We start from the raw sequence: 72,089 nt of genomic DNA on the forward strand, positions 1-72,089 counted from the left end.
ACTCTAGTGCCCAGTGTGCAGAAACTGGTGCCAGGGGCGACCGGCAGCCTCACACTCTAGTGCCCAGTGTGCAGAAACTGGTGCCAGGGGCGACCAGTGGCCTCATACTCTAGTGCCCATTGTGCAGAAACTAGAGTGTGAGGCCAGGGAGGCCTCACACTCTAGTTCCCAGTGTGCAGAAACTGGTGCAAGGGGCGACCGGCGGCCACACACTCTAATGCCCAGTGTGCCAAAACTGGTGCCAGTGGCAACCCGCGGCCTCACACTCTAGTGCCCAGTGTGCTGAAACTGGTGTAAGGGGCGACCGGCGGCCTCACACTCTAATGCCCAGTGTGCTGAATCTGGTGCAAGGGGAGCTTGGGTAAGTCCCATCTGTTATTGGCATTCTCTCCTTGTGACTGGCTTCCTTTTGTTTTTATATGAATGAGTTACACTGATTTGCTTTGTATTGTGACCCATGAAACCACTTTAATCCCTTTAACAGCCATTGATCTGCCACATGAGCTAGATATACACTAAAAGATACAGGATCAAAGTTGTTTTTAACAAAGTGACATCATTCATCAAATTGGAAGAAATAACACTGATGCGTTACTACCGTAGATTTGTGCCAATTTTTTCTAAAACAGCTAAGGCATTAACAGATTTGACCAAAGGATATCCTCCTCCCGGGCGAGCAAACCTTTCAACAAAGAAAGTTCAACTCTATAGCCCTTATTTTAAGTCCAATGAGGAGTTTGGAAAACGTTGGATTATTGAATGTGAACAAGCTTTTTTGAAGCTAAAAGAGAGTTTGACCAACAGTCCAGTTCTTGCGTATGCATATCCTGCATCACCAATTAAGGTTGTAACACCAGGAAAAGTGAATTATCAAAGGAGCTACATCAATGACAGCTGTAGTGAGTCAGTAGTAAACATTGGAGAGGAGTTAACTTTAGCTCTATTACTAGTCGTAGACTTGCAGCATTTCAGGCATAGATTATATATCATATAGCCTGCATAAAATATCAACAACTAAGGGCTAAGTAACTTCAAGTACCAGACTAGTATTTCATAGTTGCAGGAGCATGGCCATAGCTCACAGACTAAGAGAATACAAAGTCTATTTATCACCATTCGAATCTGATGATGCGGATGACAGGTGATAAACTAGACCAAACTCGCACTGCGATAATTGATTACATCGCAGGGACGCATCAGTTATCGCATGCAGGGACAGAGCTTGCGGACAAGCTCTGTCCCTACGATGCCTCTCCGCAGCATCTTCTGGGTATATTTTGTAAAAAATACCCCGATGTCCTGCTGCGCATGCGCCACCGCCCGTTGCTACTACTGCCGCCAGATTCCACCCTTCCTTGCAAAAAGCCCCCCTCCCACACGGATTTTATACTTACCAGTCCAGGAGCTGGAGTCCGCTGCTCAAGGAGGCTGCCAGGCGCCAGGTACTTCTTCTGCTCTGTGACCTCCCAGGTGCTATAAATTGTGCTGCCGCTTTGCACCGTGGTCACAGCACAGCATATGGAGGTTCTGGCGCCTGGCAGCGCTCACCAGAGCAGCGGACACTGGCTCCCTGGACTAGTAAGTATGGCTGTGTTTTTTTTTTTTGTTTTTTTTTTATACACTGTGATCAGCTTGTGTGTCCATCGGACACACACAGAGCTGATCACTGGAGCCCGGTCCCCGCACAGCTTTCTCTGCTGGGGGCAAGGAAAGCTGGGCAAAGGGTGTACATCGTAGAGATGTGCACCGGAAATTTTTCGGGTTTTGTGTTTTGGTTTTGGGTTCGGTTCCGTGGCCGTGTTTTGGGTTCGAACGCGTTTTGGCAAAACCTCACCGAATTTGTTTTGTCGGATTCGGGTGTGTTTTGGATTCGGGTGTTTTTTTTCAAAAAACTCTAAAAAACAGCTTAAATCATAGAATTTGGGGGTCATTTTGATCCCAAAGTATTATTAACCTCAATAACCATAATTTCCACTCATTGTCAGTCTATTCTGAACACCTCACACCTCACAATATTATTTTTAGTCCTAAAATTTGCACCGAGGTCGCTGGATGACTAAGCTCAGCGACCCAAGTGGCCGACACAAACACCTGGCCCATCTAGGAGTGGCACTGCAGTGTCACGCAGGATGGCCCTTCCAAAAAACACTCCCCAAACAGCACATGACGCAAAGAAAAATGAAAGAAAAAAGAGGTGCAAGATAGAATTGTCCTTGAGCCCTCCCACCCACCCTTACGTTGTATAAACAGGCATTCCACCTCCTATATCGTGGTCAGTTGTATAGGCTTGAATGGCCTTTTGCTGCTCCTCCAACCTCTGAAGCATATAGAGGGTTGAATTCCACCTCGTTACCACTTCTTGCTTCAGATGATGGCAGGGCAGGTTCAGGCGTTTTTGGTGTTGCTCCAGTCTTCTGTACGTGGTGCCTGTACGCCGAAAGTGTCCCGCAATTCTTCTGGCCACCGACAGCATCTCTTGCACGCCCCTGTCGTTTTTTTAAATAATTCTGCACCACCAAATTCAAGGTATGTGCAAAACATGGGACGTGCTGGAATTTGCCCAGATTTAATGCACACACAATATTGCTGGCGTTGTCCGATGCCACAAATCCACAGGAGAGTCCAATTGGGGTAAGCCATTCCGCGATGATCTTCCTCAGTTGCCGTAAGAGGTTTTCAGCTGTGTGCGTATTCTGGAAAGCGGTGATACAAAGCGTAGCCTGCCTAGGAAAGAGTTGGCGTTTGCGAGATGCTGCTACTGGTGCCGCCGCTGCTGTTCTTGCGGCGGGAGTCAATACATCTACCCAGTGGGCTGTCACAGTCATATAGTCCTGAGTCTGCCCTGCTCCACTTGTCCACATGTCCGTGGTTAAGTGGACATTGGGTACAACTGCATTTTTTAGGACACTGGTGAGTCTTTTTCTGAGGTCTGTGTACATTTTCGGTATCGCCTGCCTAGAGAAATGGAACCTAGATGGTATTTGGTACCGGGGACACAGTACCTCAAACAAGTCTATAGTTGGCTCTGCAGTAATGATGGATACCGGAACCACGTTTCTCACCGCCCAGGATGCCAAGGCCTCAGTTATCCGCTTTGCAGCAGGATGACTGCTGTGATATTTCATCTTCCTTGCAAAGGACTGTTGGACAGTCAATTGCTTGGTGGAAGTAGTAAAAGTCGTCTTACGACTTCCCCTCTGGGATGACCATCGACTCCCAGCAGCAACAACAGCAGCGCCAGCAGCAGTAGGCGTTACACGCAAGGATGCATCGGAGGAATCCCAGGCAGGAGAGGACTCGTCAGAATTGCCAGTGACATGGCCTGCAGGACTATTGGCATTCCTGGGGAAGGAGGAAATTGACACTGAGGGAGTTGGTGGGGTGGTTTGCGTGAGCTTGGTTACAAGAGGAAGGGATTTACTGGTCAGTGGACTGCTTCCGCTGTCGCCCAAAGTTTTTGAACTTGTCACTGACTTATGATGAATGCGCTGCAGGTGACGTATAAGGGAGGATGTTCCGAGGTGGTTAACGTCCTTACCCCTACTTATTACAGCTTGACAAAGGCAACACACGGCTTGACACCTGTTGTCCGCATTTCTGTTGAAATACTTCCACACCGAAGAGCTGATTTTTTTGGTATTTTCACCAGGCATGTCAATGGCTATATTCCTCCCACGGACAACAGGTGTCTCCCCGGGTGCCTGACTTAAACAAACCACCTCACCATCAGAATCCTCCTTGTCAATTTCCTCCAGCGCCAGCAACACCCATATCCTCCTCATCCTGGTGTACTTCAACACTGACATCTTCAATCTGACAATCAGGAACTGGACTGCGGGTGCTCCTTCCAGCACTTGCAGGGGGCGTGCAAATGGTGGAAGGCACATGCTCTTCACGTCCAGTGTTGGGAAGGTCAGGCATCGCAACCGACACAATTGGACTCTCCTTGTGGATTTGTGATTTCGAAGAACGCACAGTTCTTTGCTGTGCTTTTGCCAGCTTAAGTCTTTTCATTTTTCTAGCGAGAGGCTGAGTGCTTCCATCCTCATGTGAAGCTGAACCACTAGCCATGAACATAGGCCAGGGCCTCAGCCGTTCCTTGCCACTCCGTGTGGTAAATGGCATATTGGCAAGTTTACGCTTCTCCTCCGACGATTTTATTTTAGATTTTTGAGTCCTTTTTTTACTGATATTTTGTGTTTTGGATTTTACATGCTCTGTACTATGACATTGGGCATCGGCCTTGGCAGACGACATTGATGGAATTTCATCGTCTCGGCCATGACTAGTGGCAGCAGCTTCAGCACGAGGTGGAAGTGGATCTTGATCTTTCCCTATTTTTGGAACCTCAACATTTTTGTTCTCCATATTTTAATAGGCACAACTAAAAGGCACCTCAGGTAAACAATGGAGATGGATGGATACTAGTATACTTATGGATGACGAGTGACTGACGACACAGAGGTAGCTACAGCCGTAGACTACCGTACTGCGTCTGCTAGTATAGAGATGATAATGATATAAAAAATATATATATATCACTACTGCAGGTATATATAATATAATGACGGACCTGCTGGACACTGTCAGCAGACTCCTAAACTACTAGTATGAAGAAGATAGAAAAATAAACCCCACCACAGGTAGGTATACAATTATGGACGAGCACTGACGACACAGAGGTAGCTATAGCCGTGGACTACCGTACTGCGTCTGCTAGTATAGAGATGATAATGATTTAAAAAATATATATATATCACTACTGCAGGTATATTGTTATGCACACCAGTGCCTGCAGGAATGTACTGGTGTCAGAACTGTTATGCACTCCAGCGCCTGCAGGAATGTACTGGTGTTTGAACTGTTATGCACACCAGTGCCTGCAGGAATGTACTGGTGTCTGAACGGATAGGTATGCAAAACAAATGAACTCACAGACAGACTGGGGAATATGACATTACGTACACAGAAGGTGATAGGGTAACAAAATACACACAAAGTGAACAGAGAAGCCCAGAGGCTAAGGAACTGGGTGTCTCCCTAGTATTAGTAATGCTCAGATGGGAAAAGCAAGATGTTGTGTTTTAATACGTAGAGAACCCGAAATGCTGTTGCTAAGGGCAACAGCAAAACCCTAAAGGGTTACCAACGGGTGTGGCAGTAAACTCCTTGGTCAGAGATGGAATGATAGACACAAGGAGAGTCTCCACAATCCTAATTCTCACTTGCAGTGCACAGGTTCAGCTTACTGCCACTAAACTGACACCTGACACCTTGCACAGTGAGACAGGTTTTAGGCAGGCAAGTCTTAGAATACAGCCGCAAACTTGCTAAGTTCACAGAGTAGTAAAAGAACCCCAGCAAGTTAAACGACTGACTCCAGTCTTACTGCTAGGTCTGGATTGGCAGAGTGTAGTACCAAATCCCCAGGCCTATTTGCAGTAAGCAACAACAAATACAAAGCTACACAGTACTGGCTAACTTTCAGGAACTGACTAACCAACAAAGATTCAGCAGCATCTGCTTAACCTGAGAAGAGGCCTTATAAAGCAGGTGCTGTCCACGCCCCACTCAGACCTCACAGACTGTGAGCACAAAAACCAGCACCGGATCCCCTGCCGTGCACAGAGCCTGTAACCACTGCACAGCAAAAGACCCGAACCGGAGTATCAGCTGCGCTCAGGTTACTCCGCTAGCACTTGTCTCCCGGTTGCCATGACGACGTGGCAGCACAGGGCAGGAGACCCTAACAGTACCCCCCCTCTGACGAGGGGTCAAAGAACCCCTACCACCGGGTTTATCGGGGAACTGCGAGAAGAAAGAGCGTATCAGTCTGGGGGCATGAAGATCACAACTGCGCACCCACGACCGCTCCTCCGGGCCATACCCCTTCCAATGCACCAAAAATGACAGCCGACCCCGAACCATCTTCGAGTCAAGAATCCTTTCAACAACAAACTCCCTCTGGCCACGTATCAGAAGAGGGGAAGGTCTTTCACTGGAAGAAGGATTACTAATCGCCCGTTTTAAAAGGGAACAATGAAATGTTTTATTGATACCCAAAGAACGGGGCAGATCTAACTGAAATGCCACCGGATTGATAACCCTGGTGATCTTAAAAGGGCCGATGAACCGGGGGCCTAACTTATGAGATGGCTGTCTCAACTTCAAATTCTTGGTAGACAACCAGACGAAGTCTCCTAATTTGAAGCTGCAGGGTCTTTTCCGCTTATCAAAAACCCTTTTGGTCAGTAATGACACAGACACAAGGGCTTTCTTCACTTTCCGCCAAATACCTCTAAGGACCGAAACCACAGAGGAACCACCAGGCGTGGAGTCCAGGGGGTCAAAAGAATTGGCCTTAGGATGATGCCCATACACACAAAGGAAGGGAGAGATCCCTGTAGCAGAGTGAGCCGCGTTGTTATAGGCAAACTCCGCCATGGACAGATGAGCAACCCAGTCAGTCTGACACTTGGAGACATAACACCTGAGGAACTGCTCCAAGGACTGGTTCACCCTTTCAGTCTGCCCATTAGACTGCGGATGGTAGCCTGACGACAAGCTGACAGAAATCTGGAGATCGGAACAAAATGCCCTCCAGAATTTGGCCACAAACTGGGATCCGCAGTCAGAGACCACATCAAGTGGCAACCCGTGGAGACGCACAACATGCAGCATAAATAATTCAGACAGGCGTCTGGCCGATAGCAGCCTAACCAGTGGAACGAAGTGCGCCATCTTCGAAAACCTGTCAACGACAACCCAGATGGCTGTCATCCCCGAGGATTTGGGCAAGTCCACCACAAAATCCATTGAAATGTGGGTCCATGGCTTAGATGGGATAGAGAGTGGATGTAATGGGCCAACAGGAACCCCTCTAGGAGTCTTATTTCGGGCACAGATGTCACATGCCCGAACCCACTGATCCACATCCTTAGCCACCGAGGGCCACCACACCGCCCTAGATAGCAACTCCCGAGTTCTGGCAATACCCGGGTGACCTGCCGACTTCTTGGCATGGAATTCCAGGAACACTCGCTGTCTTAACCTAGGAGGCACAAACAAGAGACCTACCGGAAGGTCTGGAGGAGCCTGCTCCTGTGCTCTAAGGACTAATGATAAGAGGTCCTGGGTAATGCCCACTTTAATACATGATGGGGACACAATGGGCAACGGCTCCTCGGTGGTCTCCTGGATTGGAGCAAAACTCCGCGAGAGCGCATCAGCCTTGATGTTTTTTGACCCAGGGCGATATGTTATCAAAAAATTAAAGCGAGCAAAAAACAAAGCCCATCGTGCCTGCCTGGAATTGAGATGCTTCGCTGACTCTAAATATGCCAGATTCTTATGGTCGGTGAGAATTGAGACCACAAACTTAGCCCCCTCAAGCCAGTGTCTCCACTCCTCGAGTGCATCCTTAATAGCCAACAATTCCCGGTTACCCACGTCATAATTCATCTCGGCAGGCAAAAATTTACGGGAAAAGTAAGCACAGGGATGAAGGCGATTATCAGACACTCCCATCTGAGAAAGCACTGCCCCAATACCCATCTCAGAGGCATCCACCTCCACCTCAAAAGGACGCTCTGGATCTGGGTGTCGCAGCACCTTGGCCGATACAAATGCCCTTTTGAGACGGGCAAAAGCCGCTTTAGCCTCACAAGACCAGTGAGCAACATCCGCCCCTTTCTTAGTGAGTGCCACCAAGGGCGCCACTATAGACGAAAATCCAGCGATAAATCGTCTATAAAAATTCGCAAAGCCCAGGAAACGCTGAAGCGCCTTCAAACTAGTGGGCTGCACCCAATCCAGGACTGCCTGTACCTTGGAACCCTCCATTTGGAAACCTTCTGGGGAGATAATATATCCTAGAAATGCGATTTGCTGAACTTCAAATTCGCACTTCTCCAGCTTCGCCCCAAGCCGGTGGTCTCTGAGTTTCTGGAGGACTAAGCGTACATGCTTCCGATGTTCCTCCAGGGAATGGGAGAAGATTAGGATGTCATCTAAGTATACAACTAAGAATCTATCCAAATATTCCCTGAGCACATCATTCATGAAATCCTGGAAGACTGCCGGGGCATTACAGAGCCCAAAAGGCATCACCAAATATTCATAATGCCCTGAGTGGGTATTAAAGGCAGTCTTCCATTCATCCCCCTCTCTTATTCGGATTAGATTGTACGCACCGCGTAGGTCAATCTTAGAAAAAATGGTGGCAGTACGAAGCTGGTCAAACAAGACCGCAATGAGGGGCAGTGGGTATGAGTTTTTAATCGTGATACGGTTCAATTCCCTGAAGTCGATGCAGGGTCGCAACGAACCGTCCTTTTTGCCCACGAAGAAGAACCCCGACCCAACTGGAGACTGTGAAGGTCTGATAAATCTCTTAGCCAAGTTCTCCTGAATGTACTCTGCCATAGCCTGAGTCTCAGGACGTGACAGGGAGTACAACCTGCTCTTGGGAAGCTTAGCATTTGGCAACAAATCAATGGCACAGTCATAGGGGCGATGGGGAGGTAGTACCTCTGCAACTTTTTTGGAGAACACGTCCGCAAAATCTGCATAACACCCTGGCAATCCTGGCAAACTTAGCTGCGAGAGCCTGACTGGAAGGCTCAAGCAACTCCTGAAACAATCAGTACCCCAACTAAGAATCTCCCCAGAGACCCAGTCAAATTTAGGATTGTGGGCCCTTAACCAGGGTAACCCCAACACCAATGGGGCAAAAGTACAGACAGTCACATAAAAGGACAATTTTTCAGAGTGTGTGGCTCCAATAAACAAAGAAATCTGGCTAGTGCAAGAGGTAATTTTACCTTGGGATAATGGTTCCCCGTTTAACCCACAAATCTCAATTTCCGATGCCAAGGGTACTAAGGGAACAGAGTGTTTCAGGGCGAATTGGCGGTCCATAAAAACCCCGTCGGCCCCACTGTCCACAAAGGCCTCAGTCTTGACAGTTTGACCGAGGATCTTCAAGGTCACCGGAATGATAAAAGTCTTCTTGGGAAATTCTGACTTCTGGCCTGACAGGATATTTCCCATCACCCTCAGGCCCTGAAGTTTTCCGGCTTTTCTGGGCATGATACTACCACATGACCTTTATTCCCACAGTACAAACACAACCCCTGCTGTCTCCTCCGCGTCTTCTCACGCGAGGAGAGGCGGGTAGCCCCAATCTGCATAGGCTCCTCGGAAAATTCCTCAGAGTCTGAGGTTCCCTTGGGAAAGAAGGAAACCTCAGTCTCCCTTTCAAGCCTACGCTCTCTCAGCCGTCTATCCACCCGGATGGATAACTGCATGAGCTGATCCAAGCTATCAGGCAAGGGATATTGTATCAGTTGGTCCTTTATCTGGTTAGAAAGACCTCTTCGGTACTGGTGTCTCAGGGCTGGGTCATTCCACTGGGTATCATGGGCCAACCTCCGAAACTCCGTACAGTAAACCTCAACTGGCCTTCGCCCTTGCTTAAGGATTGAAATCTGAGCCTCGGCTGAGGCCGTCTTGTCAGGGTCATCATACAACATGCCCAGTGCCGTAAAAAAAGCATCAACACTTTTAAGCGACGGACAGTCAGGCTGCAACCCATATGCCCAGACCTGTGGGTCTCCTTGTAGCAAGGAAATCACTATGCCCACCCGCTGAATCTCCGACCCAGAAGACTGAGGCCTAAGCCGGAAGTATAGCTTGCAGCTCTCCTTGAAACAAAAGAACTGCGAGCGATCTCCAGAAAAACGATCCGGGAGATTTACTTTCGGCTCCTTAACCCCTGAAGGTGCTGCTGCTGCGGGAGCTCCGCCAGCGGCCTGGGAGGTGTGCATTTTAATGGACAAATCATTGAATTGTCGAGTCAGGACCTGCACCTGATCGACCACCTGTTGCAACGTATTTTGAGGGGTATGCTCCATATTCCCACAAAATTTCAACAGGAGTATTGGGCTGCTGAATATGTTATGCACACCAGTGCCTGCAGGAATGTACTGGTGTCAGAACTGTTATGCACTCCAGCGCCTGCAGGAATGTACTGGTGTTTGAACTGTTATGCACACCAGTGCCTGCAGGAATGTACTGGTGTCTGAACGGATAGGTATGCAAAACAAATGAACTCACAGACAGACTGGGGAATATGACATTACGTACACAGAAGGTGATAGGGTAACAAAATACACACAAAGTGAACAGAGAAGCCCAGAGGCTAAGGAACTGGGTGTCTCCCTAGTATTAGTAATGCTCAGATGGGAAAAGCAAGATGTTGTGTTTTAATACGTAGAGAACCCGAAATGCTGTTGCTAAGGGCAACAGCAAAACCCTAAAGGGTTACCAACGGGTGTGGCAGTAAACTCCTTGGTCAGAGATGGAATGATAGACACAAGGAGAGTCTCCACAATCCTAATTCTCACTTGCAGTGCACAGGTTCAGCTTACTGCCACTAAACTGACACCTGACACCTTGCACAGTGAGACAGGATTTAGGCAGGCAAGTCTTAGAATACAGCCGCAAACTTGCTAAGTTCAGAGTAGTAAAAGAACCCCAGCAAGTTAAACGACTGACTCCAGTCTTACTGCTAGGTCTGGATTGGCAGAGTGTAGTACCAAATCCCCAGGCCTATTTGCAGTAAGCAACAACAAATACAAAGCTACACAGTACTGGCTAACTTTCAGGAACTGACTAACCAACAAAGATTCAGCAGCATCTGCTTAACCTGAGAAGAGGCCTTATAAAGCAGGTGCTGTCCACGCCCCACTCAGACCTCACAGACTGTGAGCACAAAAACCAGCACCGGATCCCCTGCCGTGCACAGAGCCTGTAACCACTGCACAGCAAAAGACCCGAACCGGAGTATCAGCTGCGCTTAGGTTACTCCGCTAGCACTTGTCTCCCGGTTGCCATGACGATGTGGCAGCACAGGGCAGGAGACCCTAACATATATATAATATAATGACGGACCTGCTGGACACTGTCAGCAGACTCCTAAACTACTAGTATGAAGAAGATAGAAAAAAAAAACCCACCACAGGTAGGTATACAATTATGGACGAGCACTGACGACACAGAGGTAGCTACAGCCGTGGACTACAGTACTGCGTCTGCTAGTATAGAGATGATAATGATATAAAAAATATATATATATCACTACTGCAGGTATATATAATATAATGACGGACCTGCTGGACACTGTCAGCAGACTCCTAAACTACTAGTATGAAGAAGATAGAAAAAAAAACTCCCACCACAGGTAGGTATACAATTATGGACGAGCACTGACGACACAGAGGTAGCTACAGCCGTGGACTACCGTACTGCGTCTGCTAGTATAGAGATGATAATGATATAAAAAATATATATATATCACTACTGCAGGTATATATAATATAATGACGGACCTGCTGGACACTGTCAGCAGACTCCTAAACTACTAGTATGAAGAAGATAGAAAAAAAACCCCCACCACAGGTAGGTATACAATTATGGACGAGCACTGACGACACAGAGGTAGCTACAGCCGTGGACTACCGTACTGCGTCTGCTAGTATAGAGATGATAATGATATAAAAAATATATATATATCACTACTGCAGGTATATATAATATAATGACGGACCTGCTGGACACTGTCAGCAGACTCCTAAACTACTAGTATGAAGAAGATAGAAAAATAAACCCCACCACAGGTAGGTATACAATTATGGACGAGCACTGACGACACAGAGGTAGCCACAGCCGTGGACTACCGTACTGCGTCTGCTAATATAGAGATGATAAAGATGATAGAGATGAACAAAAAAAATATAACACTACTGCAGGTAAATATTTATATAATATAATGAATGACGGACCTGCTGGACACTGTCAGCAGAATGCGTTTATAGAATTAAAAAAAAAAACACCACAGGAGTGTTTAACTTTTTCAGGCAGACAATATACTGGTGGTCACTGGTCAGTCACACTGGCAGCAAAAGTGTGCACTGTACTCCTGCTATAACTGCACCCCAGTCTCCCCCACAATTCAGCTGTGTGAGCAGTGAGCACTCAGCACAGTCAGATATACATAGATGATATTATCATGCAGCACACTGAGGCTGAGCACAGATATGGTATGTGACTGTGTATCGTTTTTTTTCAGGCAGAGAACGGATTATATTAAATAATAAATAAAACTGGTGGTGGTCACTAGTAACTATCAGCAAAACTCTGCACTCTGAGTACTCCTAATGCTCCCCAAAATTACTAAGTTAGTAGTAAATCAACTCAAGTGTCTCTATCTATTCTAACGGAGAGGACGCCAGCCACGTCCTCTCCCTATCAATCTCAATGCACGTGTGAAAATGGCGGCGACGCGCGGCTCCTTATATAGAATCCGAGTCTCGCGATAGAATACGAGCCTCGCGAGAATCCGACAGCGGGATGATGACGTTCGGGCGCGCTCGGGTTAACCGAGCAAGGCGGGAAGATCCGAGTCTGCCTCGGACCCGTGTAAAAAGGCTGAAGTTCGGGGGGGTTCGGATTCCGAGGAACCGAACCCCATCGCAGTGCTGCCCTGTGAATTCGCCAACCTGAGCTCACTTTTTTCATTTATTTTGTAAATTCGGCCACATTGCATTCCCCATTATATAAGTATGGGAAATGAGATGTGGCTTACTTAAAAAATTACAATTAAAGGGTCTAGAGCAGGTTTTCATGAAAACTGTTCCAAATGCCTTTAAAACATTTGAGTGATACTTAATGTGAATATCTCACAGTTTCAGTAATCCCTCAGGATCTTCTAAGACATTCACTAACATCTGTATATGCTAGTTCTGCTTAGCTGCCACCTAGACTGTTCAAAACTCTGAGCACTTTTTACACAGCTGCATTCCAGATATACTGTATATAACAACAGTGGTTGCCCTGAAACTGAGATTTCGTTTAAAGGAGGAATTAATACCCTTAGATACTACTACAGGAAGATATAGGAGAACATCACTAACTACAAATTTTGGATATTAACTAATATGTGGAGATTATAGTAGATCGTCAGCTAACTGTAACTTTATTTCATTCAACTCAGCCAGGGAGAACCACAGTGTCATTGAAACCGGGTTCATCAAATAATAAAGAACCATTCATAATAAACAAATTTGTGCACCAACGAGAGTATGGCCAACAACAAAACTTGCAAACTATTTCATTCTATTTTAATTATTTCTGTATTTTAGAGTTTCATAGACTACAAGAGTAGTAACTTTGGTACAACGCGTGAGTGTGGGTTTGTGTGAGATAGTATATCTTATTGGGTCCAGGACCATTTTAACTATGGAAATAAGGGTACAAACTCAAGGGTGCTTGAGGAAGTTATAGCAAAGTCAGTTATTATTATTCATTCAAACTCATATCATACATATTTCTGTGTTCTATACATTTAATGGAATGTGACTGCATTGAAATTAAATATGCTGTATTAATAGTTTTTGTGGTCATTTTGATATGCAGACCATGGGAGTTCATTAGCTAATAATTGTTTACGAGTTAACGCTTTATTTTTATTCTGTGCCAGGCTATGGAAGATGTTGGTAGAAGATTAAGTTCCAGCTTAATAAATTCTTCATATTTATTTTTTCTTGTGTCAATTTAATTGATTGAGTGTACTTATTTGCTAATGGTATTAGGGTTTCCCAAGACTGCCCTATTATTTATTAGAAATAAAACAAAACTTGGGTGGAGGCTTTGCCACAATCAACATAAAAATAAAATTGTGTGAGTAGTTTTGTTTACCACGTCCCATCTTACAGGTGAGCAAGTGTTACAGTGCAGCATCAATGTACAGAGAGGTGCTAAAGCAGATGGGATAGAGAGAGGTGCTACAGCAGCTGGGATAGAGAGAGGTGCTGCAGCATCCGGGCCAAAAAGAGGTGCTGCAGCAGCCGGGCCAGAAAGAGGTGCTGCAGCAGCGGGGACAGAGAGTTGTGCAGCAGGATAGAAGTAACACTGCTGCACAGCTACATGCAGACAGTGAGACATTTAAAGAGAGTGGGCAGAGTTTCGGCATGTGCTGGTTGTCAGTGTCTCCTGCTGTCACCTTTGGCCTACCCTGTTTCCTACCTAGTCTCTGAGTCCGAGTCTATGTGCGCCCCCTCTGCTTCTCCTCCTCCTACACTACGGCTGCCTGTACAGGGCCCGCAGTATAGTGGGTGGAGGGAGGTGGTGTGGTCAAGCGGCAGCGCACCCTCTAACTTTTCCAGCGGCCGGAGCTCGCGCTCCACCAGAGACACCCTTGCTACACACCTTTTTGTACCCCATATAAGTGCGAGGAGCTGCATTTGGGTGTTGCTTACTGTACCAGTAGGGACCTATGCAGCAGCTGCCCTGCCAGTGAACCTCTCCCTGTAGTTTAGCATCCAGTCAGCCTGTACAGATTTATTATGCTAGCACCTCACACTACACTGATACTGTTATATAATGGCAGTATGGCACGTCTATTGGAAACCGTTCCTGAGTTATTTGACATTTGGCAGAGCAACGTATTACTGTAAAGTTTACAGTAATATTGTAGAATTCACTAGAAATCAGATGTGGATGGATGCTGGCATTATAGTTAAATCAAACATGAGCAATGACACATTCAGCAAAGGAAGGATTCCCATATTATATCAAATGGCATAGCTGACAACACAAAGCTCATCAAACATCATGACCTGGAAATAGTAAAAGTTTTGTTGAAGAAAAGCATAGTTAGGCACAAAGTTTTGGGGGATAATGATGACCCCATTATCTGGTGCAGAAATAGAGGCTGATACTCAGGGACATAGCCAAACTTTGTGGCAACATTCTGTAGGGGCCCCGTCCCAATGCTTTTAGAGAGACACTTCTCTGCAGCAGTTGTTCATTTTATGCCCTATAATAGTGCCCTAGTTGTTCATTTTCTGAACCATAGTAGAGCCTTATTTAATGTTATGCCCCATAGTAGTGCCCTAGTTTCTTTTATGAATCGTAGTAGTGCTATGTCACATTTCAGAGCTGCCAGTACACATTATGCTGCACAGTACCCCGAATTCACATTATGATATATGGTTCCCCCCGTTCATATTGTGCCTCATTACAGTGCCCCGGTTCATATTATGCAACATTAAAATGCCCTTCAGTTCATTTTATACCACACTACAATGAGCAGGTCCAGGGGCATACCTAGATATATTGCAGGCCCCAAGGAAAAAGTTTGAAAGGACCTCTACGTACCACCCAATGGCAAAAAATGTATATAACACATGTAACTTTGACAGGGAAGGTGGGTCCCTCTCAGCTCTGGGCCCCATAGCAGCTGCACTGCCTGCACCTATGGTAGCTACGCCCTTGGAAAGTGAGTCCTGGATATTTAAAATGCGAGGTGGTAATACGAAAATTACTATAGGCTGGGTTTTGCAAATCCACCGTAGAGAGGCCACCTAAAGGGAGTATCTCTGATTTATGCAGGTTAATTTTGTAACCAGCAAAACAGCCAAATACAGACAGCATAGTGATAATGGCAGGTATTGAGATGGTGGGATTAGATACAAAAAGCAGCATATCATCTGCGAATAGCGAAAGTTTCAGTTCCACTTGACCAATAAAGATGCCAGTATATTCCACTGAGGATAGCAAAGCCACAGCTAGCGACTCCAATGCCTCTGCAAAGAGTAGGGGGGACATAGGCATCCCTGTCGTGTGCCACAACAAACCTGAAATGCACAGGATAAATAGCCATTGCTGGAAACCTGGGTGGGTTGGGGAGGAATCCCAATTTAAGCAGAGTCTTGTACAGGTGATCCCAGGTGACCAAGTCCAAAGCCTTCTTGGCATCCACGGAAATTATAATCTGTGGGATAGGAGAAGAAGTTAAGGCAGGTTACTAGATGACCGAGATCACCTTCCTGATATTCATCATGGAATGTCTACACCAGATAATACCAGTTTGGTCCGATGCTGTAATAGAAGGGAGTACTAGTTTGCAACAGTCAGAGATAAGCTTTATAAACAGTTTATAATCTACATCTAGCAATGAAATAGGGTGGTAGGAGGTAGGTTGCTCAGGATCACGACCAGGCTTCGGAAGCACTTTGATGACAGCGGAATTAAAGTATTTGGGAATAGCATAATTGGTGAGATTAGAATTAAACAAAAGAGGTTAAAGGCGGGCATATCACATTATTGAAAATTTTTAACAATTCCCCAGAGAAGTCACCCGGACCAGGTGCTTTTAGGGCATACTTGCCTACTCTCCTGGAAGCTGTGTGAGGCTCCCGTTTTTTTGGGGTAGCCTCCCGCACCCCCGGAAGAGTAGGCAGGTCTCCCGCATCCTAGTGATGCTGGCAGGATGGAGAGATACTCTCCTGAGTTCGCGAGTCTCTGGAGTAGGGAAGGGGTTAAAATTACGCAAATTGCATCATTTATAGATGATGTCACAGCCCGCCCCCTGAAGTCTCCTGCAGCGTCTCCTCTCCAAGATTCTCTCGGATAGGAGACATTCAAAGTAGGTAAGTATGTTTTAGGGGCTTTTTAGGGATTTGCATGGGGGGGGGGGTGGAGCCAAGCACGGGGTGGGGACTGAGGTGACCCAGTATATGCTATGTCAATAAAACTAGTGTGTCTGTGTGTATATTAGAGATGTGCACCGGAAATTTTTTGGATTTTGTGTTGTGGTTTTGGATTCAGTTCCGCGGCCGTGTTTTGGATTCGGACGCGTTTTGGCAAAACCTCCCTTAAACATTTTTGTCGGATTCGGGTGTTTTTTTCAAAAACCCCTCAAAAGCAGCTTAAATCATAGAATTTGGGGGTAATTTTGATCCTATAGTATTATTAACCACAATAACCATAATTTCCACTCATTTCCAGTCTATTCTGAACACCTCACACCTCACAATATTATTTTTAGTCCTAAAATTTGCACCCAGGTCGCTGGATGACTAAGCTGAGCGACCCAAGTGGCCGGCACAAACACCTGGCCCATCTAGGAGTGGCACTGCAGTGTCAGACAGGATGGCACTTAAAAAAATTGGCCCCAAACATCACATGATGCAAAGATAAATTAAAAAAAAAAAGAGGTGCAAGGTGGAATTGTCCTTGGGCCCTCCCACCCACGTTGTATAAACAGGACATGCACACTTTAACAAACCCATCATTTCAGCTACAGGGTCTGCCACATGACTGTGGCTGAAATGACTGGTTGGTTTGGGCCCCCAATAAAAAAAAAAAGCAATCAATCTCTCATTGCTCAAATTGGCTCTACAGAGGCAAGATGTCCACCTCATCATCATCTTCCGATTCCTCACCCCTTTCACTGTGTACATCCCCCTCCTCACAGAGTATTAATTCGTCCCCACTGGAATCCACCATCTCAGGTCCCTGTGTACTTTCTGGAGGCAATTGCTGGTGAATGTCTCCACGCAGGAATTGATTATAATTCATTTTGATGAACATCATCTTCTCCACATTTTGTGGAAGTAACCTCGTACACCGATCGCTGACAAGGTGACCGGCTGCACTAAACACTCTTTCGGAGTACACACTGTAGGGGGGGGGCAACTCAGGTAAAATAAAGCCAGTTTGTGCAAGGGCCTCCAAATTGCCTCTTTTTCCTGCCAATATACGTACGGACTGTCTGACGTGCCTACTTGGATGCGGTTACTCATATAATCCTCCGCCATTCTTTCAATGGTGACAGAATCATATGCAGTGACAGTAGACATGTCAGTAATCGTTGGCAGGTCCTTCAGGCCGGACCAGATGTCAGCACTCGCTCCTGACTGCCCTGCATCAGTGCCAGCGGGTGGGCTCGGAATTCTTATTCTTTTCTTCGCAGCCCCAGTTGCGGGAGAATGTGAAGGAGGAGCTGTTGACGGGTCACGTTCTGCTTGAGTTGACAATTTTCTTAACAGCAGGTCTTTGAACCTCTGCAGACTTGTGTCTGCTGGAAAGAGAGATACAACGTAGGCTTTAAACCTAGGATCGAGCATGGTGGCCAAAATGTAGTGCTCTGATTTCAACAGATTGACCACCCGTGAATCCTGGTTAAGCTGATTAAGGGCTCCATCCACAAGTCCCACATGCCTATCGGAATTGCTCCGTTTTAGATCCTCCTTCAATCTCTCCAGCTGCTTCTGCAAAAGCCTGATGAGGGGAATGACTTGACTCAGGCTGGCAGTGTCTGAACTGACTTCACATCTGGCAAGTTCAAAGGGTTGCAGAACCTTGCACAACGTTGAAATCATTCCACTTGAGTCAGGTGCATTCCCCCTCCTTTGCCTATATCGTAGGCAGATGTATAGGCTTGAATGGCCTTTTGCTGCTCCTCCATCCTCTGAAACATATAGAGGGTTGAATTCCACCTCGTTACCACCTCTTGCTTCAGATGATGGCGGGGCAGGTTCAGGAGTGTTTGCTGGTGCTCCAGTCTTCGGCACGCGGTGGCTGAATGCCGAAAGTGGCCCGCAATTCTTCGGGCCACCGACAGCATCTCTTGCACACCCCTGTCATTTTAAAAAAAAAATCTGCACCACCAAATTCAATGTATGTGCAAAACATGGGACATGCTGGAATTTTCCCACATGTAATGCACGCACAATATTGGTGGCGTTGTCCGATGTCACAAATCCCCAGGAGAGTCCAATTGGGGTAAGCCAATCTGCGTCGATGTTCCTCAGTTTCCGTAAGAGGTTGTCAGCTGTGTGCCTCTTATGGAAAGCGGTGATACAAAGCGTAGCCTTCCTAGGAACGAGCTGGCTTTTGCAAGATGCTGCTACTAGTGCCGCCGCTGCTGTTCTTGCTGCGGGAGGCAATACATCTACCCAGTGGGCTGTCAGTCATATAGTCCTGAGTTTGCCCTGCTCCACTTGTCCACATGTCCGTGGTTAAGTGGACATTGGATACAACTGCATTTTTTAGGACACTGGTGAGTCTTTTTCTGATGTCTGTGTACATTCTCGGTATCGCCTGCCTAGAGAAGTGGAACCTAGATGGCATTTGGTACCGGGGAAATAATACCTCAAGAAATTCTCTAAGTCCCTCTGAACTAACGGTGGATACTGGACGCACGTCTAACACTAACACAGCTGCCAAGGCCTGAGTTATCCACTTTGCAACAGGATGACTGCTGTAATATTTCATCTTCTTCACAAAGGACTGTTGGACAGTCAGTTGCTTACTGGAAGTAGTACAAGTGGTCTTCCGACTTCCCCTCTGGGATGACGATCGACTCCCAGCAGCAACAACAGCAGCGCCAGCAGCAGTAGGCGTTACACTCAAGGATCCATCGGAGGAATCTCAGTTAGGAGAGGACTCGTCAGACTTGCCAGTGACATGGCCTGCAGGACTATTGGCGTTCCTATCTAAGGAGGAAATTGACATTATGGGAGTTGGTAGGGTGGTTTGCAGGAGCTTGGGTACAAGAGGAAGAAGGGATTTAGTTGTCAGTGGACTGCTTCCGCTGTCACCCAAAGTTTTTGAACTTGTCAATGACTTCTGATGAATGCGCTCCAGGTGACGTATAAGGGAGGATGTTCCTAGGTGGTTAACGTCCTTACCCCTACTTATTACAGCTTGACAAAGGCAACACACGGCTTGACACCTGTTTTCCGCATTTCTGTTAAAATAATTCCACACTGAAGAGGTGATTTTTTTGGTATTTTGACCAGGCATGTCAATGGCCATATTCATCCCATGGACAACAGGTGTCTCCCCGGGTGCCTGATTTAAACCACCTCACCATCAGAATCCTCCTTGTCAATTTCCTCCTCAGCACCAGCAACACCCATATCCTCATCCTGGTTTACTTCAACAGTGACATCTTCAATTTGACTATCAGGAACTGGAATGTGGGTGCTGCTTCCAGCACTTGCAGGGGGCGTGCAAATGGTGGAAGGAGCCACCTCTTCCCGTCCAGTGTTGGGAAGGTCAGGCATCGCAACCGACACAATTGGGCTCTCCTTGGGGATTTGTGATTGAGAAGAACGCACAGTTCTTTTCTATGCTTTTGCCAGCTTAACTCTTTTCATTTTTCTAGCCGGAGGATGAGTGCTTCCATCCTCATGTGAAGCTGAACCACTAGCCAGGAACATAGGCCAGGGCCTCAGCCGTTCCTTGCCACTCCGTGTCGTAAATGGCATATTGGCAAGTTTACGCTTCTCATCAGACGCTTTTAATTTAGATTTTTGGGTCATTTTACTGAACTTTTGTTTTTTGGATTCTACATGCTCTCTACTATGACATTGGGCATCGGCCTTGGCAGACGACGTTGATGGCATTTCATCGTCTCTGCCATGACTAGTTGCAGCAGCTTCAGCACTAGGTGGAAGTGGATCTTGATCTTTCTCTATTTTACCCTCCACATTTTTGTTCTCCATTTTTTAATGTGTGGAATTATATTCCAGTAATATTATTATATCAAATAGCAATGGCCTACTGTACTGTACAACTATATACTGTTGGTCACCAAAATGCTGCACTGTACTACTATATATACTGCTCACAACAATGCAGCACAGATATGGATACTTGAAGTGACACGGAGCTGCAAGATACAGCAATGGCCTACTGTACTGTACAACTATATACTGTTGGTCACCAAAATGCTGCACTGTACTACTATATATACTGCTCACAACAATGCCGCACAGATATGGATACTTGAAGTGACACGGAGCTGCAAGATACAGCAATGGCCTACTGTACTGTACAACTATATACTGTCGGTCACCAATATGCTGCACTGTACTACTATATACTGCTCACAACAATGCAGCACAGATATGGATACTTGAAGTGACACGGAGCTGCAAGATACAGCAATGGCCTACTGTACTGTACAACTATATACTGTCGGTCACCAATATGCTGCACTGTACTACTATATACTGCTCACAACAATGCAGCACAGATATGGATACTTGAAGTGACACGGAGCTGCAAGATAAAGCAATGGCCTACTGTACTGTACAGCTGTATACTGTTGGTCACCAAAATGCTGCACTGTATTACTATATATACTGCTCACAACAATGCAGCACAGATATGGATACTTGAAGTGACACGGAGCTGCAAGATACAGCAATGGCCTACTGTACTGTACAACTATATACTGTGGTCACCAAAATGCTGCACTGTACTACTATATATACTGCTCACAACAATGCAGCACAGATATGGATACTTGAAGTGACACGGAGCTGCAAGATACAGCAATGACCTACTGTACTGTACAACTATATACTGTTGGTCACCAAAATGCTGCACTGTACTACTATATATACTGCTCACAACAATGCAGCACAGATATGGATACTTGAAGTGACGCGGAGCTGCAAGATAAAGCAATGGCCTACTGTACTGTACAGCTAATTACTGGTGGTCACCAAAATGCTAAACTGTACTACTATATATACTGCTCACAACAATGCAGCACAGATATGGATACTTGAAGTGACACGGAGCTGAAAGATACAGCAATGGCCTACTGTACTGTACAACTATATACTGTCGGTCACCAAGATGCTGCACTGTACTACTATATATACTGCTCACAGCAATGCAGCACAGATATGGATACTTGAAGTGACACAGAGCTGCAAGATACAGCAATGGCCTACCGTAGTGTACAACTATATACTGTTGGTCACCAAAATGCTGCACTGTACTACTATATATACTGCTCACAACAATGCAGCACAGATATGGATACTTGAAGTGACGCGGAGCTGCAAGATACAGCAATGGCCTACTGTACTGTACAGCTAATTACTGGTGGTCACCAAAATGCTAAACTGTACTACTATATATACTGCTCACAACAATGCAGCACAGATATGGATATTTGAAGTGACACGGAGCTGCAAGATACAGCAATGGCCTACTGTACTGTACAACTATATACTGTCGGTCACCAATATGCTGCACTGTACTACTATATACTGCTCACAACAATGCAGCACAGATATGGATACTTGAAGTGACACAGAGCTGCAAGATACAGCAATGGCCTACCGTAGTGTACAACTATATACTGTTGGTCACCAAAATGCTGCACTGTACTACTATTATATATAGTATATACTGGTCACACAACAATGCAGCAGATATTGAGCACTGATCAGTATACTGTCTAGAACTGAGTCTGACATGGAGCTGCAAGATACAGCAATGGCCTACTGTACTGTACTGTACTAATATAATATACTGGTGGTCCCCACAATGCAGCACACTGAGCACAGATATTTGCAGCACACTGAGCACAGATATGGAGCTTTTCAGGGAGATAACGTAGCCACGTCCTCTCCATTCAATCTACAATGCACGAGTGAAAATGGCGGCGACGCGCAGCTCTTTATATGGAATACAAATCTCGCGAGAATCTGACAGCGGGATGATGACGTCGGCCTCGTTTGGGTTAACCGAGCAAAGCGGGAAGATCCGAGGCTGCCTTGGAACCATGTAAATACGTGAAGTTTGGGGGGAGGGTTCAGATCTCGACGAATCGAACCCGCTCATCTCTAGTGTGTATGTATATATATATATATATACACATACACATACATATACAGATATACATAGCATATTAAACATGCATATATATATATATTAGTGATGTGCACCGGACATTTTTCGGGTTTTGGTTTTGGATTCGGTTCCGCGGCCGTGTTTTGGATTCGGACGCGTTTTGGCAAAACCTCCCTGAAAATTTTTTGGCGGATTCGGATGTGTTTTGGATTCTGGTGTTTTTTTTACAAAAAACCCTCAAAAACAGCTTAAATCATAGAATTTGGGGGTCATTTTGATCCCATAGTATTATTAACCTCAATAACCATAATTTCCACTCATTTTCAGTCTATTCTGAACACCTCACACCTCACAATATTATTTTTAGTCCTAAAATTTGCACCGAGGTCGCTGGATGGCTAAGCTAAGCGACACAAGTGGCCGACACAAACACCTGGCCCATCTAGGAGTGGCACTGCAGTGTCAGGCAGGATGGCACTTCAAAAAAATTGTCCCCAAACAGCACATGATGCAAAGAAAAAAAGAGGCGCACCAAGGTCGCTGTGTGACTAAGCTAAGCGACACAAGTGGCCGACACAAACAACTGGCCCATCTAGGAGTGGCACTGCAGTGTCAGACAGGATGGCACTTCAAAAAAATAGTCCCCAAACAGCACATGATGCAAAGAAAAAAAGAGGCGCACCAAGGTCGTTGTGTGACTAAGCTAAGCGACACAAGTGGCCGACACAAACACCTGGCCCATCTAGGAGTGGCACTGCAGTGTCAGACAGGATGGCACTTCAAAAAAATAGTCCCCAAACAGCACATGATGCAAAGAAAAAAAGAGGCGCACCAAGGTCGTTGTGTGACTAAGCTAAGCGACACAAGTGGCCGACACAAACACCTGGCCCATCTAGGAGTGGCACTGCAGTGTCAGACAGGATGGCACTTCAAAAAAATAGTCCCCAAACAGCACATGATGCAAAGAAAAAAAGAGACGCACCAAGGTCGCTGTGTGACTAAGCTAAGCGACACAAGTGGCCGACACAAACACCTGGCCCATCTAGGAGTGGCACTGCAGTGTCAGACAGGATGGCAGATTTAAAAAATAGTCCCCAAACATCACATGATGCAAAGAAAAAAAGAGGTGCAATGAGGTAGCTGTGTGACTAAGCTAAGCGACCCAAGTGGCCGACACAAACACCTGGCCCATCAAGGAGTGGCACTGCAGTTTTCTAGCGAGAGGTGGAGTGCTTCCATCCTCATGTGAATCTGAACCACTAACCATGAACATAGGCCAGGGCCTCAGCCGTTCCTTGCCACTCCGTGTCGTAAATGGCATATTGGCAAGTTTACGCTTCTCATCAGACGCTTTTAATTTTGATTTTTGGGTCATTTAACTGAACTTTTGTTTTTTGGATTTTACATGCTCTCTACTATGACATTGGGCATCGGCCTTGGCAGACGACGTTGATGGCATTTCATCATCTCGGCCATGACTAGTGGCAGCAGCTTCAGCCCGAGGTGGAAGTGGATCTTGATCTTTCCCTATTTTAACCTCCACATTTTTGTTCTCCATTTTTTAATGTGTGGAATTATATGCCAGTATCATTAGCAATGGCCTACTACTATATATACTGCGCACAACTGAAATGCACCACAGGTATGGATGGATAGTATACTTGACGACACAAAGGTAGGTAGAGCAGTGGCCTTCCGTACCGTACTGCTATATATACTGGTGGTCACTGTCCGCAAACTGCAAAACTAAAATGCACCACAGGTATAGAATCTAGATGGATAGTATACTTGACGACACAGAGGTAGGTAGAGCAGTGGCCTTCCGTACCGTACTGCTATATATACTGGTGGTCACTGTCAGCAAACTGCAAAACTAAAATGCACCACAGGTATAGAATCTAGATGGATAGTATACTTGACGACACAGAGGTAGGTAGAGCAGTGGCCTTCTGTACCGTACTGCTATATATACTGGTGGTCACTGTCAGCAAACTGCAAAACTAAAATGCACCACAGGTATAGAATCTAGATGGATAGTATACTTGACGACACAGAGGTAGGTAGAGCAGTGGCCTTCCGTACCGTACTGCTATATATACTGGTGGTCACTGTCAGCAAACTGCAAAACTAAAATGCACCACAGGTATAGAATCTAGATGGATAGTATACTTGACGACACAGAGGTAGGTAGAGCAGTGGCCTTCCGTACCGTACTGCTATATATACTGGTGGTCACTGTCAGCAAACTGCAAAACTAAAATGCACCACAGGTATAGAATCTAGATGGATAGTATACTTGACGACACAGAGGTAGGTAGAGCAGTGGCCTTCCGTACCGTACTGCTATATATACTGGTGGTCACTGTCAGAAAAACTCTGCACTGTACTCCTCCTATATAATACTGCTGGTCCCCAGTCCCCACAATAAAGCAGTGTGAGCACAGATATATGCAGCACACTGAGCACAGATATGGAGTGTTTTTCAGGCAGACAACGTATACTGGTGGTCACTGTCAGCAAAACTCTGCACTGTACTCCTCCTATATAATATACTGCTGGTCCCCAGTCCCCACAATAAAGCAGTGTGAGCACAGATATATGCAGCACACTGAGCACAGATATGGAGTGTTTTTCAGGCAGGCAACGTAAACTGGTGGTCACTGTCTGCAAAGCTCTGCACTGTACTCCTCCTATATAATATACTGGTGGTCCCCAGTCCCCACAATAAAGCAGTGTGAGCACAGATATATGCAGCACACTGAGCACAGATATGGAGTGTTTTTCAGGCAGACAACGTATACTGGTGGTCACTGTCAGCAAAACTCTGCACTTTACTCCTCCTATATAATACAGCTGCTCCCCAGTCCCCACAATTAAGCAGTGTGAGCACAGATATATGCAGCACACTGAGCACAGATATGGAGTGTTTTTCAGGAAGACAACGTATACTGGTGGTCACTGTCAGCAAAACTCTACACTGTACTGTAAGCACAAATATTTTTGCATCAAGATTAATAAACGGAGAGGACGCCAGCCACGTCCTCTCCCTAACATTTCCAATGCACGAGTGAAAATTGCGGCGACGCACGGCTGCTTATATAGAATCCGAATCTCGCAAGAATCCGACAGCGGGATGATGACGTTCGGGCGCGCTCGGGTTAACCGAGCCATACGGGAGAATCCGAGTATGCCTCGGACCCGTGTAAAATGGGTGAAGTTCGGGGGGGTTCGGTTTCCGAGGTTCGGTTTCCGGTGCAATCTGGTGCGCTCTTTCCACAAACATGCCACCACAGGCATCCTGAACTTTCAATAAATCTGGGAGTCGTTCAGTAATAAAGCATCACCTTTCACTGACTCTGAGAGACCCATGATCCTTATATTATTCATTCTCGACCAATTTTTGAGGTCATCAACTTTATTTAAGACCAGCACTTGCTGTTGTAAAACGTGTAATACTGTCGCTTCAAGAAAGAAACATCATGGAAATTTTCACCCACTCGGATCTCATTAGTCCGTACTCTACTCTTGCATAAACTGTGTGATGTTAGCATTCACTTCCTGCATAGCCTGCTTGAAAGAGTCAGCCTGTGCCTGCATCATGGGAGTCATGGTCTCCTTTATAGCTGACACAATGTCAGCATATGATGCCAGACTTCCCGGCTGAATGTCCACATATGGGGCCCCAGAGGGTGAGGAGGCAGCTGCAAAGCCAGTCAAGGTGTAATCGCAGAAGTCACGGATGCCATGGTCGCCATCTTGGATAGGTGCCTCTCCCTTTCTTGACGCTGGGCATCTGGGGGGGGGGGAGGGGGGGTGTCCTCTCCATACATGGAGGAGGTATTCCCCAAAGTGGTGGTGGTTCCAGTCCGGCCGCCCTAGCCTCACAGGGAGGATGTGTGACAAGAATGGGCTGCAACAGGAAGGGAGCTGGCTCAGGCTGCATCCATCTCCGTTGGGGACGGGGGCGGCAAGACTTGCTATGTTTATGGACTATGAATGAGTTATACTTCTAAAAAGCTACTCACACCTAATGTAATTCTCATTACAAAAGAAATGTAAGATTTGTGTTCTAATTGTGAGACAACACAGTTTCAGATCTCATGCTTTCATTAGTCATGTGCATACACACAGTGTGATATATCCTTTCAATTTTGACTATATAGTCAAAATCACAAGGAAAGTTAGTGCAAATCGCACCATGTGTACACAGTTTGCGATAACGATGCGTGGCCCCGCGGGGTCGGAATCACAAGTGCAGGTAAGTCAGTTTTCACTATCTAGTACAATGTATAGTCAAAATTGTCCATAGCCAAAATTACACATAGACACTATCGCATAGTCAGGATTGCATAGACAAAATCGCACAAAAGTCAGTATCGCACCATGTGTATGCAACTTAAATTATGTTTTGAACCTATATTATTATATTCTTTGTTATATGCAAATCAAAAAAACATAAACAAATCCTGTATTCTATTAGCCACTGTGGGCATTGAAACAAAATTCAAAGAAATTTTTTTGAGCTACAAATCCAAATAACAAGAATAAGCAATACTACAATTTCTACCATGCGTATGATTAGCAGGGCTGGTGCAAGATCTCTCTGCACCCTAGGCAAAGCTTCAGCCTAGCACCCCCTAACCTGCAAACCACCTCCCAGAGGGGAGATGCAGGTGGTCACTAGGTGGGCTGGGGTTGCATTATTATACATATACAGAGAGAAGGGACAACACTCAGGGACTTTTAAAGTGATAAAGTAAATCTGCCCATAAAAAGGGGTGTGACCTACATTATGGGGGCATGGCCAGTGCTCTGTGAGCTGCTGGCCATGCCCCCAGTCCCTCCTGTCTCCGTGAATAGACGCTGTACGCATGAGTACAGCGTCTATTCACCGCTGCTCTGCGACAGGAGCCTCCCATCTGACACCCCACCACGGGACACTGCGGCTCTCGGGTGGGAAAGTGGGACAGTCCCAAAAGAACGGGACTGTCCAGTGAAAATCGGGACAGTTGGGAGGTATATATTAGTGATGAGCGGGTTCGGTTTCTCGGAAACCGAACCCCCCCGAACTTCACCCTTTTTACACGGGTCCGAGCCATACTCGGATTCTCCCGTATGGCTCGGGTAACCCGAGCGCGCCCGAACGTCATCATCCCGCTGTCGGATTCTCGCGAGATTCGGATTCTATATAAGCAGCCGTGCGTCACCGCCATTTTCACTCGTGCATTGCAAATGTTAGGGAGAGGACGTGGCTGGCGTCCTCTCCGTTATTGTTGAATTTGATTGTGCATTATTGCTTAATTCATTGTGGGGAGGACTGGGGAGCAGCTGTATAATATAGGAGGAGTACAGTGCAGAGTTTTGCTGATCAGTGACCACCAGTTATCCGTTCTCTGCCTGAAAAAAACGCTCCATATCTGTGCTCAGTGTGCTGCATAATTATATATCTGTGCTCACACTGCTTAATTGTGGGGACTGGGGAGCAGCTGTATTATATAGCAGGAGTACAGTGCAGAGTTTTGCTGACAGTGACCACCAGTATACGTTGTCTGCCTGAAAAACACTCCATATCTGTGCTCAGTGTGCTGCTTTATTGTGGGGACTGGGGAGTCGGGACCACCAGTATAATATTATATAGGAGGAGTACAGTGCAGAGTTTTGCTGACACAGTGACCACCAGTATACTATATATAGCAGTACGGTACGGAAGGCCACTGCTGTACCTACCTCTGTGTCGTCATTAAGTATACTATCCATCTACATTCTATACCTGTGGTGCATTTTAGTTTTGCAGTTTGCTGACACAGTGACCACCAGTATACTATATATAGCAGTACGGTACGGAAGGCCACTGCTGTACCTACCTCTGTGTCGTCATTAAGTATACTATCCATCTACATTCTATACCTGTGGTGCATTTTTAGTTGTGCGCAGTATATTTAGTAGTAGGCCATTGCTATTGATACTGGCATATAATTCCACACATTAAAATATGGAGAACAAAAATGTGGAGGTTAAAATAGGGAAAGATCAAGATCCACTTCCACCTCGTGCTGAAGCTGCTGCCACTAGTCATGGCCGAGACGATGAAATGCCATCAACGTCGTCTGCCAAGGCCGATGCCCAATGTCATAGTAGAGAGCATGTAAAATCCAAAAAACAAAAGTTCAGTAAAATGACCCAAAAATCAAAATTAAAAGCGTCTGAGGAGAAGCGTAAACTTGCCAATATGCCATTTACGACACGGAGTGGCAAGGAACGGCTGAGGCCCTGGCCTATGTTCATGGCTAGTGGTTCAGCTTCACGTGAGGATGGAAGCACTCATCCTCTCGCTAGAAAAATGAAAAGACTTAAGCTGGCAAAAGCACAGCAAAGAACTGTGCGTTCTTCTAAATCACAAATACCCAAGGAGAGTCCAATTGTGTCGGTTGCGATGCCTGACCTTCCCAACACTGGACGGGAAGAGCTTGCGCCTTCCACCATTTGCACGCCCCCTGCAAGTGCTGGAAGGAGAACCCGCAGTCCAGTTCCTGATAGTCAAATTGAAGATGTCACTGTTGAAGTACACCAGGATGAGGATATGGGTGTTGCTGGCGCTGGGGAGGAAATTGACAAGGAGGATTCTGATGGTGAGGTGGTTTGTTTAAGTCAGGCACCCGGGGAGACACCTGTTGTCCGTGGGACGAATATGGCCATTGACATGCCTGGTCAAAATACAAAAAAAATCAGCTCTTCGGTGTGGAATTATTTCAACACAAATGCGGACAACAGGTGTCAAGTCGTGTGTTGCCTTTGTCAAGCTGTAATAAGTAGGGGTAAGGACGTTAACCACCTCGGAACATCCTCCCTTATACGTCACCTGCAGCGCATTCATCATAAGTCAGTGACAAGTTCAAAAACTTTGGGTGACAGCGGAAGCAGTCCACTGACCACTAAATCCCTTCCTCTTGTAACCAAGCTCCTGCAAACCACACCACCAACTCCCTCAGTGTCAATTTCCTCCTTACCCAGGAAAGCCAATAGTCCTGCAGGCCATGTCACTGGCAAGTCTGACGAGTCCTATCCTGCCTGGGATTCCTCCGATGCATCCTTGAGTGTAACGCCTACTGCTGCTGGCGCTGCTGTTGTAGCTGCTGGGAGTCGATCATCATCCCAGAGGGGAAGTCGGAAGACCACTTGTACTACTTCCAGTAAGCAATTTACTGTCCAACAGTCCTTTGCGAGGAAGATGAAATATCACAGCAGTCATCCTGCTGCAAAGCAGATAACTCAGGCCTTGGCAGCCTGGGCGGTGAGAAACGTGGTTCCGGTATCCACCGTTAATTCAGAGGCAACTAGAGACTTGATTGAGGTACTGTGTCCCCGGTACCAAATACCATCTAGGTTCCATTTCTCTAGGCAGGCGATACCGAAAATGTACACAGACCTCAGAAAAAGACTCACAAATGTCCTAAAAAATGCAGTTGCACCCAATGTCCACTTAACCACGGACATGTGGACAAGTGTAGCAGGGCAGACTCAGGACTATATGACTGTGACAGCCCACTGGGTAGATGTATGGCCTCCCGCAGCAAGAACAGCAGCGGCGGCACCAGTAGCAGCATCTCGCAAACGCCAACTCGTTCCTAGGCAGGCTACGCTTTGTATCACCGCTTTCCAGAAGAGGCACACAGCTGACAACCTCTTACGGAAACTGAGGAAGATCATCGCAGAATGGCTTACCCCAATTGGACTCTCCTGGGGATTTGTGACATCGGACAACGCCAGCAATATTGTGCGTGCATTACATCTGGGCAAATTCCAGCACGTCCCATGTTTTGCACATACATTGAATTTGGTGGTGCAGAATTATTTAAAAAACGACAGGGGCGTGCAAGAGATGCTGTCGGTGGCCCGAAGAATTGCGGGCCACTTTCGGCATTCAGCCACCGCGTACAGAAGACTGGAGCACCACCAAACAATCCTGAACCTGCCCTGCCATCATCTGAAGCAAGAGGTGGTAACGAGGTGGAATTCAACCCTCTATATGCTTCAGAGGATGGAGGAGCAGCAAAAGGCCATTCAAGCCTATACATCTGGCCACGATATAGGCAAAGGAGGGGGAATGCACCTGACTCAAGCGCAGTGGAGAATGATTTCAACGTTGTGCAAGGTTCTGCAACCCTTTGAATTTGCCACACGTGAAGTCAGTTCAGACACTGCCAGCCTGAGTCAGGTCATTCCCCTCATCAGGCTTTTGCAGAAGAAGCTGGAGACATTGAAGGAGGATCTAAAACAGAGCGATTCCGCTAGGCATGTGGGACTTGTGGATGGAGCCCTTAATTCGCTTAACCAGGATTCACGGGTGGTCAATCTGTTGAAATCAGAGCACTACATTTTGGCCACCATGCTCGATCCTAGATTTAAAACCTACGTTGTATCTCTCTTTCCGGCAGACACAAGTCTGCAGAGGTTCAAAGACCTGCTGGTGAGAAAATTGTCAAGTCAAGCGGAACGTGACCCGTCAACATCTCCTCCTTCACATTCTCCCGCAACTGGGGGTGCGAGGAAAAGGCTAAGAATTCCGAGCCCACCCGCTGGCGGTGATGCAGGGCAGTCTGGAGCGAGTGCTGACATCTGGTCCGGACTGAAGGACCTGCCAACGATTACTGACATGTCGTCTACTGTCACTTCATATGATTCTCTCACCATTGAAAGAATGGCGGAGGATTATATGAGTGACCGCATCCAAGTAGGCACGTCAGACAGTCCGTACGTATACTTGCAGGAAAGAGGCAATTTGGAGGCCCTTGCACAAACTGGCTTTATTCTACCTAAGTTGCCCTCCCTCCAGTGTGTACTCCGAAAGAGTGTTTAGTGCAGCCGCTCACCTTGTCAGCAATCGGCGTACGAGGTTACTTCCAGAAAATGTGGAGAAGATGATGTTCATCAAAATGAATTATAATCAATTCCTCCGTGGAGACATTCACCAGCAGCAATTGCCTCCACAAAGTACACAGGGACCTGAGATGGTGGATTCCAGTGGGGACGAATTAATAATCTGTGAGGAGGGGGATGTACACAGTGAAAGGGGTGAGGAATCGGAGGATGATGATGAGGTGGACATCTTGCCTCTGTAGAGCCAGTTTGTGCAAGGAGAGATTGATTGCTTCTTTTTTTGGTGGGGCCCAAACCAACCAGTCATTTCAGTCACAGTCGTGTGGCAGACCCTGTCGCTGAAATGATGGGTTCGTTAAAGTGTGCATGTCCTGTTTATACAACATAAGGGTGGGTGGGAGGGCCCAAGGACAATTCCATCTTGCACCTCTTTTTTCTTTCATTTTTCTTTGCATCATGTGCTGTTTGGGGACAATTTTTTTGAAGTGCCATCCTGCCTGACACTGCAGTGCCACTCCTAGATGGGCCAGGTCTTTGTGTCGGCCACTTTTGTCGCTTAGCTTAGTCACACAGCGACCTTGGTGCGCCTCTTTTTTTCTTTGCATCATGTGCTGTTTGGGGACTATTTTTTTGAAGTGCCATCCTGCCTGACACTGCAGTGCCACTCCTAGATGGGCAAGGTGTTTGTGTCGGCCACTTGTGTCGCTTAGCTTAGTCACAGAGCGACCTTGGTGCGCCTCTTTTTTTCTTTGCATCATGTGCTGTTTGGGGACTATTTTTTTGAAGTGCCATCATGCCTGACACTGCAGTGCCACTCCTAGATGGGCCAGGTGTTTGTGTCGGCCACTTGTGTCGCTTAGCTTAGCCATCCAGCGACCTCGGTGCAAATTTTAGGACTAAAAATAATATTGTGAGGTGTGAGGTGTTCAGAATAGACTGGAAATGAGTGGAAATTATGGTTATTGAGGTTAATAATACTATGGGATCAAAAAATGACCCCAAATTCTATGATTTAAGCTGTTTTTTAGGGTTTTTGAAAAAAACACCCGAATCCAAAACACACCCGAATCCGACCAAAAAATTTCCGAATTCAAAACACGGCCGCGGAACCGAATCCAAAACCAAAACACAAAACCCGAAAAATGTCCGGTGCACATCACTAATATATATACATACATACATACATACATATATATGTATGGTCTTTATTGTGTTCCATCCCCCATCTGTAACTTCTTTACCACCCCCTCCTCTATTTGTACTGTATTGTGTCCCCGTGCCTGTGTTTTCCTTATTATGCTATTTACAAGTGCAAACCACCCATCAGGCTGTAAGATCTGTACTCTCTGTGGTCCCCCATGAGTTACTTGCAGTACTTTAAGTTGTTTTCTTGTTTTTCCCTCATCATTGCAGGATGTCGGATCCTCTGATCCGCTGCTGCATCTGAAGACATTGCATCAGATCATCTGCCCAAACATCGGTCATCTAAGCATGGTCAGAATGACCCACAAGGTTACAGGGGAAACCTCAGAGAGGCCCCACTGCCTGAAAGCCAACCCCTTCATCTAAAGGGGGGTACACACGGAGAGATCCGTGTTCAAAATCTAAGCAATCTGACTAGATTGCTTAGATTTTAAGCACAGGTCTGTCGTGTGTATGCCCCCCAGCGATAGCGATGCGCGGCCCCGCGCATCGCTATCGCCGGTGCTAGATTGAGCCTGCATGCAGACTCAATCTAGCAGGTCGCTCACTTCAGCACTGTGTGAAGTGAGCGCCCCCCCCCCCCCCCCCTCCCTCGCTCAGCACGCATTACGCTGTGCTGAGCGGAGAGAGAGATGTGTGCTGAGCGGTCTGTGTTAAGATCGCTCAGCACACATCTCTCCTGTCAGTACTGGTCTTCAGGGTCAGGTTCCAGACTGTGCACTTGAATTATACATTGATTATCTATATATTAAGCAGGAGGTCCAGACAATGAATTCTTTAATGGCTAGACAAGCCTCTCTAGAGGCTGGTTACACCCATGCATAGGTCCCTACTCCTGCATTCCTCCAGTGGGCCCTTCATGTCCCAGCACAACACTGCATCTAAGAAACCCTCAGGTTACACAGGACGTCTGTAAATATCATGCTGCAGGGGCCAGTGAAGCTGTGTCCGAGGGTGCATCCACTGGCTTTGGAAAATGCCCAGAAAACAGGATCTACGTGCCCTCATTTTCTGGAATGCATCCTGTTGCCACCCCCAAACACCAGCAGCATGATTATCACAGCCACAGATCTGCACATGCGTCATGCGGCTTCTTTGTATGTACAGATCTTAAAGCATTGACATTTACCGTAAATATCGAAATAGGGTCCACAATCCAATCAACCCCGTAAATATCGAAATAGGGTCCACAATCTAATCAACCCCTGAAGATGTTAATAGTGTAGGTTTATCCTGTCAGTGCAAGTGAATATATTCACAGAAAACAAAAATATCTTCTTTAGACAGTCTTTTGAGAATAGATTTCACCTTTTATATACACAGAACAACAGTACTACCATGATTGGCAATCACAAATAAGACAATTTTACACTGTAGTACTAGGCGACAAATGGTGGAGTCTAATTGGGGCAATCAGTAATATTCTGCTTTGTTCCGAAGGAATATATTCAAGATAATGTGTCTTACTGTATGTAGGTAATCACTATTGTACATGTTCCCATTTTCTAGTATTGGATTGTAAATTATACCTCACATTACAGAAGAACAAAGATGTCCCAGTGTTAACGCCATACAGAAAAGAAAATACAAGATGCAGAAAAATATGTGAGACCACACAGGAGCTACCAACAGGGATTAGCAAATGGCCTCCAACAAGTAATATGAGAAATAAAAGAACTGCTAATGTAATATTCAAAGGGCTGATTTTTTTTTTGTAAGTGAATATAGATGTTGGCGCCCCTTGAGGGGATAAATATTTTAAAGGGACATCACCAGAGAAGGATTTACCACAAGGCAACCAAGGCGGCTGCTTAGGGCCCTGTGGGTCTTAAGGCTGTATGGAGGGTATTTCCGTCAGACTGCGACTTCCGTCACAAATGTCAGAGCACTGGGCTGGCTGAATACTACCGACAGGCTGACAGCGAATAAACAGCTAGTGGATGCCGGCTTTAGCACATGGCTGTGCTTCCAGTCCTGCAGTGTTGTGTTTGTGACCCATCATGACACACGTGTGTATGACATCACACGTGTGCAGAGAGAGGAGCCAAGAGCACACATAGAAAAACATGAGGTCTTCCAGTGTACTTTATTACAGTATTTTTGTTTATTTTGCATAACATTCGCCTATTTCAAATGCCAATCAGGCGAGGTGGATGGGGGGGGGGGGGGGGGGGGGGAACGGCAGTGTTATTTGAAGTACAGTGTATAACATTCATTAACTGCAATCAGGGCGTGGGATGACGACACTGACTGATGATATATGAATATGCTAATATACTCTATTTTCAGTACTACTGTGTATAGGCAAAGGGGGCCTGCCTGCTACAATAAGTGGGACACTAATATATAATCAATACAGTCACACCAGGTGCAGAACTGCTGGAGGCAGTGGAGTCCGTTGCCGCCGAGCTCCAGCGCTGAAGGGGGCACCTGGCTCCGCCATTTTATCCTGACACTACCCCAACAGAAGAGCCACAGAGCAGAGGCAATCCACCTCACATTACTATCACGATCTCGCTCTTACCTCCTCTGTTACAGGGACTGACACAGCCAGGACGCGTCCCCCATTTACCATGGAGATGGGGGAGGAGCTTAGCGGGCAGTCACCTGACCTGTGGTCTGATTGGTCAATGACATTCTCAGCATGGTGGAGCATTGGAGAAGAGAGACAACCATGCAGGGAGCCATACCACCGGCGATAGCGAATGAAGGAGCAGGTACTGAGGGGGTGTCTGCTACCCCCTCATATATTATGTACTCCTAATATATGTCCCCTCATATGCTGTATGCCCTCTGATCTGTCTGTCCCCTCATACACTCTATACCCTTGATGTCTCACCCCTCATATACCGTATATATTGTAATATTTGTCCCGTCATATGCTGCATATCCCCTAATTTCTATCCTCTTCATATACTTTATACCCCCTGATCTGTCTGCCACCTCATATAATGTATACCCCCTGATGTCTCACCCCTCCTATACTGTATACTTCCTAATATTTGTCCCCTCATATACTCTATAACCTCTTATGTCTGTCCCTTCATATGCTGTTTACCCCCTGATATCTGTCCCTTCATGTACCGTATACTCCCTGTATAATTAGTGCGACTCGGATGTGGATGCGGACAGTGGCGGATTCAGGTGGGGGGGAGGGGGCAAAGTATGTGCCCCTGTCGTGTAGGAGCTTTTTTTTTTCTTTTTTTTTCATTTTAATTTTATCCCATTACACTAAAATATCTCCTCCTGCGAGACCCGAGAACTGGAAATCTCGGGCAAAGGACCACGGGACCATGCCGGTGTGTATCCCAACACACACGAGGAGTTCAGGAAGGATCTAGGAACTGCAGCGCCAACATGGGCAGTCTGGCAACACAACCCTCCCGAGCGGTGGAGAGTGGGGACACTTCAAAGGATTCACTTACCCATTGGGGTAAGAGCATCAACAGGGATTGGGATGCCACTCCACTGCACAATCAAACCAACTCTCATATGTTTCCCTCCCGCCCCCCCCCCCTCTCTCCCTCCATGGTTCTCTCTCCCCTCTCTCTTTGTCTCAATCCACATCTCTCTTTCTCACTGCCTCTGTGTCCCTGTCTCTCTTCCCCTCTCAAGGTCTGTCATTCTCTCTCACGCTCTCCCTGTCTCTCTCCCTCTGTCTCTGTGTCTTTCTCTGCCCGTCTCTCTCCCTCTCTCTGCCTCTCCCTGTCTATCTCCCTCTGTCTCTCTCCCTCGCCATCTGTATCTCTCTCTTTCCCTCCGCCTCTGTCTCTCCCTGTCTCTCCCTCTCCATGTCTATCTCCCTCTGTCTCTCTCCCTCGCCATCTGTCTCTCTCCCTCCACCTCTGTCTCTCCGTCTGTCTTTTCCTGTCTCTCCCGAGTGGTGGAGAGCGGGGGCACATCAAAGAACTCGCTGCCACTGGGGTAAGAGCATCAACAGGTATAGGGATGCCACCCCACTGCACAATCAAACCAAATCTCATGCGTTTCCCTCCCCCCCTATGTCTGTCTCTGTCCCTCTACCTGACTCTCTCCCTCTCCATGTCTGTCATTCTCATTCTCCCTGTCTCTGTGTCTATCTCCCTCCATCACTGTCTTTCCCTGTCTGTCTCCCTCCCTCCGTCTCTTTCTCCCTCCGTCTGTCTCCATCTCTCTCCCTCCGTCTCTGTGTCTCTCTCTCCCTCTGCCCTGTCTGTGTCTCTCTCCCCGTCTCTCTCCTCATGAATCACACAAGTGGGAGGGGTGAAATCACACAGGGGAATGGGTGCATGGCTAACACAGAGGGAAGCAATGGGACATGGCTCACACAGGGGCCAAGGGAGGGGATGATGACTCAGGGGCCGCTAGTTATAATTAAAGGGAGTAAAACACCAAGCAGCCATGTGAGGGACTCCACAGCCTGAGGCTTAGACACAGTGCGATCATTGAGATTTAAAGTTTTGATTTTCCTATTGGTGCCGATGTGTGTTTTATTTTTCCTTTAGCGCCATTGTGTTTTATTATTTTCACTGTGGTGGCCTATGTGGTTTATTATTTTTCTATCAGTGCTAGTGTGTTTTATTATTTTCCTGCACGGGCCTATCTGCTTTATTATTTTTCTATCAGTGCCAATGTGTGTGGTTTTGTCGTATCTGTGTGAATATATGTGTCTTTTTACTAGAGATGTGCGGTGGGCACTTTTCGTATTTTGTTTTGGTTTTGGTTCTTTTTCCATGCTCGTGTTTTAGATCTGGATTGCTTTTGCCAAAACCACCCTTTCGTGTTTTGGTTTGGATCTGGATGATTTTTGGAAAAAAAACAAAAAAACAGCTAAAATCACAGAATATGGGGGTAATTTTGATCCTACGGTATTATTAACCTCAATAACATTCATTACCACTCATTTCCAGTCTATTCTGAACACCTCACACTATAGTTTTTAGGCCAAAAGGTTGCACCGAGGTGGCTGGATGACTAAGCTAAGCGACACAAGTGTGCGGCACAAACACCTGGCCCATCTAGTAGTGGCACTGCAGTGGCAGACAGGATGGCAGATTTAAAAAATAGGCCCCAAACAGCACATGATGCAAAGAAGAAAAAGAGGTGCAATGAGGTAGCTGGATGGCTAAGCAACAGAAGTATGTGGCACAAACACCTGGCCTATCTAGGAGTGGCACTGCAATGGCAGACAGGATGGCACTTAAAAAAACTTGGCCCCAAACAGCACATCATGCAAATAAGAAAAAGAGGTGCAATGAGGTAGCTGGATGACTAAGCTAAGCGACACAAGTGTGCGGCACAAATAACATGGGACGTGCTGGAATTTGCCCAGATGTAATACACGCACAATATTGGTGGCACAGGAGAGCGTACCCCTAAACCACAAACACACACACGGCAAAGCCTGCAAAATTAATTTGGATAAAAATAACCCTTTTATTTGGGGCTATTATAATAATATACAGCAGAGGCAAGCGTACCCCTACACCACACAGGGCAAGCCCTGTAAAAATTATTTGGATAATAAGATAAGTAAGGTGTATATGTTATGCACACCAGTGCCTGCAGGAAAGTACTGGTGTCAGAACTGTTATGCACTCCAGTGTCTGCAGGAATGTACTGGTATTTGAACTGTTATGCAAAACAAATGGACTCACAGACAAACTGGGGAATATGACATAACGTACACAGAAGGTGATAGGGTAACAAAATACACACAAAGTGAACAGAGAAGCCCAGAGGCTAAGGAACTGGGTATCTCCCTTGTATTAGAACTGCTCAGATGTAAAAAGCAAGATGTTGTGTTTTAATACGTAGAGAACCCGAAATGCTGTTGCTAAGGGCAACAGCAAAACCCTAAAGGGTTACCAACGGGTGTGGCAGTAAACTCCTTGGTCAGAGATGGAATGATAGACACAAGGAGTCTCTCCACAATCCTGATTCTCACTTGCAGTGCACAGGTTTTAGCTTACTGCCACTAAACTGACCCCTGACACCTAGCACAGTGAGACAGGATTAGACAGGCAAGTCTTAGAATACAGCCGCAAACTTGCTAAGTTCACAGAGTAGTAACAGAACCCCAGCAAGCTAAACGACTGACTCCAGTCTTACTGCTAGGTCTGGATTGGCAGAGTGTAATACCAAATCCCCAGGCCTATTTGCAGTAAGCAACAAACAAATACAAAGCTACACAGTACTGGCTAACTTTCATGAACTGACTAACCAACAAAGATTCAGCAGCATCTGCTTACCCTGAAAAGAGGCCTTATAAAGCAGGTGCTGTCCACGCCCCACTCAGACCTCACAGACTGTGAGCACAAAAACCAGCACCGGATCCCCTGCCGTGCACAGAGCCTATAACCACTGCACAGCAAAAGACCCGAACCGGAGTATCAGCTGCGCTCAGGTTACTCCACTAGCACTTGTCTCCCGGTTGCCATGACGACGTGGCAGCACAGGGCAGGAGACCCTAACAGTATAACCCTTTTATTTGGAGTAAATAATATACAGCACAGGATACCACCACTGGACTTATGGAAGCATAATACACCACCACTGGACTGATGCAGCACAAGACAGCACCACTGGACTGGACTTATATGGCAGTACCCCTGCACTTATACGACAGTACCCCTGGAATTGTACGGCAGTGTCAGACAGGATGGCACTTTAAAAAACTAGTCCCCAAACAGCACATGATGCAAAGAAGAAAAAGAGGTGCAAGATGGAATTGTCCTTGGGCCCTCCCACCCACCCTTATGTTGTATAAACAGGACATGCACACTTTAACAACCCCATCATTTCGGCGACAGGGTCTGCCACACGACTGTGGCTGAAATGACTGGTTTGTTTGGCCCCCCACCAAAAAAGAAGCAATCAATCTCTCCTTGCACAAACTGGCTCTACAGAGGCAAGATGTCGACCTCATCCTCCGATTCCTCACCCCTTTCACTGTGTACATCCTCCTCCTCACAGAGTATTAATTCGTCCCCACTGGAATCCACCATCACAGGTCCCTGTGCACTTTCTGGAGGCAATTGCTGGTAAAGGTCTTCCTGGAGAAATTTATAATTCATTTTGATGAACATCATCTTCTCCACATTTTGTGGAAGTAACCTGCTACGCCGATCGTTGACAAGGTTACCGGCTGCACTAAACACTTTTTCGAAGTACACACTGGAGGGGGGCAACTTAGGTAAAATAAAGCCAGTTTGTGCAAGGGCATCCAAATTAGAGATGAGCGCCGGAAATTTTTCGGGTTTTGTGTTTTGGTTTTGGGTTCGGTTCCGCGGCCGTGTTTTGGGTTCGACCGCGTTTTGGCAAAACCTCACCGAATTTTTTTTGTCGGATTCGGGTGTGTTTTGGATTCGGGTGTTTTTTTCAAAAAACCCTAAAAAACAGCTTAAATCATAGAATTTGGGGGTCATTTTGATCCCAAAGTATTATTAACCTCAAAAACCATAATTTCCACTCATTTTCAGTCTATTCTGAATACCTCACACCTCACAATATTATTTTTAGTCCTAAAATTTGCACCGAGGTCGCTGTGTGAGTAAGATAAGCGACCCTAGTGGCCGACACAAACACCGGGCCCATCTAGGAGTGGCACTGCAGTGTCACGCAGGATGTCCCTTCCAAAAAACCCTCCCCAAACAGCACATGACGCAAAGAAAAAAAGAGGCGCAATGAGGTAGCTGTGTGAGTAAGATAAGCGACCCTAGTGGCCGACACAAACACCGGGCCCATCTAGGAGTGGCACTGCAGTGTCACGCAGGATGTCCCTTCCAAAAAACCCTCCCCAAACAGCACATGACGCAAAGAAAAAAAGAGGCGCAATGAGGTAGCTGACTGTGTGAGTAAGATAAGCGACCCTAGTGGCCGACACAAACACCTGGCCCATCTAGGAGTGGCACTGCAGTGTCACGCAGGATGTCCCTTCCAAAAAACCCTCCCCAAACAGCACATGACGCAAAGAAAAAGAAAAGAAAAAAGAGGTGCAAGATGGAATTGTCCTTGGGCCCTCCCACCCACCCTTATGTTGTATAAACAAAACAGGACATGCACACTTTAACCAACCCATCATTTCAGTGACAGGGTCTGCCACACGACTGTGACTGATATGACGGGTTGGTTTGGACCCCCCCCCCAAAAAAGAAGCAATTAATCTCTCCTTGCACAAACTGGCTCTACAGAGGCAAGATGTCCACCTCATCATCATCCTCCTATATATCACCGTGTACATCCCCCTCCTCACAGATTATCAATTCGTCCCCACTGGAATCCACCATCTCAGCTCCCTGTGTACTTTGTGGAGGCAATTGCTGCTGGTCAATGTCTCCGCGGAGGAATTGATTATAATTCATTTTAATGAACATCATCTTCTCCACATTTTCTGGATGTAACCTCGTACGCCGATTGCTGACAAGGTGAGCGGCGGCACTAAACACTCTTTCGGAGTACACACTTGTGGGAGGGCAACTTAGGTAGAATAAAGCCAGTTTGTGCAAGGGCCTCCAAATTGCCTCTTTTTCCTGCCAGTATAAGTACGGACTGTGTGACGTGCCTACTTGGATGCGGTCACTCATATAATCCTCCACCATTCTTTCAATGTTGAGAGAATCATATGCAGTGACAGTAGACGACATGTCCGTAATCGTTGTCAGGTCCTTCAGTCTGGACCAGATGTCAGCATCAGCAGTCGCTCCAGACTGCCCTGCATCACCGCCAGCGGGTGGGCTCGGAATTCTGAGCCTTTTCCTCGCACCCCCAGTTGCGGGAGAATGTGAAGGAGGAGATGTTGACAGGTCGCGTTCCGCTTGACTTGACAATTTTCTCACCAGCAGGTCTTTCAACCCCAGCAGACTTGTGTCTGCCGGAAAGAGAGATCCAAGGTAGGTTTTAAATACAGGATCGAGCACGGTGGCCAAAATGTAGTGCTCTGATTTCAACAGATTGACCACCCGTGAATCCTTGTTAAGCGAATTAAGGGCTCCATCCACAAGTCCCACATGCCTAGCGGAATCGCTCCGTGTTAGCTCCTCCTTCAATGTCTCCAGCTTCTTCTGCAAAAGCCTGATGAGGGGAATGACCTGACTCAGGCTGGCAGTGTCTGAACTGACTTCACGGGTGGCAAGTTCAAAGGGCATCAGAACCTTGCACAACGTTGAAATCATTCTCCACTGCACTTGAGACAGGTGCATTCCACCTCCTATATCGTGCTCAATTGTATAGGCTTGAATGGCCTTTTGCTGCTCCTCCAACCTCTGAAGCATATAGAGGGTTGAATTCCACCTCGTTACCACTTCTTGCTTCAGATGATGGCAGGGCAGGTTCAGTAGTTTTTGGTGGTGCTCCAGTCTTCTGTACGTGGTGCCTGTACGCCGAAAGTGTCCCGCAATTCTTCTGGCCACCGACAGCATCTCTTGCACGCCCCTGTCGTTTTTTAAAAAATTCTGCACCACCAAATTCAAGGTATGTGCAAAACATGGGACGTGCTGGAATTTGCCCATATTTAATGCACACACAATATTGCTGGCGTTGTCCGATGCCACAAATCCACAGGAGAGTCCAATTGGGGTAAGCCATTCCGCGATGATCTTCCTCAGTTGCCGTAAGAGGTTTTCAGCTGTGTGCGTATTCTGGAAAGCAGTGATACAAAGCGTAGCCTGCCTAGGAAAGAGTTGGCGTTTGCGAGATGCTGCTACTGGTGCCGCCGCTGCTGTTCTTGCGGCGGGAGTCCATACATCTACCCAGTGGGCTGTCACAGTCATATAGTCCTGACCCTGCCCTGCTCCACTTGTCCACATGTCCGTGGTTAAGTGGACATTGGGTACAACTGCATTTTTTAGGACACTGGTGAGTCTTTTTCTGACGTCCGTGTACATTCTCGGTATCGCCTGCCTAGAGAAGTGGAACCTAGATGGTATTTGGTAACGGGGGCACACTGCCTCAATAAATTGTCTAGTTCCCTGTGAACTAACGGCGGATACCGGACGCACGTCTAACACCAACATAGTTGTCAAGGCCTCAGTTATCCGCTTTGCAGCAGGATGACTGCTGTGATATTTCATCTTCCTCGCAAAGGACTGTTGGACAGTCAATTGCTTACTGGAAGTAGTACAAGTGGGCTTACGACTTCCCCTCTGGGATGACCATTGACTCCCAGCAGCAACAACAGCAGCGCCAGCAGCAGTAGGCGTTACACGCAAGGAAGCATCGGAGGAATCCCAGGCAGGAGAGGACTCGTCAGAATTGCCAGTGACATGGCCTGCAGGACTATTGGCATTCCTGGGGAAGGAGGAAATTGACACTGAGGGAGTTGGTGGGGTGGTTTGCGTGAGCTTGGTTACAAGAGGAAGGGATTTACTGGTCAGTGGACTGCTTCCGCTGTCGGCCAAAGTTTTTGAACTTGTCACTGACTTATTATGAATGCGCTGCAGGTGACGTATAAGGGAGGATGTTCCGAGGTGGTTAACGTCCTTACCCCTACTTATTACAGCTTGACAAAGGGAACACACGGCTTGACAAATGTTGTCCGCATTTCTGGTGAAATACTTCCACACCGAAGAGCTGATTTTTTTGGTATTTTCACCAGGCATGTCAACGGCCATATTCCTCCCACGGACAACAGGTGTCTCCCTGGGTGCCTGACTTAAACAAACCACCTCACCATCAGAATCCTCCTTGTCAATTTCCTCCCCAGCGCCAGCAACACCCATATCCTCCTCATCCTGGTGTACTTCAACACTGACATCTTCAATCTGACTATCAGGAACTGGACTGCGGGTGCTCCTTCCAGCACTTGCAGGGGGCGTGCAAATGGTGGAAGGCGCATGCTCTTCACGTCCAGTGTTGGGAAGGTCAGGCATCGCAACCGACACAATTGGACTCTCCTTGTGGATTTGGGATTTCGAAGAACGCACAGTTCTTTGCGGTGCTTTTGCCAGCTTGAGTCTTTTCAGTTTTCTAGCGAGAGGCTGAGTGCTTCCATCCTCATGTGAAGCTGAACCACTAGCCATGAACATAGGCCAGGGCCTCAGCCGTTCCTTGCCACTCCGTGTGGTAAATGGCATATTGGCAAGTTTACGCTTCTCCTCCGACAATTTTATTTTAGGTTTTGGAGTCCTTTTTTTACTGATATTTGGTGTTTTGGATTTGACATGCTCTGTACTATGACATTGGGCATCGGCCTTGGCAGACGACGTTGCTGGCATTTCATCGTCTCGGCCATGACTAGTGGCAGCAGCTTCAGCACGAGGTGGAAGTGGATCTTGATCTTTCCCTAATTTTGGAACCTCAACATTTTTGTTCTCCATATTTTAATAGGCACAACTAAAAGGCACCTCAGGTAAACAATGGAGATGGATGGATACTAGTATACAATTATGGATGGACTGCCGAGTGCCGACACAGAGGTAGCTACAGCCGTGGACTACCGTACTGTACTGTGTCTGCTGCTAATATAGACTGGATGATAATGAGATGTAGTATGTATAAAGAAGAAAGAAAAAAAAACCACGGGTAGGTGGTATACAATTATGGATGGACTGCCGAGTGCCGACACAGAGGTAGCTACAGCCATGGACTACCGTACCGTACTGTACTGTGTCTGCTGCTAATATAGACTGGATGATAATGAGATGTAGTATGTAAAACACCACACAAGTCACACGACGAGTGTTTAACTTTTTCAGGCAATCACAATATAGTATACTATACTGGTGGTCAGTGTGGTCAGGTCACTGGTCAGTCACACTGGCAGTGGCACTCCTGCAGCAAAAGTGTGCACTGTTTAATTTTAATAATATGTATGTACTCCTGGCTCCTGCTATAACCTATAACTGCTCCCCAGTCTCCCCCACAATTAAGCTGTGTGAGCACAGTCAGATATTATACATAGATGATGCAGCACACTGGGCTGAGCACAGATATGGTATGTGACTGAGTCACTGTGTATCGTTTTTTTCAGGCAGAGAACGGATTATATTAAATAAAACTGCACTGGTGGTCACTGGTCAGTGGTCAGTCACTAGTAAACTCTGCACTCTCTAGTACTCCTAAGCTCCAGTAAATCAAGAGTCTCTGTCTCAATCTCACTCTCTCTCTTCTAATCTAAATGGAGAGGACGCCAGCCACGTCCTCTCCCTATCAATCTCAATGCACGTGTGAAAATGGCGGCGACGCGCGGCTCCTTATATAGAATCCGAGTCTCGCGAGAATCCGACAGCGTCATGATGACGTTCGGGCGCGCTCGGGTTAACCGAGCAAGGCGGGAAGATCCGAGTCGCTCGGATCCGTGTAAAAAAAGCTGAAGTTCGGGCGGGTTCGGATTCCGAGGAACCGAACCCGCTCATCTCTAATCCAAATTGCCTCTTTTTCCTGCCAGTATATGTACGGACTGTCTGACATGCCTACTTGGATGCTGTCACTCAATGGTGACAGAATCATATGCAGTGACAGTAGACATGTCAGTAATCGTTGGCAGGTCCGGACCAGATGTCAGCACTCGCTCCTGACTGCCCTGCATCACCGCCAGCGGGTGGGCTAGGAAATCTTATCATTTTCCTTGCAGCCCTAGTTGCGAGAGAAAATGAAGGAGGAGCTGTTGACGGGTCACGTTCCGCTTGAGTTGACAAGTTTCTCACCAGCAGGTCTTTGAACCTCTGCAGACTCTTTGTGTCTGCCCGGAAAGAGAGATACAATGTAGGCTTTAAACCTAGGATTGAGCACGGTGGCCAAAATGTAGTGCTCTGATTTCAACAGATTAACCACCCTTGAATCCTGGCAAAGCAAATGCAGGGCACCATCCACAAGTCCCACATACTTTTCAGAATCGCTCCGTTTTAGCTCCTCCTTCAATTTCTACAGCTGCTTCTGAAAAAGCCTGATGAGGGGAATGACCTGACTTAAGCTGGCAGTGTCTGAACAGACTTCACGTTGTTAGGTTCCTGGTGCTCAGAACAAGGGAGATGTTGCATAGTGAGTCCTGAGCACCAGAACGTGACGCTGAAGTAAGGTGTGGTGTGGAAATAGCCCCTAGCACCCTACCTCCATTGTTTCACCCGTGTTGTCAGTTCACGCCTGAGTGACTATGGTTTCTTGCGCCCACAGCAGCCGCGTTTGAAGGGCGGATTAGGTCTGCCCAACTCCGATGCCCCCAGGTCTTAGATTGAGACAAGGCGTGAACCGAGACAGGATAATAACAAGGGGACCTCTGACTAAAGCAAACAGAAGGCTAGTGGCTACTAACAACCCTAAAACTAAATATATGCGCGGCACGCCGCCAAAGGAAAAGAACAACCAAGGAAATGCTGTCCACTCGCCGACACAATACTGTTGTGTACCGGCGGTGACAGCATAAGCAGAACCCTCTGCAAAACACCAGTAACAAATTATAACCAAAGAATACTGCGGCCTAGGCCGACGGACGCGGCAAAGCCGCTACTCACGGAACCGGTACAAATACTGGCAAACGGACTGGAACCCCCAAAGTAGCCGACACAGACTCTCAGAACTGGAGGACAGGCAGAATCCCAAACAACAGACCGGTGGACACCAAGAAGCCAGACACTCGCCCAGGCACAGACTAAGCCACACGACTCCTGGACAGGAACGCTTCACGGCAGGACACAGGATCAGACACTGGAATCGACACAGGAACCGACACTCAGGAACCGACACTCAGGAACCGACACTCAGGAACCGACACTCAAAGCAGCTAGGCAGATACTGCTAGACAGGAGCTCAGGAACTGGCAGAGACTAGCTCAGAACTCAAGAACTCTGGAACTCAGGAAATATCACCAGCGTCTGTGAATTGCACTGAGCCAGAATATAACAGAGTCTTAATTAATTATGTCGTGCAGCTGCCCTGCTGCACAACTGAGAGGTGCAATCAACAGACAGGTGAGGCTGAACACATGGGAACAAGCTGCAATCACACCGACTCACCACTGGCAGCAAACAAGAGTCTTCTAAAACCAGAGCAACGGGAAATCCTGGCCTGCAAGACAACTATAAACATAGAATAGGAATGAACCACTACCTGTGGTTCATAACAGTACCCTCTCCTTAAGGGTGAGCTCCGAACACCCCATGACACCCATGGGGAACATAAACAGAAGTATAACATAAAATACATAACCAAAATGCAAAACAGGAATGAGCCACAGCCGTGGCTCATGACAGTACCCCCCCCCCCCCTTGAGGAGGGGTCAACGGACCCCAAAATTCAGGTTTTCAAAAACAAGGTGTTCATTAATAAACCTGACACTGGAACAAACAGACAAAGACAAGAAACAGAAACAAGCTGTGGCAACAGCTTGTAACAGTGCCCCTCCCCCCTTGACAGTGGCCACTGGACACAAGACAAGGAAAAAAACAACAACTTTTTTTTATATATATATATACACCACAAGACAAGAGTCAGCAATATTTCTTTTTCTTCTTTTTATCCTGTGCTTGCTTGGCGACACCAGGAAAGGAAGAAATCTCTGGCTCAAAAAATTCTTCAAAACATATAGGTTGAGCAATCAGATGCTTCTTCCGTCTCCTACCAGAGTGCCCCGGCATATAAGAAACCTCATCAGTTTCGGAATCTGAGAACAGACCATAGATTGGTTCCATTCCCCTAGGTACTGAAACTTTAGAAGATTTCCTGTAGGGAGAAGACAGGAAAGCACATCCAGTAGCAATGGTAATAGGCTGTGATTTTTGTGCCGAGTTTACAGTATACGGTGGACTCTCAGCATATAAGACGGGTGACCTAGAGGAACCAGAACCAATTTCTTTGGAACCATATCTCTTAATAACTGCATCACTGAATGCTGGGGGATCCTGAAGAATGGGATCTTCAGCTTTCATTAGGCTGGTCGCCCACTCAAAAGGCTCTCCTCTAAAGGAATATATCAGATAGAGCACAAGGTTCTCTGAAGTGATGCCCAGAAATGGTCTAGACAACAAAATGGTGTAATAGTGTTTGTAAAGCGCCAGAAATTGGACTAAGTCCCCATCAAAGATTATAGATGTTGAGATATCAACAGAGTCAGGATCTGCTTCCTTCCCATCTGACTGACTAGAGTGCTTTGCTAGGACCTGGTCACTATTGACCTTACTCGAGGCTCAGACTTTCTGAACCCCACCTGGGGCAGTGACTTTCTGAACCCCACCTGGGGCAGTGGCCCTCGGAACCCCACCCGGGGCAGTGACTTTCTGAACCCCACCCGGGGCAGTGACTTTCTGAACCCCACCCAGGGCAGTGACTTTCTGAACCCCACCCGGGGCAGTGACTTTCTGAACCCCACCCGGGGCAGTGGCCTTCGGGAACCCCGCTGGGGTCAGCACCTCAGATTCTTTTACTGGGACCGGGCCGTGAGCCTCCCTCTCTGGGACCGGGCCGCCAGCCTCCCTCTCCGAGTCGATAATTATCGAAACTTCTCCCGGGACAATGACTTCCGGGACTTTTGCTGAAGCTATAACCTTCAGAACCTCCACTAATGCTATGCCTCTTGAGTCCTTTCCTGGGGAAGCGACTTCTAGACCCTTCTTTGGGGCTTTGTCTCTCGAGACCCCACTTGGGGATATTACTTCAAAGATCCCTTCTGGGGTTTTGCTTCTCGAGTTCCCTTCTAGAACTATGGTTTTAGACACCTTCTCTGGAGTTGCGCTTTTCAAGTCTCTACCTGGGGTAACAGTTTCTGAGACCCCTTCTGGTATTGACACCTGAGCTATAAAATTCGATGTCCCGCTATAACCTAGAGCATCGGGTACCGCTCCATGACTCTGGGCATCTGGTACCGCTCCAGGACTCTGGGCATCGGGTACCGCTCCAGGACTCTGGGCATCGGGTACCGCTCCAGGACTCTGGGCATCGGGTACCGCTCCAGGACTCTGGGCATCGGGTACCGCTCCAGGACCCCGGGTATCGGGCACCGCTCCAGGACCCTGGGCATCGGGCACCACTCCAGGACCCCGGGCATCGGGCACCACTCCAGGACCCCGGGCATTGGGCACCGCTCCAGGGGTTTGCAACTCTGCTTCAACAGGAAAATCAAGAGAGAAGAGAAACATTCTCCTTTGGTTCCTGAATCTATAATGGGGCTCCCTAGCCCAAGGACCCCAATTATAGGACAGAGTGCTTTTTAGTGTGGGTTGTGTGACAAGTACCTCTGCCACAGTAGAGACAGGAGTGGGTCTTGTATCCTGACTCAACTTGGCCAGAGGGCAGGACTTGTCGCCACACTTTGGCTTGTGCAACTCACAGGTCTGCAGATAGTTGCCTAAACCCCCACAATATAGGCATAAATCTAAGTTTCTGCGACGCAGACGCTCCTCTTCTGAGAGCCTGGGCCGCAGAAAACTTTCAAACTTTTTCTCTCTAATTAAACCTGAGGATTCACTTGTCACCATACTGTGAACAAGAGTCTCTTTAGAGAATGAACTCTCAACTACTTCTGGCAAAATAAGCAAAATTTTGGTCAGAAGGTTTTGCAGTTGCTTTAAGGATTGCTGCAAAACTTCCAGCAGCTCAGGTTTCAAAGCACTGAAAGCAGAGTTCAGGGCTGAGAGAGATGCTTGCAGGGCTTGCATAGTAGGCATAGGAGGATTTCAAACTAGACAAGACAAGACTAGACACGATTCTAGACACGATTCTAAGACAAGATTCTAGACAATATTCTTAGACAAGATTCTAGACACGATTCTAGACACGATTCTAAGACAAGATTCTAAGACAAGATTCTTAGACAAGACAAGACTGGACTGGATTTTTAAACTAGACAAGACAAGACTGGACTGGATTTTTAAACACCGGACTGGATTCTGCACACTGAATTCTAGACAGGACTGGATTCTAAACTCCGGACTGGATTCTGCACACTGAATTCTAGACAGGACTGGATTCTAAACACCGGACTGGATTCTGCACACTGAGTTCTAGACAGGACTGGATTCTTGACAGGACTGGATTCTGCACACTGAATTCTAGACAGGACTGGATTCTAGACAAGACACTGGACTGGGCCAAAAAAGAAAAAGCTTTATTTCTTTTTTGTTGTATGGCTGGTGATAATGTTAGGTTCCTGGTGCTCAGAACAAGGGAGATGTTGCATAGTGAGTCCTGAGCACCAGAACGTGACGCTGAAGTAAGGTGTGGTGTGGAAATAGCCCCTAGCACCCTACCTCAATTGTTTCACCCGTGTGGTCAGTTCACGCCTGAGTGACTATGGTTTCTTGGGCCCACGGCAGCCGCGTTTGAAGGGCGGATTAGGTCTGCCCAACTCCTAAGCCCCCAGGTCTTAGATTGAGACAAGGCGTGAACCGAGACAGGATAATAACAAGGGGACCTCTGACTAAAGCAAACAGAAGGCTAGGGGCTACTAACAACCCTAAAACTAAATATATGTGCGGCACGCCGCCAAAGGAAAAGAACAACCAAGGAAATGCTGTCCACTCACCGACACAATACTGTTGTGTACCGGCGGTGACAGCATAAGCAGAACCCTCTGCAAAACACCAGTAACAAATTATAACCAAAGAATACTGCGGCCTAGGCCGACGGACGCGGCAAAGCCGCTACTCACGGAACCGGTACAAATACTGGCAAACGGACTGGAACCCCCAAAGTAGCCAACACAGACTCTCAGAACCGGAGGACAGGCAGAATCCCAAACAACAGACCGGTGGACACCAAGAAGCCAGACACTCGCCCAGGCACAGACTAAGCCACAGGACTCCTGGACAGGAACGCTTCACGGCAGGACACAGGATCAGACACTGGAATCGACACAGGAACCGACACTCAGGAACCGACACTCAGGAACCAACACTCAGGAACCGACACTCAAAGCAGCTAGGCAGATACTGCTAGACAGGAGCTCAGGAACTGGCAGAGACTAGCTCAGAACTCAAGAACTCTGGAACTCAGGAAATATCACCAGCGTCTGTGAATTGCACTGAGCCAGAATATAACAGAGTCTTAATTAATTATGTCGTGCAGCTGCCCTGCTGCACAACTGAGAGGTGCAATCAACAGACAGGTGAGGCTGAACACATGGGAACAAGCTGCAATCACACAGACTCACCACCGGCAGCAAACAAGAGTCTTCTAAAACCAGAGCAACGGGAAATCCTGGCCTGCAAGACAACTATAAACATAGAATAGGAATGAACCACTACCTGTGGTTCATAACACACGTATTGCAAGTTTGAAGGGTTGGAGAACCTTGCACAAGACAGAAATCATTCTCCACTGCGCTTGAGTCAGGTACATTCCCCTTCCTTTACCTATGTCATAGGTGGATGTATAGGCTTGAATGGCCTTTTGCTGCTCCTCTATCCTCTGAAGTATATAGAGTGTTGAATTCCACCTAGTTACCACCTCTTGCTTCAGGTGATGGCAGGGCAGGTTCAGGAGTGTTTGCTGGTGCTCTAGTCTTCGGCAGGTGGTGGCTGAATGTCGAAAGTGGCCCGCAATTTTTCGGGCCACCAACAGCATCTCCTGCACGCCCCTGTGATTTTTCAAAAAATTCTGGACCACCAAATGAATTGTATGTGCAAAACATGGGACGTGCTGGAATTTGCCCAGATGTAATGCACGCACAATATTGGTGGCGTTGTCCGATATCACAAATCCCCAGGAGAGTCTAATTGGGGTAAGCCATTCTGCGATGATGTCCCTCAGTTTCCGTAAGACGTTGTCAGCGGTGTGCCTCTTAAGGAAAGCGGTGATACATAGCGCAGCCTGCCTAGGAACGAGTTGGCGTTTGCGAGATGCTGCTACTGGTGCAGCTGCTGTTGTTGCTGCGGGAGGCCATACATCTACCCAGTGGGCTGTCACAGTCATATAGTCCTTAGTCTGCCCTGCTCCACTTGTCAACATGTCCATGGTTAAGTGGACAGTGGGTACAACTGCATTTTGTAGGACACTGAGGACACTTTTTCTGACGTCTCTGTACATTCTCGGGATAGCCTGCCTAGTGAAGTGGAACCTAGATGGGATTTGGTAACGGGGACACACTACCTCCATCAATTCTCTAAGTCCCACTGAACTAATGGAGGATACCGGACGCACGTCTAACACCAACATAGCTGTCAAGGCCTCAGTTATCCACTTTGCAACAAGATGACTGCTGTCATATTTCATCTTCCTCACAAAGGACTGTTGGACAGTCAATTGCTTATTGGAAGTAGTACAAGTGGTCTTCCGACTTCCCCTCTGGGATGACGATTAACTCCCAGCAGCAACAACAGCAGTGGCAGCAACAGCAGCAGTAGACGTACCACTCAAGGATCCTCCGGAGGAATCCAAGTTAGGAGAGGACTCCTCAGTCTTGCCAGTGATATGGCCTGCAGGACTACTGACGATCCTGACTGAGGAGGAATTTGACGTTGAGGGAGTTGGTGGTGTGGCTTGCAGGAGCTTGGGTACAAGAGGAAGAAGGGATTTAGGTGTCAGTGGACTGCTTACGCTCTTACCCAAAGTTTCACAAATTGACACTGACTTCTGATGAATGCACAGTAGGTGACATATAAGGGAGGATGTTCCTAGGTGGTTAACGTCCTTACCCCTACTTATTACAGAATGACAGAGGCAACACACGGCTTGACACCTGTTGTCCGGATTTGTGGAGAAATAATTGCACACCGAAGATGTGGCTTATTTGGTATTTTGCCCAGGCATCACAATGGGCATATTCATCCAACTGACAAGAAGTGACTCCCCCGGTCCCTGATTTAAACAAACCACATCACCATCAGAATCCTCTTCGTCAACTTCCTCCTCAGCGCCAGCAACACCCATATCCTCATCTTGGTGTACTTCAACAGTGACATCTTCAATTTGAATATCAGAAACTGGACTGTGGGTGCTACTTCCAGCACTTGCAGAGGGCGTGCAAATGGTGGAAGGAGCCACCTCTTTCTATCCAGTGTTGGGAAGGTCAGGCATCGCAACCGCCGACACACTTGAACTCTCCTTGGGGATTTGTGAAACCATCTTAGAACGCACAGTTCTTTGCTGTGTTTTTACCAACTTAACTCTTATCATTTTTCTAGCGGGAGGATGAGGGCTTCTATCATCATGTGAAGCTGAACCACTAGTCATGAACATAGGCCAGGGCCTTAGCCATTCCTTGCCACTCCGTGTCGTAAATGGCATATTGGCAAGTTTACATTTCTCCTCAGACCATATAAATTTATTTTTTTGGGTCTTTTTACTGAACTTTGGCTTTTTGGATTTTACATGCCCTCTACTATCACATTGGGCATCGGCCTTGGCAGAAGACGTTGATGGGATTTCATGGTCTATGTCATGACTAGTGGCAGCAGCTTCAGCACTATGAGGAAGTGGTTCTTGATCTTTCCCTATTTTTTCCTCCAAATTTTTGTTCTCCATTATTTTTCTGGAGTTATATAACAATGGGGGTCATTCCGAGTTGTTCGCTCGCTAGCAGATTTTAGCAGCATTGCACACGCTAGGCCGCCACCCTCTGGGAGTGTATCTTAGCTTAGCAGAATTGTGAACGAAAGATTAGCAGAATTGCGAATAGAAAATTCTTAGCAGTTTCTGAGTAGCTCGAGACTTACTCCTACACTGCGATCAGCTCAGCCCGTTTCATTCCTGGTTTGATGTCACAAACACGCCCTGCGTTCGGCCAGCCACTCCCCCCACTCCCCCGTTTCTCCAGACACTCCCGTGTTTTATCCTGGCACGCCTGCGTTTTTCCGCACACTGGACTGGATTTATATGGCAGTATCACTGGACTTATACGCCAGTACCACTGGAATTATATTGCAGTACCACTGGACATATACAGCAGTATCACTGGACTTGATTTATACGCCGGTACCACTGGAATTATACGCCAGTACCACTGGAATTATACAGCAGTATCACTGGAATTATACGGCAGTACCAGTGGACATATACGGCAGTATCACTGGACTGGATTTATATTGCAGTACCCCTGGATTTATACGGCAGTACCACTGGACATATACGGTCGTATCACTGGATTTATATGGCAGTACTACTGGACATATACGGCAGTATCACTGGACTGGATTCATATGCCAGTACCGCTGGAATTATACGACAGTATCACTGGAATTATACGGCAGTACCACAGGAATTGTACGGCAGTACCACTGGACATATGCGACAGTATCACTGGACTGGATTTATACGCCAGTACCACTGGAATTATATGGCAGTATCACTGGCATTATACGGCAGTATCACTGGAATTATACGGCAGTATCACTGGAATTATATGGCAGTACCACTGGACATATACTGCTGTATCACTGGACATATACGGCAGTATCACTGGACATATACTGCAGTATCACTGGACTGGATTTATACACCAGTACCACTGGAATTCTATGGCTGTACTACTGGACAGTCATAATCTCTGGCGAAAGCAAGAACCTTGTTACATTCTGATGGGAGCTGACTGCTAGTTATCAGTCTGATAGTCAGATTCTGCAAACTTGTTCTCTATTTTCTGGCAGGCTCTTCGCTCAGCAGGAACCCTGAATTTTGCATTGAGCTGTTAGACCTATCGCCGTTGCGAGAGATTACGACTGCACCCCAGGATTCCAGCAGAAGATTTTCTACATTGAGCAGCCAGTGGAGTTTTTGGTGGACCAGCTCGTTTTGAATGGTATAAATACCTGCAACCATGCCCTCAATATACACCTTGACAAAGAATGTGGTCGAAACGCGTTGGTATGAGGGCTATGGACACCTGAGGACTCTCTAGGTTATCCTGTTTAGAAGTATCTCCTCTTTATATATGCGCAATACCCATGAGATTGGGAGGAGCTATACGCAATAATTGAGGATTCAAGACGCCTAAAAGAAACCGCAATGGACGTTTTGACACTAGGAACACTGTGAGTAAGATCTTATGCGACAAGAAACTGTTTGAGTGACTATTCGCCTCTGTGGGAAGTTTCAAGAATTAAAGATACCTTTATATGAGGAGAATTTCACACTTTGACGTGAGTACGGTACGCACATACCATCATCTCCTAAGGAAATATAGTGAGGAAGTGCATGTGAGGATAGACTACATGACATTGTTGTCCCATTCTTTCTTTTGAGGGATGTTTGACTTTAAAAAAGATCGATTCAGAAGATCACTGCAAGGAACTGAGGAGGATCGGAAACATATTGAGGGTGTTGGGACATTCCTTCCTCTTGTAATTATAAACCATCAAAGTTCCTCCACTGACTTCATAAAACATTTGGCAGTGCGCGGTGGGAGTACACTCCATTTGTTGTGAACCCTACTGCAGCCGCCTAGGGTGCAGTAGTTCTCTATACCCTTGTTTGACACAACCACTGTGCCTGGACTGATGCAGCACAAGACACTACCACTGTACTGATGCAGGACAACACAGCGCCACTGCAATGGACTGGACTTATACAGCAGCACTGGACATATGGCAGAAGAGGACACCACCATTGTGACTGGACTGATGCAGCACAATACACCACCACTGAACTAATGCAGCACAACAAGCACCACTGGACTGGACTTATACAGGAGCACTGGACATATGGCAGCAGAGGACACCACCACTGTGACTGGACTGATGCAGCATAAGACACTACACTGGACTGAGCCACCCCACTTTCCCTCCCGCACAGACACGGAGGACGGAGACACGTCCTCTCTCTACACTCTCCAATGCCGGAGTGAAAATGGCGGCGATGCATGGCTCCTTATATGGAATCCAAACCCAGCGAGAATCTGACAGCGGGATGATGACGTTTTGCCTCGTTCTGGTTTCCGAGTCAGGCGGGAAAACCCGAGCCAGGCTCAGATCCGGGCTCAGGTAGTGAAGTCCGGTAGGGTCCGATTCTCAGGGAACCAAACCCACTCATCTCTACTCTGTAGCTGTTGTTATTTTATTCCCCTAAATAGTGGCCTTGTTTATTTTCTGAACCATAGAAGTGCCTTAGTTAATGTTATGCCCCATAGTAGTGCCTTAGTTTATCTTATCAACCACACCAGTGCACTAGTACACGTTATGTCTTATTGTAGGGCTGCCAGTACACATTATGCAACACAGTACCCTCAATTCACATTATGCCATACGATGTTCCCAGTTCATATTATGTCACACTATAATGCCTCCGCTTCATACTGTGCCACATTACGGTGCCCCAGCTCATAATATGCCACATTATAATACCCTCCAGGAAAATGTTTGTAAGGGCCCCTATGTACCACACAATGATGAAAAATGTATATAAGACATGTAACTTTGACAGGGAAGGTGGGCCTCTCTCAGCCCTGGGCCTTATAGTAGCTCCACCCCCTGCACCTATGATAGCTATGCCCTTGTATATAACATATGTAATTGTCACAAGGAGGGACCCTCTCAGTTCTCGCCTCCATAGCAGATGCACTCCCTGTACCTATGGTAGAGCTACAGTACACCCTTGTTCTATAGTTGTTTAATTGTAATCCTATGTTTATGATTGTTTTACCCCAGGAGTCTATTTTACTCTATTACTCTTAGTAAAGTACCTTTATATAACAATTATAAAAGTACTAAAGGTATTACTTGATATTTATTTTTATGTTCTTGTAAGTTCAATTAGTGCTCTTTTTATTTTTTATATACTAAGCATATAACGTTATATTAGCCTATTACAGGCTTATTTATCGAAGTTCTAAAAGCCCAGACACAAATCATTCAGTTTTATTCCCCCCTATTACAGCATCCCTAGAATAAATGTTTTTTATTGATAAAATTGGAAAAAAATATGAAATTAAGTAAATTGTGTCTCTCTGTCATCCTTAGGGTCAGTTATGTGATGGTGTAGAGTCGTGCTTCCGATCGGCCACATGTTTTATGACTGGCAGCCACTATCACTGGTTTTGCCTGTCAGTTTGACCATAAATAATTTGATTTGGTCTTGGACCACCAACCCAGAGTACCCCTTCAAGTGCCTCACAGTACCCCAGGGTGCCTAGGTACTAAGGCCCAGATTTATCAAACCTTGGAGTGATAAATTGCATGGTGATAATGTAACATGATGGTTAGGAGCTGGTTGGTTGGTACTTTATCACCGTGCAATTTATCACTCTCCAAGGCTTGATAAATCTAGGCCACAGTTTTGGAACCACTGCCATATATTTTTACCCAGTTGTTGCTTGCAGTAACTCCTCTTGCAATGGCATGGGTGAGTCTATTGATCAGTTATAGCCAGGGTCGGACTGGCCCACACGGGAACAGGGGAAACCACCGGTGGGCCCCACTGCCTGTGAGCACTCCTCCTCCTCTAGGATGAGGTTCCAGACTCTATCCTAGTGCACTTGAATTATGCATTATACTTATGTTACATTATACTTCACAATAATATGGTTTATTATATATTTACCAGGGGGAACAGAACATGTACTCTGTAACGGTTAGCCAAACCTCTGTGGTGGCTGGCCACACCACAGTGGAGCCTGGCCACACCTTTAAGCATGGGCCCCTACAACAGCATCCCCCGGTGTGCCCTTTATGTCCCAGTCCGACACTGGTTATAGCAACAATTAATGTATTACGACAATGCCTGTTCTGGTAACGTCATTGACAAGTTCCTGTAATCAAACAACAGCGGATATTCAAATGTTGGAAAAGTCGGTTGGGTGTCTGTTTTTTCCTGTCTATTAGATAAGAAAAAACAGACACCCAACTGACTTTTCAAACAATTGAATATCCCCCAATGAGTATAAATAGCCATGTTGCTACTGACAGTCCTATATCAAGGGGCGGATTGGAGACATAGGGGCATATTCATTATCTTTAAATAATGAGAATTTTAGCAAAATATGTTGTTGTTTTTTTGTCAAATCCTCATTCATCAAAGCTGTAACAAAAGAGATATGACTAATATCTCCTTTGTTACAGCCTGCTTTGATAATTTCTACACTCCCCATACTATCTATAGTATCGGGATGTAGAAATTAGTACATTCATCAAACTCCGAAAAAGCATTTTTTTCGGGGTTTGAAGTTGAAAGTGTTCACCATCCTGAGATGGCGAACAGCCTAGCAGCTTCTCAGCATGTAGCGGAGGGATATATCAGATAACTCACGGCTGTGTGCTCTAGCTCTCCCCCTTCCCCACCTCACCTGTCACCTCTTCAACAGCACTCGCTCTCCCTGGTCCTCCCCTGAGTCCATCGCACACTGTGTATCCAGCTCCCCCCAGTCTGCAGCCGGACCCGGAACCACACACAGAAGGGGACGGGTGGGAGCCGATGCCACACACTGAAGGGGACCTATGAGAGCCGGAGCCTCGCGCTGAAGGGGACGTATGGGAGCCAGAGCCGCATGCTGAAGGGGACGTATGGGAGCCAGAGCCGCTGCTGAAGGGGACGTATGGGAGCCAGAGCTGCACGATGAATATGAAAGCAGCACGGAAGGAGTGCAGGCCAGGCAGTTGAAGCTATGGGACTTTGGAGCAGCGGGGAATCCAAGGACAGGTGGAGCCCAAGCTGCAACAAGGTAAGCAGACACTGCAGAGGAGAAAAATATCACTTTCCAAAAAGCTGCTTCTCAAAAATAGCAGTTTTTCTGAAGTGATATTATTATAAAGGCATGATGAATAGCAAAACAATTGTAAAATGTAAGGATGAGAATTGAAAACGAAAAATTCTCATTTCACAATTTTTCCATGATGAATATGCCCCTAAAACTGTCCCTGTAAAATCTTGTAGAAGTGGCAACCAAAATATTTGAGAAGTGCCAATAAATGTACTGGGTCAAAGGACGTAGTGTGGCCGCCATCTAGGCTTACCACGGGCAGGATGGAGATAACCCCCTTTCTGCCTGCTTCACCTGCTCTCTCTCCACAGCCCTTCTTCTCCGGCCTCCAGGGACCTTCTCTCCCTGCAGTCAACTCCAGCCCCTACAGTGCTTGGCTAGTTACTGTGGGCTGGCCCCTCCTCTGCGCCCTTCTCACCTCCCACTTCATATGTTCTTCCCATCTTCTCCCTCAGCTTCCTCATTGTCCTTTCTTTCCCCCTCTTCACAGCACTCCCCTCCTCAGACAGACAAAAAGAGACATCTATATGAATATAGGTATATATATATATCTGTCAGGTAGGTTGCATGGCAGATAAGTCTAGCTGCCCCTGGGGGGTTATGACATTCAGCAATTTAGGGCCAGCAAAATTAATTATATCTTGCTTCCCCCATCTAAAAACGTTGTGGCTCCCCTGAACATATGCACCAGGTTTGCTTCATGCACACTTTCATTCATATTTAACTATTTATTTTGCCTCTGAAATAAACATATGCTACCAGGGGCACCGCAATGTTTTTTGGTGGGCCAAGATATAATTACATTTTGGAACCCCTAAATTACTGAATGCCACCCCCTCAGGAGCAGCTGGAGTTACATGCCACATCACCTACCTGATGACAGAGATATGTCTGTTTACATTTATATAGATATCTCTGTCTACAGTATTAGTGATATGTGGGGGTGGTCTGGGGGGTGGTGGAATGTTTGGGTCCAAGAGGCGGGGGGGGGGGGGGGGGGGTGTACGGAGGACGGAGAAGGAGGGCTTAGTCCCTGCTGTTATTGAGTGTTATGGAAATGCATTGACATGTTTTGTAATAGTGCTGCTTTAATGTTTTTACTGTAGGACATATTAAAATATTACAATTATTGCTAAGTTCATTAGTAAGTTTCATTTACTTTCCACTGTTATACACTATTTCTATTAATTTTTAATTTTAGCATTTGGCATATTCCCTTTTAATAATTTATTACATACCAGTATGTTGAGTAAATTTGTAGTTTCACATAATAATAAACGATTAACATTTTATCAATGAATGTTAATTACCACGCCCACAAAGTGATGATTCTATATTCAACATGAATACCTGCATTGTGCATAGAGAAGACACACCAAAAACACCCAGCAGGTCAGCCTAGTTCCAGACAGTTGTCACGTTGCATCAAGTTTGGTTACCACACATGACTGAAAGCGACCTGCTGTAACACGAGCTTGTCTGAGACGGTGGATGGAAAACGTGAGCACTCCTTACATCCTGAAACTGATAATTACCTCTGTTCTCTACATGCGTTTGTAGGTCAGCGTGCCCGGTGTTATTGTAGTCTGCCAGCAGGCTATCTGTTTCTCCAATAAAAAGATGATTTAGCATCAATTCAAAGCTTGTTTTCTTTATTAGCAGCAACCGATAAACCCAGATCTCTGAAAGAATATAATTATAAAGTATTGCGTCATATTTGCTTGATGATAATATTTTTTTTATAGATAGTATCTGAACCTTGTTTTGCAAATAACGTTTTTGATTAAATTATTCTCCCTTTAAGGTCCCTATTTACGAAAATTTGCCTTTCAAATGTGGGTGTAGCGTTAAAGTTTCTAGGAAATGTCACTTGAATGTACAAACATTCTCACACAGGGACAGAGCTTGTGAGAAAGCTCTGTCCCTGTGAATCCCCTCCGCACACTTCTCACTGTATTTTTGGGAAAAAATACAGTTAGAGTGTCTCTGCGTATGCACCCCCCAGTACTGTCCGGCTCTACTGACACCCCCATTCCCCCCTAGCTGGCACTTTACAAAATCTCAGCTGACTGCAGCATAAACTGATCCACTAATCAGAGGCGATACCGAGGGCTGGTCCCGGAATCTCCTATATAATAGCCCAGATCTGTCACTCTGTGATTGTGTGGATAACTCTGGGCGTGGCTAGGAGCTCTCATTGGGTTAGCAGCAGCTCTGTCACACCCAGTCCACACCTGATTGGGCGAGAAACACCCTCCCACACAGGTTACATCCAATGGGAGGCCCTGCCCTTTGGCTGCTATGTGTTCCCAGAGCAGGATTAACAATGGGGCTGATGGAGCTGCAGCTCCAGGTCCACACCCCAAAGTAGGCCCACAGCATCTGCAGCACCATACCCTCCAACAATTTACACATAAAAATTGCTACAAATTCTTTCCTATTCTTTCAATGGAAGTTTGGAGAGCCAAAAAACGGTACAGACCATTAAAAAAAGGTACTGTACCTGCCAAAAAGGTACAGCTGGAGGGTATGCCACTGCATCTGCAGCAAGTCTCTGCGCTGTAGATAGGGGGGTAAAAAATCCTTTTACTGCAGCGTCCTATGTCCTGCTGCCAGTCCCCCATTCCCGTCTCCCCCGCACCCGCCACTCCCCCAACCACAGCACCTACTAGGTGATTCATCAGGCCCTGCGTGCGCTGTTCACGCCGCTGCAAGGGGCTACGGCCCCATAACCATCGCACGCCCTTTGTCCATGCAATATTTAACCACTCACACAATTATGATTGGAGGTAATACTCCATAAAATACAAAAATTGCAAGCCACAAGGGGCGTGCAAGGGTTAAGGGGGCGTAGCCCCTTACCATGGTGTGAAGAGCAATCTTATTCTTGGGTTGCAGCAGCGGTAGGAGGGGGGGTTTGCCAGCAGCAGTGGTATTTAGACCACAAAGCTGATCACAGGGGCTGGCTGCTAGCTCCTGCTCTGCCTGTCAGAGCAGAGCAGGAGCTGGGGAAATGGTGACGCCATCTAGAGGTGGCGTTGCAATTGCAGGGCTCGCCATCAGTATTTTTTCACAATTCTCTGCCTACGTAATTAAAGAGTTTGGATTTATTTATTTTTTCACGAAAACTGCTCCAAAAGCTCTTTAATACATTTAGGTGGTACTAAAATAATGTGTGTTTGTGTGTGTATATATGTATATTTGGGATGCAGTTGATATGCTGGCGGACGGGATCCCGGCGGTCAGGATACCGACACTGGAATCCCAACCGCTGACAATGCCACCAGCCGGAATGCCGGCTAACAGGGGCTATTCCCAGTCGTGGGTGTCCACGACACCCATAGAGTGGGAATAGAACCTGTGGCAAGCACACTGAGCCCGCAAGGGGCACCACTGTGCTCACCCTTCCCCCCTGCCAGCATTTTGGTGGCCGGGATCCCGGGGACGGAATGCTGACCTCCGGGATCCCGACTGCAGACATATCAGCCCCAACCCATATATTCTATGGGGCAATTTATTCAAAGCAGTGGTTTCAAAACTCAGTCCTCAAAGCACCCTAACAGTCCAGGTTTTCAGGATATCCATGCTTGAGCATAGTTGGCTTTTAGTATCTCCGTCAATTTGACGTAACCATCTGTTTGCATACATCTCTGAATCTGGTGGCTCGATGCGTAAAGAACCTGATTTAGTAAATATGTCAATATGACTTTCTTTAGTCACCAAATAATATAATTTGGGTACTGGTTTTAGACCTAATAGTCATTTAGGATTAGTGGGTGTATTTCATAGTTTCCTAACAAATGTGTCTAATTCTATAAATAATTGAAAATCATTAAACTCTGATGTAGGAGCGAATTGAAGACCATTCTTAGTAAAGAAAGTTCGGACTCAGTCAATGTTGATGTCACACATTAGAAATACCTATTTGGTTTGGACTTACCTCTCCTTGTGTCCGTCTGCTCCCTACTCTTGATTACTCACTACTTTCCTCTTCTCTGTATCTTCTTTTGATGTGTGAGGCAATTTATGTAAACAATCTATATTGGATAATTTTATAAGATCTAGTAATGGGTCTCTTGAGTAAAGGGGGGTACTCACTAGAGATGAGCGGGTTCGGTTCCTCGGAATCCGAACCCGCCCGAACTTCATTTTTTTTTACACGGGGCCGAGCGACTCGGATCTTCCCGCCTTGCTCGGTTAACCCGAGCGCGCCCGAACGTCATCATCCCGCTGTCGGATTCTCGCGAGGCTCGGATTCTATCGCGAGACTCGGATTCTATATAAGGAGCCGCGCGTCGCCGCCATTTTCACACGTGCATTGAGATTCATAGGGAGAGGACGTGGCTGGCGTCCTCTCCGTTTATAGAGAAGAGAGTGAGACTAGAGTAGAGAGAGACACAGTAGTAATTTTGGGGAGCATTAGGAGGAGTACTTTAGGAGGAGTACTACTATTTGCTGAAGTGATAGATAGATAGTGTGACTGTATAATGTATATCTGACTTGTGGGGGAGACACTGACAGTGGGGAGCAGTTAGAGTCTGAGAGCAGGACTCAGGAGTACATATAACGTACAGTGCACACTTTTGCTGCCAGAGTGCCACACTGCCATTGTGACCACACTGACCACCAGTATAATATATATTGTGATTGTCTGCTTAGGAGTACTACTTGCAAGTTGCTGATAGTGTGACCAGTGACCTGACCACCAGTTTAATAATCACCACCAGTTTAATATATATAATATATATATATATATATATATATAATTGTATATAATATATATATAATATTGTATACCACCTACCCGTTTTTTTTTTTTTTCTTTCTTCTTCTTTATACATACTACTATAGTAGCTTACTGTAGCAGTCTGCGGTGCTGCTGAGCTGACAGTGTCCAGCAGGTCCGTCATCAGTCATTACATAATAAATATATATACCTGTCCGGCTGCAGTACTAGTGATATTATATATATATATATATTGATTTCATCTCATTATCATCCAGTCTATATTAGCAGCAGACACAGTACGGTAGTCCACGGCTGTAGCTACCTCTGTGTCGGCAGTCGCTCGTCCATCCATAATTGTATACCACCTACCCGTGGTTTTTTTTTTTTTTTCTTCTTTATACATACTACAATAGTAGCTTACTGTAGCAGTCTGCGGTGCTGCTGAGCTGACAGTGTCCAGCAGGTCCGTCATCAGTCATTACATAATAAATATATCTACCTGTCCGGCTGCAGTACTAGTGATATTATATATATATATATTGATTTCATCTCATTATCATCCAGTCTATATTAGCAGCAGACACAGTACGGTAGTTCACGGCTGTAGCTACCTCTGTGTTGGCAGTCGCTCGTCCATCCATAATTGTATACCACCTACCCGTGGGTTTTTTTTTTCTTTCTTCTTTATACATACTGTCAAAGTCAGAAAAATATCTCTATGCACACTACCATATTTGCACCTCACACAGGTCCGTGCTGCGCATGCGTACGCTCTCCCGTACGTGCGCATACTCACAGTCGCGGGCACCCGCAGGCGCATGGTATGCGTATTTACGGTAGAGTTTATGCGATCGTAGCGTGCGACTCAATCATTACATATTTTCACTAATAATGTATTTTGTAGATCATGGTCCCTTTGATAGATTCTGAAAGTGTGGTTAATATAGAATGTTCATGAACAGAGAAATCCCTCTTTGTTTGATACGAAGGGTCAGACAGGAGTAATACAGTGGTGTTTAGTATCCATCGGAAGAATATTTAATTAGAAATATTCCGGTGTTGGTTTGAAGCAGATCAATCGCTCGTGCGAATAGTTATGGACATAAGAAGTTTATGAACATTTACTTTATTTGCACTTTATTACCCATGCGGCGGGAAACCCAGTTTCCCTCCCACCTGAGCAGTTGGAAATAGTCACAGCCCACCTGTATGAATCAACCTATGACCTTTTGTTATAATGCGAAGCCGAATTCCTGTGTCCAATGGACAATGAGATTGTAGGGACCATTGAATTGTATTGTGTGTGGGGCATAAATAGGCAGGCCGACCGTATCCAGTTCACTCTCTTCAACGGTTCTCATTGCTGATAATCGGGAGCTGGATATCGAGGCGCATGCGATCGTTTCCCTTTGTGCGTAAGTTTTCTCCGTAATCATATTGTCTTACTGTGAGCCATCTCTCTCTCTCTCCACTCTTTCTCTCGTATTTTCCCTTTGTTGTATTGTATTGTATTTCCTGTGTAGTTATCTGGTTAGTTGGTTTATGTTATATTGTAGTGTATCATTTGTACTGTGATTCCTTTTGCAAGTATAATAGTTATAATACATATAATAGGTTTTGGACCCTAAGCCCAGGTATCTGTGTATTCTTTATAGGGTTAAGTATTCTCTGAGCGTCGGTGACGCTCAAGCAGCTTTGTAGTTAATCAGGTTACACCAGGTTGCACTTACACTCTGTCTCTACACTAAGGTATACTGTGTATCTCATTGTTAAAGGTATAGATATAAAGGTTTTAACGTTGTAAGCGTCTGCACCGCTGGTGATCTCCTCGTGGTCCCGAGCGTACGCTACAGCGAATCATTACGTTAGTCGGCAGCCAATAGCGTGCCTGCCTGTGATCACTGGGCCGTAAGCGAACGTGACGCTTGAGCGTCTCGACTACGGTTGAGCGATCGCTACACAACTTGCGTACCCTTACGGTACTTCTTACGTAGATAGCGTACAGTGTTCTTAGACCTCTTAAAGTGTTTTATATACGATAAATATTTAGCTTTATCAATTGGCGGCTCGCCCGTCCTTCACATATCTGCACTAGGTAGATCAGCAGACATTATCCCTCAGCAAAGGGCGGGAGGTTGTATCCCTCGTAGTGCTGACAGGATAAGCGTCTGCTTCGCTTAGGTAAAGAGTGCTGAAGGAATCCGGGAACCGGAGGTAAGAACAAAACGCTAGTGTCTTTTAAAACTGTTTATTTTTCTGTCTTGCGTACACACGCACGCACACATATATATATCTGCATTTCTTTTTCTTTTTCATTTTCGTATATCACTCTCCTGTCTGCCAGTTTTATAGTCGATAGAAGTGCTAAAAGAGATTTGCCGTTATTTCATAGTTTAAGAATAGATAACATAGTTAAAAGATAGACAAACACACAGTTTTGCCTGGGAGATAAGGCGAAGTCAGTGTGTTGTGTGGTAGATGATCAAGGATCATCTACATTGATAAAAGTATAAATTGTGTTACGGTGGATCTTTGCTTTGCGTATACGTGTCTCTAACAAAGACTTGCATACGCAATCCAAAGGCCGACGCACGCAGCGTATATTACGCAACGGAGCGTCCGGTTACGCCCACGTAGCTCAAGTCACGATAAGTTGATTTTTAACGCAAAGCGATAAATAACGCAAAGCGATAAATAACGCGAGGCGAGAAATAACGCAAGTCTATTTTTGGGTGTCCGAAATTTTAATTAACAGATCCTGCTCCTAATTGGTAACACACCTGATCTAAAGAAAAATTTCTGCGCAGAAATAGAAATAGAAACAAAAGTGTACATGTGATGAGTGAGTGTTTTTACAATTTTTAAAGGTTGAACCACAAGAAAAGTCGAGTACTCGTGAGGTACATGCGTGTAAGTGACGTGTACGGTGGCTAGGGAGGCATCCCTGGTTAAATATACAATTTTGAGCATTAGAGTATAGCAGACCAGGAGGTCATACTGTAACAAGACCAGGAGGTCATACCAGACCAGGAGGTCCAGGTACAGCCGACAAGGAAGTCCGCTATACAGTTCACAGGCACAACACCGAAAAGGGTTGGTGCAACACCCATATAGGCCATATAAGCTCTGGCTGAAGGAATTCGCAGCCGTAATTTTCGATTCCATTGGTCTTTCCGTACATAAGCTTAGTTGTTTGTGTACTGAACGATTGGACCGCACGTAATTGTGTACATTAGTTAGTAATCTGACCTAATACCATTAGAGTAAAGGGGTCACAAACGCTATTTGTACACTCTAACGTGATTTGTGTAATTTTTTTATTTTAAGGGAAGTTTGCTGCTCACTCAGGAACTATCCAGCAACCAATAGTTACTGGAAAGAGTAAGTGTTCTTCGGATAACCCTCGCAGGTTCCAGTAAATAGAGGTTCAGGTCGCAGGGGCCCTAGGTCGAGTACGCCAGCACCATATCGGTGTGATCAGGTCGTATTGGTCGGCGTGGGCGAGTGAGTGGGGTACTCGGTAAACCGCCACCGTCAGCCTATTGTGGACATTTGGTTTTGCGTAAGGGTTGGCTAAATAAAGCAACACTTTCGAACTATGGGGGTCACTTGTTCAGGTAGGGGGCGATCAACCTCGGTTCGGGTTGATTCAGTGGTCCGACCAATTGGGTCGGCCAGGTATATAATGTGTGAGAAATATGGAAGTCACACAGAAACTTTATGTGATGAATGGGAGAGAATGACAGTACATGACGGGGAGAAATTCCCAAGAGTAGGTAGCTTCAGCTCAGAAGTGTTACAAAATTTAAGGAGGAGGATATGTCTCATAAAATCAACAAAGAGACGAATCCAGCATTATGATTATTTACAGTTGTGGCAACAGGAAGGTGAGATACAGAGAGGTTTGGCTCAGGCGGCGGGATCTGGCTCTAACAGAAAACTGATTGCCACGGCCCCACCGCCACCATATATATCAGGAGAGAAGTTGATTGCGGAGAAAGACGCACTAAGGTGTAACACAAAATCACTTAGTAACTGTGTAAATGTTAATGATAATGTTAACCCATTAACCCATGCAAGTATTAACCCGTGCAAGTTGTACCCTGTTTTGAACTTTCCTCAGGAGTGTGATCAAGAGGACGAATCGGCAACGATTTCAGCGCTCTCTCTAGCAGCCACCATAGCAGAGACCACAGTAGGCACAGCTCCACCCACGAGATTAGTAAAGGCCCCTAGCGGAGGGATAGGTGAGGTCGTATCAACTGGTAAGTACGGCACCATGCATTATGCTGAGACTATTTCACCACAGCCTGTAGAATCTACACAGAATGAGGTTGTTAGAATTACACCTGTTAGAGTAATAGCAGTGCCAAATGGGAAAACAGACACATCAGGAGCCACTCCCATTAGGAACATTGCCATGTACACTCCATTTTCCCGAATGGAATTAAGGACCATAGTGTCTGAATTTCCTGACCCTAGAAAAGACTTAGTTGCCAGTCAAAAATACATCAGAGACTTAGGTAACACTGCAGAGCCCAACAATAAAGACTGGCAGATATTGCTGAGAGCATGTTTACCCTCAAATGTCGACGCAACTCAATTTTTAGCTGATTGCGGACTAGATCATGATGTACCTCTTACAGATGTGTACAACCAAGATAATGTGAAAAGAATAAACTTGCAGCTAAAAGAGTATTTCCCAGCAGTAGCTAAATGGAATAAGATATTCTCCATTAAACAGAAGGAGTCAGAGACAGCTGCAGAGTATTTTCACAGAGCATTATTAGAAATGGCAAAATACACAGGCATAGAGGACATTAAAACAGACACAAACCATCGGGAAGTAGCAGTATCGGTACTGATGGATGGTTTAAAAGAGTCATTGAAGACTAGGGTACAGACCACACAACCATGTTGGCGAGGTCTGTCTGTGGCTACTTTGAGAGAGGCTGCTATTGATCACGATAGAAACATCACCAGACACAGGGAACAACAAGGTGATAAATTAATGTCAGTAAGTATACAGGCTCTGACCACAAGGCAGCCTTTGTTTGTATCACCAAATCCTGTGGGTAAGTCAAGTATGGTTACTTGTTATTCTTGTCACAAACAGGGACACATGGCACGAGATTGTAGAGTAAAGAATCCACGAAACTCATACCAACCCCCTAGACAACGACACGACACACGACATTGGGATCGGGGTCCACAGAAACGGAGTTATGAGCCACATACAGGGGAAACAAAAAGATATCCCCCGAACAGAGACTGGCATGCCTCTGGTAGTTCCCAGCTAACTCCCTCACAAGTAGTTGCTGCCAGCGGGATTCAGGAAGGTCACCATACCCAATAGGGGTGTGGCCATACCTGTAATCTGCAGCCAGTAAAATTAATTGCCAACCTTGGAAGTGAACCCGAGATCGCAATTAATGTAGCTGGTAAAACTTTAAACTTTCTTGTAGACACAGGGGCGGCCAAGTCAGTGATAAATTCGACAGTGGGCATGAGAACCACTGGTAGGACAATTCCAGCCATGGGAGTAACAGGAGTAGTCCAGCACTACCCTGTTAGCAAACCAGCCGAGATTACAATAGGGCCTTTGCATACCAAGCATTCCTTTTTGCTGGCTGCATCGGCACCAACTAATCTCCTGGGAAGAGACTTACTGTGTAAAATGGGGTGCGTCATTTATTGTACTCCTGAAGGTGTATTCTTGGACATACCTGAGAAACACGCTCAGGAAGTGCGAGACATGTTAGACTCCCCATCAAAATTAATGTCACATACCATTATGACAAATAGGAATCCATCCCAAATAGAAGAGATGACATCTCAGATACCAGAGTCACTTTGGACAAAAGACGGACAAGACACTGGATTAATGGCAAACGTAGCTCCAGTAGTTGTACAAGTAAAAGATGGTAGGATAGCTCCAAAAATCCCACAGTACCCTCTGAAGCCAGAGGTGGAGTTAGGAGTTTACCCAGTAATAGAGCGCTTGCTACAACAGGGCATTCTGGTAAGAACGTCCAGCACTGCCAATAGTCCCATCTTCCCTGTTAAAAAGAGTGGGGGGAGGGGTTACAGACTAGTGCAGGATCTAAGGAGGATTAACAAAATAGTTGAGAGTCAGTTCCCCGTAGTGCCAAATCCAGCTGTCATCCTAATGCAAATCCCTCCCACTGCCAAATTTTTCACTGTTATTGACCTCTGCTCCGCTTTCTTTTCGGTACCTCTGCACCCTGACAGCCAATATTTGTTTGCATTTACATACAGAGGAGTCCAATACACGTGGACTCGATTACCCCAAGGTTTCATAGATAGTCCAAGTATATTTTCTCAGGCTTTGCATGATTGTTTACAGTCTTTCCAACCAGACAGTGGATCAGTATTGATACAGTATGTGGACGATTTACTACTGTGTTCAGATTCACTGGAAGCATCTCTGAAGGATACGAAACAGCTCCTGTTTCATCTTTCAGACACAGGACACAAGGTGTCCAAAGACAAGTTACAATTATGCCAAACTAGGGTAAAATATTTGGGACACTGTCTAACACAAGGACTGAGACACCTGACCGCTGATAGAATCCAAGCAATTAGAGACATGACTCTGCCACAAACCCAGCAACAGATCAGAACGTTTTTAGGAATGTGTGGGTATTGCCGTAATTGGATCCCAGGGTTTTCCATTTTGGCGTTACCTTTGCAGGAAATGGTCTCCTCAAACAAACCTGATAGGATTTCGCATACAGACGAGTCCGAAACAGCATTTGAGAGACTCAAACAGTGCCTAACGCAGGCACCAGCACTAGGTATGCCAGACTATGGGAAACCCTTTAAACTATACGGAACAGAAAGTGCTGGTTGCGCGGCAGGTGTACTAACCCAAAAACACGGTGATGCCAGCAGGCCAGTTGCATACTACAGCGCTCAGCTAGACACGGTAGCGCGATCCCTCCCCACATGCTTGCGAAGCGTTGCTGCGATAGCATTGCTAGTGACAAAAAGCGAAGATGTCGTGCTAGGCCACAACCTCACAATCCATACGCCACATGCAGTATCAGCCTTATTGAATTCTGCCCAAACCAGACACGTCTCATCAGCGAGGTTTACAAGATGGGAATTGGCACTAATGGCCCCCGTAAACATCACCATAAGGAGATGCAGTGCATTAAATCCTGCAATGTATCTCCCAGGTGTGCCTGGTCAGGCACAAAGGGTGGAAGGTGAGAGTGATGGGGAAGGAGGATTTAATACAAAGGAAGATACACATGATTGTATGGAATATTTGACCCAAAATTTTACCGCAAGGCCTGACATCAGTGACAACCCACTGGAAGATGCAGAACTCACGTTCTACACGGACGGTAGTTGCCATAGACAGTCAGACTCGGGAGACTTGTGTACTGGATACGCAGTCGTAGATGACCAAGACACCATAGAAGCGGAACCGCTAGGCCCACCTCACTCAGCCCAGGTTGCTGAACTGGTCGCCCTAACCAGAGCATGTGAATTGGCTAAGGGTAAGTCAGCCAATATCTACACCGATTCTAGATACGCATTCGGGGTAGTCCATGATTTCGGAGCCCTATGGCGTCTCAGAAATTTCATGACGGCCGCTGGTACACCGGTAGCGCATGCAGCTCACATAAAAAGGCTTCTAACAGCGATACAGGAACCCGACAGAGTGGCTGTTATCAAATGTAAAGCACACACATATAGCCAAGACCCGGTATCACTTGGTAACAGCCGAGCAGACGAAGCTGCTAAGTTAGCAGCTGCTACCCCCATACAGACAGACACCACACAATTGATGGTATTTAATACCATTAACACACAGAAGTTGTGTGAAATGCAAAATTTGTGTTCCACACAGGAAAAGGCAGTCTGGAAGGCAAAGGGATATGGCCAGGAGTCCTCAGGACTCTGGACGGATGGACATGGTAAACCAGTGGCCCCCAGAGCATATCTTCCATGTCTAGCTGAAGCAGCTCACGGGCTGACTCATCTAGGCAAGGAGGGGATGTGCAAATTGGTGAGAGCATATTGGTGCGCCCCAGGATTCTCCTCTCATGCGAGTAAAAGAGCAATGTCATGCCTTACCTGTTTGAGAAAGAATATTGGAAAGGCAATACCTACAGAACCATCCCATATCCCACCTGCCGGCGGCCCTTTCCAGGTAATACAAATTGACTTTATACAATTACCCCCTTGTCGGAATTTGAAATATGTACTTGTTTGTATAGATGTTTTCTCAAATTGGGTCGAAGCATTTCCTGCGGCTACAAATACCGCTATGTTTACTGCTAAGAAAATTGTGCAGGAATTTGTATGTAGATATGGTATCCCTAGAATAATCGAAAGTGATAGGGGTACCCATTTTACAGGTGATGTCTTTCAAGGAATGTGTAAGTTGATGGGAATTGATAGCAAGCTGCACACTCCGTACCGTCCACAGGCGAGTGCGAAGGTCGAAAGAGTGAACAGCACTATTAAAAATAAATTGAGTAAAGTGATGGCAGAGACAGGATTGACATGGCCAGAAGCTTTACCCATTGTATTGTACAGTATCAGAACCACTCCCAGGTCCCCTCTTAATCTGTCTCCCTTTGAAATCTTGTTTGGTCGACAACCGCATGTCATGATTAACCCTCAGGATGATTTGAAATGTAACAATGAAGCAACTGTAAAGTACTTGATTAACATGAGTAAACAGTTAAGGAATCAAAATGATAATCTGAAGTTGGTGATTCCTGATCTACCTGATAGTAATTGTCATGACATTGAACCTGGGGATTATGTAATGATACGGAATTTTCTACGCTCAGGTTGCCTTATTGACAGATGGGAAGGACCATACCAGGTCTTATTGACTAGCACTACAGCATTGAAGGTTGCTGAGAGAGAGACTTGGGTCCATTCATCCCACTGCAAGAAGGTTGCTGATCCAGAGAAGTCCCGTGATAAGGAACAGACGGTAGAGGTTGTATCACTGGAGTGTCTGTTCCAGGAGGACTGAGGCGGCACCTGAGCCTTGAAGACCGAGAGCTGTTGTCGACTCCCCACTCCCTTTTATTGTTTTCCTCCACTTCCCATCCCCTCTCCCTCAAATTTCTTTTTCCTCCTTCTCATTCTTCTCCGTTTCCTCCTATAAGATGGACTTGCCCCAGGAGACTGTGATCCGGATTTTCCTGTTGACCATGATGTTGACCAGAGCAGTCTGTTCCGGCGAGA

At 46.3% G+C, this 72,089-nt stretch overlaps 1 long non-coding RNA gene across 1 annotated transcript; it reads left to right on the top strand.

Annotated features, from left to right (window-relative positions):
* Window positions 1–34,618: 34,618 nt before the first annotated feature.
* On the top strand, window positions 34,619–59,749 carry LOC134935195 (uncharacterized). The gene is made up of 4 exons (XR_010179975.1): window positions 34,619–34,657; window positions 35,125–35,303; window positions 57,725–58,081; window positions 59,444–59,749. It is a non-coding gene; the product is annotated as an uncharacterized LOC134935195 (long non-coding RNA).
* Window positions 59,750–72,089: the final 12,340 nt, after the last annotated feature.

This window comes from Pseudophryne corroboree, chromosome 6 (genome assembly GCF_028390025.1).
Source record: "Pseudophryne corroboree isolate aPseCor3 chromosome 6, aPseCor3.hap2, whole genome shotgun sequence".
In the NCBI taxonomy this organism is placed as follows: Eukaryota; Metazoa; Chordata; class Amphibia; order Anura; family Myobatrachidae; genus Pseudophryne; species Pseudophryne corroboree.